The sequence below is a fragment of the Cucumis melo genome, chromosome 3, assembly GCF_025177605.1.
Source record: "Cucumis melo cultivar AY chromosome 3, USDA_Cmelo_AY_1.0, whole genome shotgun sequence".
In the NCBI taxonomy this organism is placed as follows: Eukaryota; Viridiplantae; Streptophyta; class Magnoliopsida; order Cucurbitales; family Cucurbitaceae; genus Cucumis; species Cucumis melo.
In genome coordinates, this window is record NC_066859.1 from 17,158,357 (window position 1) to 17,230,445 (window position 72,089).

The following is a 72,089-nucleotide window of genomic DNA, read 5'->3' on the forward strand; positions in this document are numbered from 1 at the left end:
ATTTTATAAATCTTTTATGTCAAGATAGAAACATAATTAACACATTTAAATTATATAAACTAAAATTTAAAAATAATTTTTTTCTTTAAAACTTAAATCTTTGGCATCTCCTTTCGACTCTCACCCTTTGTTTATTTTTTTAAATTGAAATAGTCTTGAAGCAAATCCATGAGACATACTAGTATTTAACATATTGAAGTAGAACAAAAAAAAAAAAAAACTCACAAATAAAATAAATACAACACTCGTTTAAAATAAACTCATGAAATTGTAAAAAAATATTCCAACGATCAATTATACAATAAAAAAAAGTAAGAAGAAGAAATAATTAGAAGAAAAAGAAAACAAGAACCTCAATGAATCACCAAAATATCCAAAACTTGAGGCGATAGATGAATTGCATCAAGAAAGTTGAGAAAGCAAAATAGACAATTCACCAAAATAGTAACAATCAAAATCTAGAAAACGATGACGTTTTGAATTCTTCAATAGAACATCAATTTATCATTAGACTTTTTGATTATCTTATTTAGAACTATAGTCATCAAAATATAAAACCTACATCACCATCCCAAGAATTAACGAAATATTAACGATCAGACCTTAATATCCTCTTTATAAAATTTCAAGGACTAAAACTAACACTTCTAAAAGTTTAAGATCAAAATAGAATAAGACAAAAAGTTGCAGGCGCCAACGTAGGATTTAAACCTTAATTTATTTATCTTTGTATCTCTCTATCAAAATAGAGCGTGGGAATCACGCAATAGCTAAAAACTATCGACATGATTGGATGATGCCAACAAAAAAAACACACCTAAATAAAATAATAACAATTAATATTCTTCCACAATTTGTTTTTCCTTTTCGTTGTGGGAATATGATAAATATTCACAAAAAGGAAGAATACTGTATAAGACTAGAATAGAATTATCCCAATCAATGATAATTTATGAGAGAAATTATAAAATTATCCATGAACTTGTCTCCGATGCCATTTACTAAAAGAATTTGATCAACCTATACGTGTAACAGTTATTAAAAAAGATAAACCATATATATATATCTAATAAAGATATGTTAAGATAAATATTGTGAAGTTTTCGCCGTTATGATCAGATACACGTTTGCGATGAGAGAGAGAGAGAGTTTTTCTTTAAAGTGATTTTGTTTACCACAAAGAAAAAGAAAAGTTGTAAGTTTTGGAGAGATTGACTAAGGTAGCTAGGAGAAGTGGAATGTGGGGCCTAGATAGGCCCAACCACCACATGAGAGCACATGGGATGAGTTACCCACTTGTCTCATGAAGAGAACCTTTTCCTTTTCTTTTCTTTTCTTTTTTTTTTTTTTCTTTTTTCTTTTTTTGGGTTTTGTTTTCTATTTTCTAATTTTTGATTATTTTGCTAGTCAAATAATAATATTTTCCTATTGGTTTAACTCCTAATTGGTCTTCCTCTTCACTAATCCCTTCCTTTTGCTTTGAGACTCCAACCATTCTCTCTTTTTTTTTCTCTCTCTCTCTCTTTCTCCTTTTCTTTTCTCTCCCTCCAATGATGAAATCATTTGATGTTGTTGATTGATTGAATGTTAAAAACATATAAGATGGAGGCTAATAATGAAGTTAAACATGCAAGGTATTTCTCCCTAAGTTTCAAATTTTTGAAAACATAATGCCAAATTGGTTCGATTATACATTTACATCACATTTTGAAAAATTATTTTGGAAAAGATGGTGGATGTTTCACAAGTTTATAGAATTATTTTTAAAAAATTAGTTTATAAAAGAATTCAGAGAAATCAAATAAAACTAACTTTTTTTAGAAAATAAATTATCATATTAAATGAGAATCATAATTTTTTGTGGACTCCATTCAAATTATACTTTACTATCTAATCAAATTCAATCAAAATTATTTTCAATGACAAAAAGTATCAATACTACAACTTTGGTTTTGGATCGGCAAAAATACTCCGGTTCTCCCCACCTTGTTTTCTTATCATTTTTATTTTATATATATATATATAATACTTTCAAAATATATTTTTTCTAAAAAAAATAAAAAATATATGTATTTTTTTATGAAATTAAGTCATAGTGTTTAGTAGTCATTTATAGTAATTTGACTGAAGAATAAACATTTTTGGTATATGACAAACCAAACAAAATTGTAAACATAAACAATTGTAAAAAGATCTAATCAAACATATGGGTATTTATATTCTAAACTCATTTTTGAAATAAAAAATAAAAAGAAAATATATTCTTGATAAACATTTTTTTCATAGATAATTCCAACACACCCTTAATTTTTTATTTTTTATTGTTTGTTAATTGTATTTTATATTATCAGTCTCAAATCATTTTGCATTAAAATGGTTCTTGTCATTTTCTCCGATATTTTCACAAATAATATTATATTCTTGATATATGGAGGCTATTATTGAAATCCTTTAGACACAAAACTCTAAAAGCACTAATAAGAGTAGAGATACAAGATACACATGCAATAGAATGTGTACGACAATACACAATTTTTAATAAATTAAGACATGTATATGTTAAAAATACGTTATTCTTTTAATATATACTAATTAGTAACACGTGTATTGTACATGAAATTTGTCGTTTTATTTAAGTATATAAAAAAGTTAAATTTGTATAAATAACATAATATGAATTTGTATATTCAAATATAGTAGAATCTCATATTGTATGATCTCATATTGTTAGAACATATATAATTTTTTATGAACATGAAAGTAAACACACACAAGATAATATTAACCACCAAACTTTATCCCATATACATTATAACTATTAGATGACTTTATTGTTTAAGTTAATAATTTAAAAAACATATATAACAACCAAACTATTATAATGTAGTAAATTTGGAAATGTGTAAATTAAAATGATGTACTATATTTCACATCTTAAAGACGAATAATTTCATCATAACAAACTTTCAACAACAACCAAATTGAAATTTTGTGATTCGCTCGTTTCAGAGCTTAATTAACATTAGAATTTCCTTTTTTTATTTCTTATTAACTATTCCAGGTTCACCATTTCTTACAATCTCATAAGACACGCATTTCTTCAAATTTGACACCATTGAACTGTTCATAATTTGTCATAATCGATCACTTCTTTATCTTAAACCCTTCTCCACTTTGCTATAGTCGGAATTGAAAGCATAAATTAACAAAATATCATTTTAATGTTTACCTTCCTTATGATGAAAGAGAGAAAAGTTAGGGAAAAATTATAATACTAATTTTTTAATTAATTGTGGAAACAATGATTGAATTAAAAAAAATTATAATTGAAAAAGAAAACCAGCTTTAAAACAAACCACTTCATCAACCAAAATGAATTTCAAAATTGATAGATTTTTTTCTTGACCGTAAGATTGGACGTTTGTTTTTCGAAGAACTGTCACTTTAATTCTCTCCATGATTTGTTGGAAGGCTTCAAATCTCTAATCACACAATACGATTCATATGTTGACATTTTTCAAATCAATAAACTTTCAAATATAGAAGATTTGAAGAAGATACCCAATAATGTTATTAGAAAAAAATTAAATAAGTCTTTTGTATAATAGTGTAAGTTAAAAAGTATTACAAAAATTTTTGAGATTTCAACTCTTTAAATTTATATTATTAATTAGAATTAATGTAAGATATCTAATTTTATTTATATTCAAAAATGTAAATGAAAAACCTTCGAACTTTTAACATTCTTCATATTTTATTTTTTTAATTCAACTTTTTACATCCTCAAAGAAAACCTTATACATTATTACAAATAAAGTAGTGGAAGAGAGTCCATATGAATTTGTTTTAAAAAAAAAGATAAAATAAAAAATGAATTTACCACTAAACCAAAACGAGATTTGGAAAATAAAACTTAAATTAGCAAGGGTACAAAGGAGATGAAAAAATTTCTCCACTTTCAAGCATTTGTATATAGTATCGATATATATATGTATATATATGTATGTGTATGTATTTATATGCATGTATGTATATGTATATGTATGTATGTATATATGTATATATAGAGATGTATGTATGTATATATTTATGTATATGTATGATTTTATATATGTATGTATGTATTATGATAATGGCCAATTAGTTGTTATAATTAATGATGTAGAAGATAAAGATCGAATAACGAAGTTGAGCATGAAGGAGTGAAGGTGTGAAATGCAATTTAGATAGTGAGAAAGAAGAGAAGAATGAATATTTAATTACCATAATTAATTAGGATTTTGTAGTTTATCGTTTTTTGTTTTTATTATTAATTATATTGTATTTTTATTGTAACATTTTAACTTTTTATTGCCTTTAATTGTTAAATGTTATGTTGAGTACGTGTTTCTTTACTAAAATGTGGAAAGAAAAAACGCAATTTCAAGAAATGACATTAAATCATTATACATTTATTGCTAAGCTTGAATTAGTTATTTAATATCCAATGATCAGTATAAATGCTTCACCTACCAGTTTCTCAATTTAGACGGACAAATATTTGCAAATACATCTTTCTCTTTTACTTTCTCTCGTTAGCTCTTTAGGAACAAATTGGCAAAAAAATAAAAAAGAAAAAAAAGTGTTCTTAGTCATGTAGTTTATTGAGCTCAACCTTTTAGTACATAGTGGTTTAAGCTATAAAATGTTTCAGTTGGGGTTGTTCTAATTTAGAAGGGATAGGTCAGAGAAATATATGTTGCACCAATGGTTGGTATAAAGAGATACAACACACACCGCAAAGAGTCAGAATCTCCTTAAAGAGAGTGAGAGATTCATGGCTGAACCTAATTTTAACGCACATGTTTTCTCAATACTTAATTTATTTTTCTTTTTGATTTGTAATTTCTCCATCAATTTTAAGGAAATTCACATATGGAGTCTACTATTAAGAAACCAAATGAAAACGTCATATATCTCAACAAGCCATTTTGATTTAAGGGAGCACACACCTAAAGACGCTTCAAAAGGGAGCACAAACCCTTCTGCACGTGTTTACACTACACGAAGCGGAGGGACTCCCAATGCAATAAAACGTCGGGAAAAGATATCCCAACGTTGGGACTGTCTTCAGAAGAAATATGTTGGGAGAAGTATTCTCGACGCATCACCAACAAGGCGTTGGGAATAACTTTATCCTGACGTCTGATTTGCCGACGCGTCTCACGCGTCGAGAATAGTAATTCCCGACGTGATCATTTTCAACGTCCATTTGTGCGTCAGGAATGATTTCTCTTTATATATGTATTTTTTTAATATTTAAATTTTTATACCTGTGCAACCTATTTCCGACGTTGTTTGCATTGGGAATTCCTTTTTATATGTATTTTTTTAATATTTAAATTTTTATTTTTTCCTAAAATATTTTCCTCAAACAAGTTCTCTATTTTGTGAAATACTCACGTTCGTTTTGGATTAAATTAAAGGAAATTCAAAATAAATTAGTAAATTACGAAATACAAACACAAATTGAACAAACAAAATTTAATATTGATAATACGAAGATGTTTAAAAAATATAATAGCACTCACAATACAAAAAAAATATAGTATGCAAAATACAAAGAAGCGCAGAAAAAGTCATACGTCTCTTAATGAGCCTCGTACGCGCCATTCTACACCGCATGTTCTACAATGATACAAAAGTAGCTAAGTTTAGTACATATATCTAAATCGTCACTGTATCCTATCATTGCAAAAACTTAAGAGTAATGGAGACATATATACGTATCGCAAAGCGAGGGATCATGTGGTTGTCCTTATGTGCCCAAGTTAAGTCTTGTATCAGCTTTCACATTTGTTCCACTTCTGAAGCTAACGTTTGGTGATTTCTATCTTGCACATCAATTCGTTCCAAAGCTTCATTAAGTTTAGCTTGTAATTGAATCTCTTTTTCTGTGGATTGCGGACATGACGTCGTGGAACTGCTCGCACTCGTCGTCTTGCGGACCTTTGGCTTGGGTCTCCAACCAAGGCCTTTTGAGTAGCCTGGTAGTCTACCCAACACCTGATCGCATATCGCATCCCCAGAGAGTGGCTGACTACCCTTTGGGATAGGTTGGGACTGGAGTTCCAGCATTTGATTCTGCAACAAATTTAAAAACTAAGTTAGGTAACGCAAAAAGAGGACAATTAATAAGGGCATAGATTTATTTCTTGACAGCAAGATTGGATGTTTGTTTTTCGAAGAACTGTCACTTTAATTCTCTCCATGATTTATTGAAAGGCTTCAAATCTCTAATCACACAATAGGATTCATATGTTGACATTTTTCAAATCAATAAACTTTCAAATATAGAAGATTTGAAGAAGATACGCAATAATGTTATTAGAAAAAAATCAAATAAGTCTTTTATATAACAGTGAAAGTTAAAAAGGTATTACAAAAACTTTTGAGATTTCAACTATTTAAATCTATATTGTTAAGTAGAATTAATGTAAGATATTTAATTTTTATTAAGTTCAAAAATTGTAAATAAAAAATCTTCAAACTTTTCACATTCTTCATACTTTATTTTTTTAATTCAATTTTTCATATCCTAAAAGAAAACTGTATACATTATTACAAATAAAGTAGTGGGAGAGAGTCCATATGAATTTGTTTAAAAAAAAATAAAATAAAAAATGAATTTACCACTAAACCAAAAGGAGATTTGGAAAACAAAGCTTAAATTAGCAAGGGTACAAAGGAGAGAAAAAAGTTTCTCTCCTTTCAAGCATTTATATATAGTATAGATATATGTATATGCATGTATGTATACATATATGCATGTATACCTATTGACTGCAACATAGCGCTCCAACTTTAAGAGTCGAGATTGTCCACGTCTCTTATGAGTCGGAGTCGCAGGTGGTTGAGTAGATGACCCTGCACAATAAATTATAATAACATATAATGTTAGAGAAAAAAACATGAAATAATCCTAAGTTAAAATGTAGGAAATTATTACTCATCCGAATTGTCGCCCACCGATGACGACCTTCCTGCAAGGTTATCTAAATCGTCCTCAAACTCGAAGAACGTAGCATCCATCTCGAGAAAATTATTTCGTGGGTATGATGACGAAATAATGCCTGTGGACATAGAAAACAAACATTCAATAAGCAAAAACAAACACAGTTAGAATCAAAATATATAAACTACACAAATATGTGGGTACGTGGTTTGTCACTATAATTCGTATTCGTCGCTTGCATGTGACAAACGTTCATTTACATCATTGATGAAGTCGTCAGTGACATGACGCATAATTGGTCTTTCAACGACTATGGGATCAATGTCAGTCCTGCACAGAGTGTCATCCTCGATGTGGTCATCCACTCAATGGCTTACAACGATTTCTACTACATTAATATGCTCATTCTTAACATCCTCCACTTTTGGCCCGTCCCATATACACTTATTTAGGACGACTTGCACAACTTTCCAATTGCTACCAATTTTTGAGTTATCTAGGTAAAAAACTTTATGTGAGTGAGTCGCAAAAATTATAGGTTCCTCTACGTACAAAAAATAGGACGTGTTAATAGATCTGTATCCTAATTCAACTTGTGTTCTTTAACTTTTGTTTACGTCCGTGTCATACCACCAACACTTAAATAGCAATACATTTCTTTCCAACGGATATTGTACGTGCAACACTTCGTCCAGAACACCGTAGAAATTATTGTCCTCACTTCCACTTGCATTGCTTTCATCAATGACCATCAGTCCACTGTTTTATGCAGTACGCTGGGAATCAAGTTCAAACGTGTGAAATCTCAGCCCACCCACGATGCATCCATTATAACAACGAACGTCAAATGATGGTCCCATCGCAAGTGAGAAGAAATCGTCAGATAGATATGTAGACTCACGTAGTTCTAACACCTGAAATGAGCGTGACAACGATTATAGACATTTCACGTGCTTAAATACGTTAGTGCATGCTTACATGTCACACTAAAACTTGCTATATACTTGTGCTCGAAATCATTCAGGAAATGTCCGTTCATGTCTTTTATACAAATCCATAGCATTTTGAGCATGTCGACATATTAGCCTCAAATGTTTCCTGACGGGGATGAGGATGAGTTTAATTTCTGTAAGAACAATGTATAACAAATATCCAAGAATTATGAAGATGAGGAATGCTTACTTACGATACTCCGATATTTCATCTACATTGTTCGGTATATACCAATGGAAGAGCTATTTCTCTTCCTGGGATATAGTACAAACACTTGACGCACCTAAGGGTTGTACTTTTTGCTTGAAAATTTCAATGTCATCAATTACCTCGTCCTCTACAATGGTATCATCATTTCGCTCATCTCTTGCGAATTGAGTCTCTATATCACTTAGGTAACGCGAACAAAAGGTGCTCAATTCATTCATCACATATGCTTCTGCAATTGACCCCTCAGGACATGCTTTGTTTCAAACATACTTTTTCAAAGTGCGTAGACTTCTTTCAATGGGATACATCCAACTGTAAGAAACTGGACCAGTAACCTTCATGTTATATGGTGAGTGAACGACAAGGTGTACCATAATGCTAAAGAAGGCAAGTGGAAATATTCTTTTCAACTTACAAATTATGATTATGATATCTGCTTGCAATCTGTCTAAATCACTTACTCTTATCGTTCTGACGCACAAGTCACGAGAAGAATTACATAATTTGGTAATAGCAGTGTACACGTTTTCGATAAGAATGCTCGAATACCAATAGGTAGAAGTCGATGTAATAAAACATGACAATCGTGCATTTTGAGTCCTGATATTTTTCCCTCTATCATGCACACATCTTGATATATTGGAAACAAATCCATAAAAAAACTTAACTAATTTCAAGAACTTGCAAAATTCAACTCGTTCACTGCTAGTCAATGTGTAGCTTGCGTGTGGCTTGACCAATCAGTTACCAACTTCTATGAGGTGTAAATCCTTTCTTATCTTCAGATTTTGATTAGAAACATATCTCTCTCCTCTCACATCCATAACTTACTCTCTTGAATTTTCACTATTTTTTACTAATATACAATCTCTCTAAATTTTCACTAAAACTAACTTCAAACTACAAAGGCTACCATAATTGCAGGATAGCTAACACAACCTAATTATTAACAACAAAATACTTCAATCTTCGCATCTTACCTACCCCTTCCAATAACGCTATCTTACAAGCTATCCTACTACCACCCTCTGAAACCATCATAAATAGAAACAAATTCAAAACAAAAAAGGCTACCATAACTGCATGATAGCCATCCCAAATCATTAACCCCCCTCCCACACTTCAAAATTTAAATTCAACCCTCCACTTCAAATTTTCAATTCAACCATAAACTCCCCCTTCAAAATTTAAATTCAACTAAACCCACTTCAAATTTTCAATTCATCCTCTACCACTTCAAAATTTAAATTAAACCAACCACCACTTCAAATTTTCCATTGAAACCCCCCTAAAATTTTTATTCAACACATTTCAAGTTTCAATTCAACAACATTCAAAGTTTCAATTCAACATACATTCAATACAACAATACATTTCACAAACAAAAATCTATTCCACAAAATCCTAAAACAATTTTTTTTTAAAAAAACCATAAACTATCTAAATAAACCAAAAAATTAATGATTTTAAACTTACCTCAATGTACCACGGTGAGGGCAACGGCGACGAGGGCATGACGGCGAATCCTTCTTTGTTTTGCTTCTCTCTCTTTTTTTGTTTGCCTCTTCGTTTCGATTTTGTGAGACACAGAACTGAAATAAAATTTATAAGGGATCTCTCAATGCAGCCCGAAAACGTCAGAAAATCCCACTAACGGCGTCGAAAATGCTCTTTATTCCTGACATCGTTCCCGACGCACAACAATAGCGTTGAGACTACTCCTTATTCCCGACGTCATCCCCGACACATGGTGCATGGCGTCGGGAATACATATCTGCTATAATTAATGTGACCTAATTTCTAATAGTTCTTTCTCGACGCATACACGACGTGTTGGGATAACATGTAATTTCCGACGTCGGCCCCGACGCATGATGCATGACATCGATAATACATCTCTGACATAATTATTGTCATCTGTTTTTTTATGCTTCTTTCTCGATGCGTCAGGAAAAGATATAATTCCTAATGGTATTCTCGACGCTCATTTTAGAGCATCCAAAATAGTGTTTTCTCTCGACATTTACACTGGGCATCGGAAGATCCTTTCATTTTCGATGATTTTTCTGTCGATGTCTTTCCCTGCGTTAAGAGAACCTCGATTTATTGTAGTGTTAGCAAGGTCTTTGCTACTTGCTCTTTCAAGTAGTTGAAACCGACGCTTGATTATTTCTCTCAAAGATAATTAGGCGATAGAGTTAATCTCAAGCTAAACACAATGAGTCTTATAATTAAAGAACCCTTATCAAGCACATAATTACATACTTAGACTACTTAAAACACTTCAACAAGATGATGAATAGTAAAGAAATGGGAGAAAGACAGTGGATGAAAATGCATTGTATTGATAAAAGTAGGTCTTTCAGCCATGAGAATAATACAGTCACGATGGAATATGAAACATGCATAGAGGAATAAGAATCAAATTTTACCCTAATTGCAACTAAACTATATTTAGTGATTAACATGCATTAAGTACCCTAATTGAAGTAAATTAGGGTTGAAGAAAAACATACCTTTGAAGACTCTCGTGCCTCGTAATCTCCTTACGAACTTGAATGGGGATCACCACTAGTGTTGAGTCGCTATTCTTCGAACTTAGAATTGGGTTGTGAGACTCGTTAAGTGAAGGGAATTAAGAAAGAGATGGAAATTGGAAGGTTGGGATTTAGGGTTGAGATATTTGAAGAGAGAAAAAAATTTAGGAATAATTTTATAAGTCAAGATCATCAAAATGGCAAAAAGTCTTTCTGTATTTGAAAAAAGGGCTTTAAATAACTAATTAGTTGGCCAAATCTCAACACCTAACATTCCACAAACCATTAGTTGAACTTAGTCAGCTAAGTGTTTACATCTCATGTTGGCTACCTATCCTACTAAGTGTTAGTGGAATTATCCAACAAAATGTTAGATTTTTCCACTAATTTAGTCGAAGGGCAATATGATCCTTTGACCTTTTAAATCAAAGTCAAACTTTGATTTTTTTTAAGTCAAAAGTCAACATTTTGGCTTTTTACCATTTTGTCCGTCTTAACTAATTTTAACATTCTGAGCATGAATTTGCATTCTTTTTTCTGAAATTTGAATCACAATTAAATATAAAAACGGTCAAAATTTGATTTTTCAAAGTCAATTTCAAAGTCAAAAGTCAATATTTTGACTTTTCACAACTTTGACTATTTCCATCAATTTTGAGCTTCCAAATATGAATTTGTATTCATATGTTTTATATTTAAATCACATTTAAACATAAAGCTCTATCTCAAACATATATTCAATGGTTATATCAAATATATTTGTTTGTTTATCTCTCTTTACCTAATTTGAACAATTCAAATTATTCAACATATTGTTCTAAGTTAATTCCATATGAGCTAGCAAGAGAACCTAATGGACCTATAGATCATGGGCTTCCACGATTCTAGATTAACTGACTCAACCCTTTTATACCAAGCTAATCAACATTCGTCAACTAAGGTTCATTCCACTAAAATCTCGTAGTTGCACTCCCCTCATTATAGAAATATTTTTGTCCATATGATATAAACATGATCAATAAGTTAATTCTTCACAGGTTGTTTGTAATATGGGCTGTGTCAAAATACTATTTTACCGCTAAGACTACATCTTGTTCCTTAAGTCCCACTAATCTACTATTGAATAATTGGTTTAAGGTCCAACATATAAAACGAATCCCTCTTAGACCAATAAAGGGTGGGTCCTTTGTTGAAGACATGGATTCAGTCCTTAAGGGAACAACCTATCTTCTAACCCTAAATTGGGTAAGAGCGAATTTCGTCTTGCACCTTATGTCCCTAATTATCCACCTGGTCTTACCCCAGAAATGGGAGGCTTATTAGGCCAGCGCTGATGAGTTGCTGATGAGCTGCCTTCACTTATGGAGACCTAAAGATAATTCCGTTTGAACAAAACTTCATACTTAACTCAGGTTTAAGATTAAGTTACCTAGGTTGTCAATAATCGAAATAGTCAGTTTTATGTAGTCAACAGTATTATAACTTAAAAGTAACTATTTCATCGTTTCATTCTTATGTAAACTCTTTACATAGGAAGCCCCAACTCCCATGTCTGTACATGAACGATTCAGGATCACATCGTTCGTACTAACTACAAAGTGGACCGTATCCATAGTGTTCCAAAAATAAGGTGTGTAAACTTATTCATACACTATAGACCGTTTGGGATATAAACTTGAACTTGATCCACGTTTATGTTTCTACATAAAGTTCAAGTATACACTATATAGCCTCGGAATCTTAGTTTATTAGATTCAAGATTATAGTATTATATTTTTACTAATAAGTCCTGAATAACTACTTTATTTTAAAGAATGTTATTTAAACTACAAACTACGAGTTTTAGGACATAAATTCCAACAAGTCAAACTATACATTACAAAATGCAAAAATGAAAAGTAAAGAGATGAGTCGTGCTGCTGAACGCATTGGTTTGCATTCCTTGGCTCTTTTACAAGTTAAAGAAATGGTCGTTGAGTTTCTCTTTTTCTAATCTCTCTCTAAGCTCTCACTCAGATGTTAACCAAAGAAGAGGTGGAGGAAGAAGAACTACTACTATAGATGGGGAAGGACTCTAAACCTCATCATTCCATCAGTCTTGCTTGTTTATTTATGTAACGCAACATTCATTTGTAGACATGTCATATTAAGCTCTAAGTGAGCGAGGTAGGCGACTAAAATAGGATCATGCGATAAAAGATGCAATTTCTACATCTTCGTTGCTAATTTCTTCATGATAGGCAGTAATACAAGTTTGCCTCTTTATCGCCCAAATGTAAGCGAAGATAGGTTTCCTGGTAATTCCAGGGTCGAACTTAGGGAATTTGTGTTTGGATTGAATCTATCGCACTAGTATCATATGTGGTATAGTCTATATAGTATGGATATGAATAATATACTTTATTCTAATTACATACACTAAGGTGGAATTGGTGGCGCAAGATGACCATGGTGATGGGTGTATGGTAATGTGAACTCATGTATTAGGCGTGAGAACAAAAGAATCTTGGATTATCTAATAATAAGGTATTGTGTATTAATATTTCATGTCGATACAATGCATCTATTAACTTCAGAATTAAGACGAGCATCCTCTCGACGCCTTCGTCATACTTGCTTACCTCTCGGGATCCAAATTCTTAAAGGTAAGCTATGATTTGTATCTAATCAGTTTGCATGCATCGTAAGTAACTTATCATAATTCAAGGCGGCCATCCTTTCAGTACTTTCACCGCACATGTTAGTATTTTTGCACCTTATGCGAAGGATGAGTTTGACGATGAGGTTGTATTGCTATAGACTCTTCGACGCTCGCTTAATCAAATGCGAGCTCTCACTTGTCAGATGATTATTATCAATGTAATTGTCTTTTCTCTCACATAAACAATGCTTGATGTCCGTATTTAGCTAAACAAAACTTACACATTATGATTCTCTAATATCAATAACACATTGCATTGCTCATAAACTAATTAAGTTCATTGAAAAGGGATAACACAAGAGAAATATGAGAGTGGTAGAAGAAATGCATTAATATTATAAATATAGCCTTAGGCCTCTCAGCCATAGAGTACATTTAACAACTTAATACAAGAAAAATATAAATTGGTATACAAAGAAATGAGTCAAGGTCCAAATTTGGAATACAACAAGGTCCACATTGCTGAATAGTGAATGAAAAGACTAATGTAGAAAAATCTGACTAAAGAGGGTTTGAGGTAAAGCTTGCTCCCTAGTAAATTTGTAAAAACATTTCCTAAGTAGGTTTTCTTAACAAGTTGGACGTCTAAGTGACAAATAAGACTTAATCTCGTATAATTTATATCATTGAAGTTATTTTCCTAGTTCAAAGAAAAGTTAAAGAACTTAAACGCAAAAGTTATTTTGCTCACCACAAGTAATGTATAACGCGAAATAAATGGATCTAAACGTGTACTTGAATTGCAAAGGATGCAATTACAAAGAATGAAAGTTACATAAGTGAAAAATAAAAAATATAAGAAGAAAGTACAAATAGCACCCCCAAATTTATGGTTCAGGCCGTGTTTCGGAAGGTCCTTACGCAGCACATGGTTCGATCTGAGATAAGTTTGCAATGACGCTCGCTTGATTAAACTGCTCAACACCATTGCTTCATTTTAGGTCTTTAGAAGTGCAACATTCTCTTCACAGAGTGCACACAAGATGGAGTATGCAAATTGATTTCGCGCCTTGAATCCGCTTGATTACAATTTTCTTGATTTATCATTTAAGGGTCAATTTATGCAACTTACAACGTAAGAAGACTAAGTTATGCTATAAAAAGTGCTAACTTTGTCCCTAGAAAAATATCATGCTATAAAAGATACACTTCCTCACCAAGCGTTGATATTTCTTTTAGATTTGCGTTGAGTACAAGTTTTCCTCTCACTTGCTCAAGTGTAAGTGAAGTAAGAGGTTTTGTGGATAAGCCAAGGTTGAACACAGTGAATTTCTATCAAATTTAGTCATAATATCTACTTCTAATTCCAGGCGATATAAATTCTATACAATATAAAAGTATATGTAATCTACTCCTAGTATTTACACTAAGAGGATTTTGTAGAAGGAGAATGAAATGTGAATTAACTTGCATTAAGAAGATAGGAAAGTCTCTAAATTGTAAACGATTTAAGCCATGTGAGATGTACTTGATGCGATATAGATTATTTACCATATTATATTTAAGGAGAGCAACCTTTTAGTGCCTAAATACCATATTTGTTCTCCTTTCAGGACACAAATCTAAAGATAGATCAAGTGATATATATCTAGGTTTCTTTACTTATAAGCATCATGTTTCCTCCCTATTTAAGATGAGCTACTTGGCTTCTAAACACCACACTTATAAACACGATGAGTTTTATAATTATAGAACCTTTATTAGGCACATAATCACATACTTAAACTACTTAAAACACTTCAACAAGATGATGAATAGTAAAGAAATGGGAGAAAGAAAGTGGATGAAAATGCATTATATTGATAAATGTAGCCTCCAAAACATGAGATTAATACATTCAAACTGTCACACCCCGCCACGCACGTAACCCAACTCGCCATGCGAGACACAGTATGTCTTTTAGTATCTTGACGCATTAAACACCAAAACACTCAGTTTGAAGTCCTTAAGCTTTGCTTAATCGCCTAGTAGCTTTTCCTTAACTTAACATATAACTTAAAAATAAACCTTAGGATGTAAACAACTTAACACAATAAAAGTAACCAAAACTTAAACTTTTATTACTTAAGTTATGCGATTACAACACTTTACACAATTACATAAATCATTTAAATTTAAACTAAATGCCTTGGCAGCCTTTTGTTGCCTAGCAAGCTTCTTACCCCTTTCCTTACTTTAGCCTTAATGCTTGACACCTGGAACGTAAAACTTAAAAACATAAGTCAAAAGCCTTAGTGGGGTTTTAAGAAATCCTTTTCGTGAAATACCTTCCGTAAGCATCATTTTTCAAATCAATTCGAATATATCTTTTTACATAAACAAATCAAATCACACAAATATACGTTTCACGTTATCATACATTAGTCAACAATCATTTCTTTCACTAAGAACCTAAATCATTCTCTACGCAAAGACTACTCATCTCGCGTTTAGACTATTGACATGACCTTCTCATCACCAACATTCGAGAATATCCTGATTCGTTTCTTTTTGCACAGGCCGAAGCGCAAGACACATCTTTTATGTATTGTCCCGACCACCTCATTTCACAATGCACATCTGTTATACATGCTTGCCTCTAATCTTTATTTGCACATAACTGTTAGCTCATTGATAGGAAGAAGACTAATGGTTTGAACATAATTTCATAATCATTTGCATTCTCATAAAACATGGTTTGAAACATAACATAAGTATTTCATTTGAAATCTCTTTAGGAAACATTTCTATAGAAATCATTATTCCAAATATGTAAGAACTTTTATGAAGGCTTTTAGCATATAAATACTTAGAAAGAAAACACTCACAACACTTGGTTACTTAAACTTCATTTCCTTCTCTTCTTCTTATTCTCGCGTAGTCACTTCAGCGGCACTTCAATACTTAAACTTTCTCTTCAGAATTTCAGAGTAACAATACTCAATAATCTGGCTGAAGACTCCTATTTATACTAATCCTAAACCAACTTAGTCATCTTTAAACTCTTAGTAGTGCATGTGTTAATTTAAGGTTTATCTTAAACATACTTAGCTTAAACTCCTTCATGTGGCCCATCAAGTATATTTAGGAAAGTTTCTAGAAATTTACTTTCTTCTTCTTGGCAAAATCCATCTTTCGAAGAACCTTAATCGCCTAGTTGTACTTAATTGTTGGACATCCTTCAGCATAATCTTTCTCGCGGACTACTAAACTACCAACTTCTTATTGCATAGTTTGCTCAAAACACATTCTTTATAACACTTAGTTAAATTTTGACTTCTTAACTTAGGTACGAGTCTTACAGAAACAATACATTACTATTGGAATTTATATCCTAAAATTCGTAGTTTGTAGTTTAAATTATTTTCTATTCAATAAAGTGGTTATTGAGTACTTACTAGTGAAAATTGAATACTATAATCGTGATTCGAATAAAATTAGGTCCCAAGGCTTTGTAGTGTAGACTTGAACTTTATGTAGAAACATAAATGTGGATCAAGTTTGAGTATATAGCCTAAACCGTCTATAGTGTATGAATAGGGTTGGATGCCTTATTCTGGGGACACTATGGATGCAACACACTTTGTAGTTAATACAAACGATATGAACCTGAATCGTTCATGTAGAGACATGAAAGTGGGGACATCCTATTTAAAAAGTTTACATAAAGTCTGGAAGCATGAAATAGTCACTTTTAAGTTATAACACCATTGACTATATAAAACTAACTATTTCCATATGATGACCTAGGTAACTTAATCTTAATCCTAAGCTAACAATGAACTTCTATTCAAACGGAATTATTCTTAGATCTGCATAGGTGAGGACAGCTCAATAGTGCTGACCCATTAAGCCGCCTATTTCAGGGGTAAGTTCGGGTGGATGGCTAGGGACATGAGGGGTCATTGTTTAAATATGAAAGAATATTGGAATAGAGAGCTAGCTTGAATTTTTCATTCTAATAAAGGGAATCGACCGATGAAGACATAAGGTTTGGTGAGTTATTTAGTGTGAAGTTCTTTATTGTGTTTGGCAAGAACATAGTGTGTCTATGGCGCCTCCTTTCGTCCTTTCTTGAATGATTAGTTTGAATATTCACTTTGAAATCATAAATATATATGTTGTTCAAAGCGGTAGGGGGCCAGGCATCTCCTGTGCGGTGAACCAAGTAGACTTTTTTTCCTTGGTAGCTTTTCCTTTGAATTATTGTGTGTGGTTACACTTTGTGTTGTGTTTTATTCTAACTCGGAGTCCTTTCACTCATTTTAACAATACATTACATTATTGAAAGAGTGATAAACTATTTCCCTTGGACTTGGTAAGATAATTATTGAATTTTGAATTTATATTAAAACTTTTATTTTAGTATTGAATACAAATTAAGAGCATTAATTTATTCAATATATGTTTTCTTTTTCTTTTTAGATTTTAGGAATGTTTACACTTCCTTTGGAGAGTATGAATGTTTCTGGAATCATTGTAAATATAGTAATTTTTTTTTTCTTTTGAAAAGAAAATTTTCAGTACAATTTGGAGTGGGGATTTGAACCCAGGACCTATTGTCCTTAGAAACATCCATATGTCAATTAAGTTAAACTCATGTTGGCTAAATATAGCAATTTAGTCACAAAGTATTTGCTAATATAGTACAATTCAATGAATTTGCAGGTACTTCAAAACTTTAGTTTTGTTTTTTGAGGTCTAACAATGATAAATTACTAATAGAAGTCCATCGATAATATATATTATATTATTGGTTAAGAGTTGATTAGTGTATTAGTAATAAATCATATAATTGGTGATAGACTATATCGATAGTAGAAGTCTTACTCGATCTATCAGTAATAGATTTTGTGTTATAATTGTAATTATTTTAAACGTTGCATGCTGTACGCTTAACTTTTATTCCTCAAAGTGTTACCCTATATATAATTGTCCGTTTTAAATCTTGAAAATAATATTCTGTATCAAAACAATTTTCTTAACTTTGAGAAAATCATGTAGCTATAACTATTTCTTGATGCAAAGAAAAACTATTTTGTAGTCCTAATTTCCTCCCAAAATTATTAACTGTTAGTATCAATATTATCAAGTTTAATCCAATTGGAGAATAACAATCAACATATGTTAGATTTTATGAATGTTGAAAGTTTTTCTTTTCTTCAACCTAAAATACAATATTTAATATCTAAACCATTGCCTTTCCATTTTAATTTTTAAAATTTTAAAATGGATCTAATACAAAATACATACAACTCAAGTAAGATGCTAAAATATAACAACAAGCAATATTTTTAGTGTTTTAACTTCCAATTGATATCTAACAACTTACAAACTATTAAATAATAGTTAAATATCAATCATTTATTTATTGAGACAATGTTGTATATATATGTTGCATAAAATGTCACATTAGGAGCCTCTAGATCTCGACTCGAACATCATTCGCTTTTAACGATACATAAACTTTGACATAGTCCAAGAGATAATCCCGCATGTTGATATTCTCCTGATGATACGATTTGCAAACAAAATACAATATGGTCAAGACAACAAACTTCAACAACAAGAAATAGCTAAGCAACACTAAACAAAAAATCTCCAAAACAATCTTACTTATCATCCCCAATAACAAAACCCTATTAACAACCACCTTATTGAATAAAAATTGAACAACTCCCACAAATAAGATCATAGAAACCGTTAGAATTGTAGCAACCATCATCTTCCCTCTCAATAGCCTCTGGCTTTTCATTAACGCTTTAAACCCATATGGCTCTTCTAACACACAAACAACCTTCGATAGCATCCATATTGTGCTTAAATACAAAGATCCCACCACATACATCACCATAAACACAATTAATATCGATGCTTTGATGTGCCAATAAAACTTGTATCTAAAGATGGTTGCTTGAACTATCAGAAGAACACAAGCTGCCACCAAATCGTAAGTGAAAGAGATTCCTAAAGAATAAAAAGAAGTGATTATAACTCGCTTCCAAACCTTGATCACTATTTTCAAGCTCTCTTTGAAAGAAGCTTTCTCGTTGTCGTTTTTCGTGTATTCACAGGCGACAATATAGGTTATGATTGAGATACAGGGGATAGAAATGATGGAAAGAAAGATGTTGTAGACAATGACGAAGAGCAAAAAATAAGCTACTTCATGTTGCATGACAACGCGGGAATGTTCCAAAAATCTTGGATGACCCTTTTGGGATTTTGCTTGGATTATTTGGAAGAGGAAATTTTGAATCATATGGTTGGAAATTTGATTGTACGCCAAGAAGAAAAGAGATAGAGGCAAGACTAAAAATAGAGTGATTTGAGAAATAATTTTTCTCCTTTTGTAGATGATCTTGTAGGTTTCTTGGAGAATGCCAAAAATCCCAAGAAATTGCATCTTTTCAAGCAGTACTTCAATTTCTTGTTTCAGTTTTTTTCTTCTTCTTCTTCTTTTGGCAGTCGAGATTGAAGATTGAAGATACGGGGAGCTTGTACTTAAGGGAAGAGCACGCTTTTTTTTTTTTTTTTTATATATATATTGTGGACATTGAAAAACAATGTTTTATTTTATTATTGAAATTGCATTATTTGATTGTATTTTTTTATGTAAAATCTACAACTACTATATATATATATATATATATATATATATATATATTAAATTTTCTTCATTACACCAATCATTTCATTCAATAGGTAGCTAGTCTGCATTAGTAAACAAAATCATGATTAGTCAACCACGCAAAATGACATATTCAACCTGTCAACCACGCAAATTTTTATTCAATTAATAATATTACGTTTCGATTACAATACAGTTGCATGTCTAAAGACTTAGTCTTGTTATTTTAATGTTTATGTATACTACCTGGTTAACATTTTTATTTAAAAATGTTTTGAAAATGTCAAATATAAAAAATATAAAAATAAAAAGTATAAAAATACTTTTTATTTTCATCTTTTCATTAAATAAATTTAATAAAATAAGCTTATTAAAATAAATTTATTAAAAATTATTTTAGTAAAAAAATTTATTAAAATAAATTATTTTATTAAAACTTTTCCTTCAACCCTTTCATCTCTCCATTTCTCTTTTAAAAACCTTCACCATTTTCTCGTCTCCATCATCTCTTCACGCCTCTCCATAGTACTCACTGCAAGAATTTTGGTTTCTGCCAATAGTTTTTCTGGCAACGCAAAAAAAAAAAAAAATGTGGGCAAAAATATGGCAACGACGTAATTTACGTGGCAAAAGAGCTCACATTTTTTACATATATTTATGCCGACGTAATTTACGTGGCGTTTTTTATACGTATTTATGGCGACGCAAAATCTATGCACATGACACCGAAAATAACGTAGGCCGCATAAGTTTTTTTTTTAAAAAAAAACATAATTTCTTTAAAACTTTACAAAACAACTAAAATTTTCCCCCTTTATTTCTAATTTCCCTCCAACCACTTTCATTAAATAATTAATTAAAAATAATAATTCTTTCCTACTTTTTCCCCATCTAAATATTTTTCTTTTCTCCCTTTTCTAAACAAATCTTTTCCCTCTTTTTTTCCCCCTAAATTTCCTTTCATCTCTCACCATACCCACGAAAATACCTTCTTCCTCTTCCCAATTTTTTCCAATCACATGCTTTCCCCATTCTCCACCACTGCGTGAGTCCTCGCTCCACCAAGCTCCAAACGATACCTGTTTGCGCACCGTAGATGTTCCCCCACAGACGACAAATGTTCCACCACAGATATTCGTACATTGGTGGTTTCCAAACACCTAGGCCGCCCCAACTTCGCTCCATCACGCACGGCTGAGGACGACTACAGAGACCTGCTTGCTCCGCCAAACGCATAGCCATTCCGGACGCCGACCACACAAACACTAAAAAACCCAAACGCACGACCATTTTGCTGGTATGTCTCTTCTCCTCTGTGAACTTCGAGTTTGTTACATCGATGGACTGGTTTAGTTTTTATATTAATACCTAATAGCTAGACTTAGGCCTTAGGTCATTTACTATTTGTTTTAGTTTACGGTTTGTTTGGCTCATGGGTGACGCTTGTTTCGAACTTCACCCAAACATTTCCCATCTAATGGGTCTTGAATTATTGTTGGCTTTTGTTTGATAATCTCCATCGATTTATACCCTGCTGCTTTCCCTTTACTAAATGCTCCCAAATTGGAAAATGACTGCCCCAAACTCCTATAGCATTACACAAAAACCACGTTCAACAAAAACTATAATCCTGATGTAATTAGTTAAACCAAAGATTCTAATTTCTTGAGTCTTACATGCCACCGACGATGGCAGAGAATATAGCAGTGAAGGCTTTACCACTGTCTGTTTGTCCGTTTCGGATGAAAACACCAGCATACCAGAAAACAAGTGCCCAAGACATACAAGCAATGCCATAAGTACAACCAAGACCCAACCCTTTAGCCATTCCTGCTTTGTATCCAATTTTCAAAGTGTTATGAATTGAATCTGAATAAGAATTCAAAGCTTTGCTTTCCCCAACAGAAGAGTAAACAGTTCGAACTTGAGCAATCGCCTAGTATGAAAACGTTTATGAAAGAAACATATCATGTTATGTTCAACATACCATGTGATTGTGATTCTACTTTACTGTGGGTTTGACTAAAAAAGAATCAAACTTTAAATAACATTAGGGAATGAAGATTAGAATGAAATTAATAACAAAAAATGATGATTACAACATAATCATGGCATGTTGCTAAGAACAAAAGGAAAACAGAATAGTGAAACAGAGTTGAAACTTAAATATTACAACAAAGATAGACAAAAAAGGAAAGGAAAAGCTATTCCAAGAATTACTGCTATACTCAAAAGAGCTAACTCCATGCCGACACAAAACCCACAACCAATCCAGCCAAGAAAGTCGAAAGATAGTGAATGAAGTTCCCCACCTAAACAAAAAAAAATAAAAAAAAAATGAAACCCCATTTCTATAAATTTAAGGTTTTTTAGATTGATCTCTAGAGCTTGGAAGCCTTTGTTTGTAGATTTGGCATAGATTTGTTACTGTTCGAACACTTTGTTGGAATAAAACAAGTTTATCTTGATCAAACACTTTGTTGGAATAAAAAAAGTTTATGTTGATGATTTTTAGGCTTCAAAATTATGTTTAGACCCTTTCAGATTAATTTTAGGTGTTATAAATTAGTTCGTTAATTTAACCTATCATGTCTGACAAAGACGTACACGTTCTATGCTTTTGAATGATAGCAAATGAATGAAGATTATGTAGATTATTTTGTTTTGATATCCAATTTTACATAGTGTTTGTATTTAATTGTTATGTTGTTTCTTGGGAAAACAACAAAGGTAGTGCTGAAAATGGGTATTCAAGGTCTAACACAAGCTACGTGATTGTATCCTTATGATGTCTTGATTAATTTTCTGTTCTTAATGTCATTATTCTCTAGGTATCTATGTGAATAAAAATTTGAGCTTAGACAACATTTAGGTATATGGTTTTGACTACGATTACACTCTTGCGCACTACTCGACCAATTTACAGAACTTGATTTATGATCTTGCCAAAGATTTTATCCATGTGAGCTATGTTGAAAATTCATTTATTACTTATGAGGAGTTTCCTACGGTTCTACAAGAGTATAGTATTATCTATCATAGATTGTGGCTCATGATTTAGCTTTTAGATAAAACAACATTTTTTTATCATTCAAGAACTCCCTCACTAACCTTTATAATGTTTTGTATGTAATATCAACTTTGAATATGAACTCACAGTACATGGACAATAGTAAATTCATTTTGCTTAATAATTAACTAAATGAATTTGTAATCTATATGTTTGTTGAGAAATGTACTCACGGCCTCTTCATTTACAAAATATCCAATTTTTATAGTAGTGATTTTAAATTGAAGCTTAGTAGTTGAGGATAAAGTTTTTGTTGAGGATAACAAATGTTTGCAGTTCGTATCTTTTATTTTTTTCTTAGACAATCGATGATTAATATAGACTACAATTTTTTTTTGACTTGTTAAATACTTCATTTATGATTGTCCTTGTCTTTCTTAGATACTTCCTAATATGGTCGTTGTTAAATACTTGACGGATGGTTGTTCTAATGGTTGACTGGAGGATTCCTCATAATATGAAGGTTAGTACAACATGTACATTCTCAATGAGCAACCCGTTCATAGTGTCGTTTTATATGTGTATGTGTTTAGATGATCGGACTACAAACTTTTAAAGAAGAATTGTTTTCTTTTTTGCTAAAACTTGCTAAATTTTATTGTAGGTTGTTGCTTCAAGAATTATTTGGTAAAACTTACTACGAGGCTTCATGAAGTATTAATACTAAAAAAGACATAATTATTGAGGGTCAGAGCAAAATTTAATGTTTTAAAGTCTTATAGTTAATAATTTTATTTACCGGTGTAAATTGAGACTAGTTTGTGAAAAAATATGAATAGTCATACTGCTTGTATAATATTATTGTAAATTATGTATATTATTGTAAATTATGTATACAAATGGCTTATTGTTGAAGAATGGAATTATTGTTGATTTGGGTTTATTTTGTTGATGAATTTGTCTTTATTTGAATGAATGTGAAGCAAGAAAAGAGAAATGAGAAATGTAAAAAGTGTCAAGTATACTGCCTTACTTGACATATAAAAGAATCAAGTATACTATCTTACTTGACGTGTAAATAGTGTCAAGTATACTATCTTACTTGACGTGTAAAAATTGTCAAGTAAAATATCTTACTTGACATGTAAACAACATCAAGTATACTATCTTACTTGACATGCAAAAAGCGTCAAGTATGATATCTTACTTGACACAAAAATAACGTCAAGAAATATATTACTTGACGGTTTTTTAGTGTCAAGTAATGTGATTATACTTGACAGTCGATTACTTGACATTTTAAAAAACGTCAAGTATAGGTTTACTTGACACTATATTAATGCCAAGTAATCCAAATTTTGTAGTAGTGACCCATGAGTTTATATAAATGTAGTTTTTAACGATGTGTTGTTCAATGGAACAATAGATAAAGGAGACTTCGAACATCTACGAGCCAATTTGACGATAATGTTTTTATTTTCAGTTTAAAAATATTAGATAATGATTCACATTTTTTGTTTCTAAATTTTAACAAATATTTTTTTAAAAAAAGTGGTCAATTTTAGAAAATTTACAAATTAGGAAACTTTATTTGTTGCAATTTATGTTTGAAAACTACTCATTTGTAGTTTAAATTATATTCTATTCAATTAAGTGTTTATTGATAACTTATTAGTAAAAATTGAATATACTATAATCTTTAATATAATAAACTAAGGTCTCACGGCTATCTAATATAGACTTGAACTTTATGTAGGGACATAAACGTGGATTAAGTTCGAGCATATAGCCTAAACGGTTTGTAGTGTATGAATAAGGTTCGGCGCCTTATTTTGGGAACACTATGGATACGACCCGCTTTGTAGTTACAATGGTGTGATCCTGAATCGTGCATGTAGAGACATGGAAGTGAGTGCAGCCTATATAAAGAGTTTGCATAAGGCTGAATCCATTAGATGATCACTTCTAAGTTATAATACCGTTGACTGTATAAAACTATCTATTTCGATTATGATGGCCTAAGTAACTTAATCTTAATCTAAAGCTAACTATGAACTTTTATTCAAATGAAATTATTCTTAGATCTGCATAGGTGAAGGCAGCTCAACAGTGTTGGCCCAATAAGCCTCCTAGTTCAGGGGTAAGATCAGATGGATGACTAGGGACATAGAGTGCAAGACGGAATTCACTCCTACCGATTTTGGTGTTAGTAAATAGGTTGTTCCCTTAAGGACTAAATCCAAATCCTGAACAAGGGGCCCCACCCTTTCATTGATCCAAGAGGGAATCGGTTTATAAGTTAGACCTTAAACCAGTTGTTCAATAATGGATTAGTAGGACTTAAGGAGAAAAATGTAGTCTCGAGGATAAAATGATATTTTGACCCAACTGAGGTTACAAACAACATGCGAAGTATTAACTTACTAATTATCGTTATATGAGATACTGAGAATTTACATTTTCGTTTGTTTTTTTCTTTCTTTTTTTTACTTATGTAGATATAATATATATCGAAAGTAAATATAGTAATTTTGAATAGAAATCTTCTTTCAGAAGACTCTATATTGAACCTATTTTTCTTTTGAAACAAGTTTTTGGATTCCGAGCACACATAGGCTGTGAGTTGACACTACTACAGAAACTGACTCTCTTGACGGTTTTAAACTGTCAAGGATGAGTATTCTTGACGATTTCAAAACCGTCGTTGAATCAGTGTCAAAAAAGGCCATTTTCTTGATGGTTTTAAAAAGTGTCAAGAATTGGTATCGTTGACATTTTTTAACTGTCAAGTATTCAATTTTTCATGACAGTTGAGAACCGTCAAGAGAATATGTTTTTATGACCGTTTAGAACCGTAGAGAATGAGATGATGAAACCCAAAAATCGTCAAGAATACGAATATTCGTGACATTTTAAAACCATCAAGAGTGTATTTTTCATGACATTTTAAAACGGTCAAGAGTGCATTTTTCATGACATTTAAAAACCGTCAAGAGTGCATTTTTATGACATTTACAAACCGTCAAGAGTTCTTTTTTATGACATTTAATAATCGTCAAGAGTACTCTTTTTCATGACATTTGGGAACCGTCAAGAGTGATTTTTAATGACATTTTAGAACCGTCAAGAATATTGTTATTTATGACATTTGCAAACCATCAAGAAATGTATTGTTAATGACATTTCAAAATCGTCAAGCAATTTTTCATTTTTTTAATTGTAATTTATTTTATATTATTCTTCCTGTATTATGCTCTCATTGGTCCAAAAATTCAACTATATATAAATGACAAATATACATCAAATGGCAACTAAACATCATCCATTCAATATCATTTCCAAAACTTTGCATCATATTCATTTATCATTTACAAAACCAATATATATATAAACAATTTCAACAGATTTCCATGAATTTAACTAAACATCATCTAATTAACTAACCTAGCCCAAAAGTATATCATCCCCACACATAAACTTTCATAATGGGCAACCCTCTACATATGAACAGTTCATCTATCAACAATTCACCTAAACTGTAATCCTCTACAAAGTCTCAAAAGTATATCAATCAACCCCTCCCCTCCATATGAACATTTCAAAAAATCAGCCACAAAAAATAAAGTTAATTTCCTTTTTCAGAGATGACAAATAAGTCCTAAATCATATGTACGAACATAAAAACTCTACCAACTCAACCCGCACCTCATCTAACTCGGCTTGTGAGTATGATTTTTGTGTATCAATCTGTAGACATGCAAAATAAATGAATTAGTATTCATGAAAATTATTATACGTACAAAAGAAATAGTTTGATATATAATATACCGAATTCGAGATGACAATGCTTCCCCTATTTACAATTTCTCTCATATACTTCATGACATAGTATCCACACTTAGTGCTCCCGACTTGTAGTGGACACTATAAAAACAATAAATTAGAATAACGGACCAGTCTTAATTGCTAGTAATCTACAAAATACAATTGAATTTAAATATTTATACTTGCCTTTACTATTCGCCATAAAGTTTTTGTTTCCTGCTTTTATTAATGTTCTTTTGCGAGTGAAATATCGCTATTGCTCTGTTTTGCCAAGATAAGATTGCACATATCTTAGAATATTGTACATGCATTAGAATTAACAGCACTACATGATATAAAAGATTAAACTTACGTGTCAATTACATATCTTGTAGTTGCTTTTGATGTCGTCCTTAGCGAGTCAAGGTAAAACACTGTATCCTCATACGCATTTATAGCAAGCAGTGCCCAATGACCCCTAATTATACAAAAATGTAAGTACTATTTTATTGTCAATGCAACCAATACCCTAACTAAACTTACCCGGGATTAAAAGGAGCAAGAACTACTTGGTCGAGTTTGGACACCATCAATCTACTACACAAGTTCAGAATTTGAGATTCTTATGTGTTTCCAGAAGACATTAGGGACGGATCTACAAAGACATATTGCATATTTTCTTTCGAACCACTAACAGATGAATACAAGTACCTACAAAATATATAAACCCGTAAAGGAGATACATAAATTTAGATGCAAAGGAATGAAATTGACTTACATCATATAGGCCACCAATGTAAACGTTTTCACTTCGTTCATGTTACAAAGATCAACGATATCCTCTCGAAGCACAGAAGTCTTTCGACTAATGCCAAAAAGGTCAGCGGGTAGTGAAAAAGTGATGCTGGAATCTTTCTCCATTACCTTCTCAGCATATCTGAGAATCGACTTCAACGCTAATGGCAAAGTTGATGTCGATTCACATACAACTTCTTTTTCTGTAGGCATTTTTATTAAGTCCCTCTCCTAATTCAAGAACATCCAAATTCAGTAAGACGTACAATATTAGACATTCGAGTTTAATAGTGGATTACATACCTTCAAGACGTCCAACTCTGGTTCATTCATCTTCATCACCTCCTTCCCTTTCTTTTCCTTCTGTTTTGGTTTGTCCAACGATTCCACTTCTATTCTCTTACCCTTCTCTTCAATCCCCTCTAACACTATTGGCCTTGAACAACTCCCGTGTGCAGACAATGGTGTAGATAAGTTTGAGCGAATTGTGCCTCTAATTCACTAACTCGCATACGGAGTTCTTCATTCTCAACTAGAATGTTCGCCTCATCTTTTGATGTTTTCTTAACTGAATGAAAGTACGTTGTTGGAGTAACGTATCCACCAACCCCACGCACACGACCATTGTGCTCTTTTGTACCCAATGCTTGGGTTAATACATCATTCGAACAGTGTCTATTCACAGACGATGAATCTGTATTCATTGATATCTCATCCTAAATAAATAGCAAAATTAATGTAAGTTATAGAAATGATTGCTTATGTAATGGATAATTGAAATGTGTGATTTACATGTAATGACTTACTATTTTATGGACGACTTGCTGAATGTCGTCGTTGTCGTACTGTCTTTGTTTGTTAACTCGAGCTTTCTTCCACATTTTAGCTCGATCAACATAAACTTCATTTGAACCCTCCTTCTTCATTCAAGAACATGGAGTTCAAGTGGTAAACATATTAGCTTGTGTTCCATTTTTAATATAAAGCAAACTTACAAGAAACAAACAACAAACTTACAACTTGTTATGCAACCCCTTACAAGAAACAAACAACCCCCCTCCCCCCTCAATGACAAAGTCATACAATAATCTAGTTACAACTTTTTATGCAACCCTTTACAAGAAACAAACAACAAACTTACAATTTTTTATGCAACCCTTTACAAGAAACAAACAACCCCCCTCCCCCTCCAAATGACAAAGTTTTAGAAGAATCCTACTTACAACTTTTTATGCAACCCCCCCCCCCCCACCAAAAAAAAAAAGACAAAGTCATACAATATTCCTACTTACAACTTTTTATGCAACCCTTTACAAGAAACAAACAATCCCCCCCCCCCCTCCCCTCCAAATGACAAAGCTTTAGAAGAATCCTACTTACAACTTTTTATGCAACCCACCCCCCCCCCCAAAATGACAAAGTTGTAAATAGGTTCCTACTTACAACTTTTTATGCAACCCCTTACAAGAAACAAACAACTCACCCCCTCCCCCCAATGACAAAGTCATACAATAATCCTACTTACAACTTTTTATGCAACCCTTTACAAGAAATAAACAACAAACTTACAACTTTTTATGCAACCCTTTACAAGAAACAAACAACCCCCCTCCCCTCCCCCCCCCCCCCCCCCCTCCAATGACAAAGTCTTACAAGAATCCTAGTTACAACTTTTTATGCAACCCCTTACAAGAAACAAACAACCCCCCCCCCCTCCAAATGACAAAGCTTTAGAAGAATCCTACTTACAAATTTTTATGCAACTCCCCCCTTGAGATTCTATGATTGTATTTGTTCTTCGATCGTCTATCTTGTTGTAATTTTCTTTTTTCCTATATCCAAATGTATTTGTTAATGAGAAAGTAGCAAATATTATTCCGAATGATTTTCATGTATAAAAGTTATTCATACCTGAAAGGTCTGTGATAACCTTGACCTTACAAACTCTTCCCAGTGATTTTGCTCAATGAAGGAATACTTTTCAGGTGGAACTTGAAGCAATTGTGGTTCATCTTTATGCGGGATGATGTATTTCGTTGTTAGCTAGTTCTTAAACTGACGAAACGAAATATTTTCAGTTTGGAGAACGTATTTCCTAGATCTTGGATCAATGACGAATGCAGTCTAAATAATTAAAAGTACTTAATCAAGTGTCCATACAACAACATTATCAAATATAATAAGGACATTAAAGTTATATATACCTCAACTGTAGTGAATATCTTATCTTTCAGTTCTGCAGGCACACTTTTCCAAGACATATATGTGGTAGGGACTTGATAATGGGTTGCAGACCCTATGAAAGACTTTAACTTCGCTCCATTCTCACTAATAGGTGCTCCGTCTTCATTGTACCTCACCACCCTCTTGTCCCAAACTTCTAATGCGAGTTACATCAAACATAATAGTAGGTCCTCGTCGTTGCTTCAACTCTTTTGGGGTTTCTTCAACTGTTGCATTCAACTCACCGACACCAACTTCTTCATTAAGATCGTCCATATTATATTATTCGAAGCTGTCAATCAAAATGAAGAAAAAATTAGCATGATATACAAATTTTAACAATAATAAATAATGAAATAAGATAAATGAACATAATAAACTTATGGTCTACTTGTTTGAAATTGTGAACACACCATTATAATATTATGTAGGTATTCATGTGCCTTAACAATCTGACCTTACGTACGTTGAGACATTTTCATCCAAATCATTGTTTAAATAGACATCTGGCATATCATTGGGTATTCCTTCACACCGGAGTATTGTATCACCAAGTTCATCGTCATTATATCTATCTTCAAAGTCTCTTTGTGGTGGAGTGAGTACAACTGACCATCTAACATCACTTGGATCCTCAACATAAAACACTTGCTTTGCTTGGCTCTTGGCTTGCTAGTATAAATGAGTCTGACTTGTGTCCTACTCTATTTAAATCAACTAAAGTATAACCAAGTTCATCGATCCGAACACCACCACTATTCTAAACCTAATCGCATTTAAACACCGGAACATTAAACGTATTATAATTGAGTTTTCATATCTCTTATATCACTCCATAGAATGACATATCTCCAATGACGGGATTTTTATCTTTAGAACTAGACAGTTGCATTGTTTTTGCAACTAAACTAACTCCACTGTTTTGTACACTTCGATCCTTCTTAGAAGATTTTGTGTGATAGCGACATTCGTTTATTGCATAACAACTATATGTAATAACAAAAGGATGAGGGCCATGAGCAATCCACTTTAAGTTATCTGAAACTCCACTATTTCCAACTTCAAGCTCAGTTGATACCTACCACAAGAATTATTATTTCAAGTTCAACACATAACATGTATAACTAAATTACAAAGTTCAACACTATACCTCTTTTCGTAACCAATGTATAAAAGTTCGATTATGTTCCTCTTGAAGCCATTTCTGATTTTTAGACTTGTTCGGATATTGTAGTTGCAAAGCCTTCAATGTTTTCTTTGTAGTCATCATTCAAATATTGTAATATAGTTAGATTTAATTATATAAAAGTGAATGAAAGAATGAAGAAATCAATGAATAAACTTACTGCATATATGGTTGAACATCAATTGTATTTTTCAACACATATCGATGAGCTTGACGTAGAAGTTCTTGTTCAGGTTTGAATGGAACTCCCATGGACAACGGCCTACCAATGTTTGAAGTGTCTAAATGGTCTTGTGACTTGCGAGTCCCAAACCCAACGGGATCCACTCCAAATAAGAAATCAGAACAAAATTCAATAGCTTCTTCTATTAAATAACTTTCAGCAATACAACCTTCTGGACAATATCTATTCCTCACAGAGTTTTTGATGACTTTCATGAATCTTTCAAAAGGGATACATCCATCGAAGATATATAGGGCCACAAAGTTTGACTTCCCTAACTATGTGTACTGTGAGATGAATCATGATTGTGAAGAATGAAGGGGGAAACTACTTTTCAAATAAACACAATGTTACCACAATATCTTATTCCAACTTGTCTAATTGTTGCGCATCTAACACCTTGTTGCATACAGAATTGAAAAAGATGCACAACCTAGTTATAGCATAACGAACATGTTTTGGTAGCACCGATCTTATCGCAATGGGAAACAACTGTTGTATGAGCACATGACAATCATGAGATTTTAAACTATTAAGTTTTAAATCTGTCATTGACACAAGGTTTCTAATATTGGAAGAGTAACCTTTGGGAACCTTTATTCTTAACAAAGTCTTCAAAACACATCGTTTTTCTTCCTTTATAAGAGTATAACACGCAGGAGGAATGCATATTTTCTTCTCACTACTAATAGGGGCAAGCTCTGGTCGAAGTTTTAGATCAACTAAATCACGTCTAGCATTCAACCCATCCTTACTTTTACCAGGAATATCAAGAAGCGTACCTAAGATATTCATGCAAACATTTTTTTTTGATGTGCATCACATCTAAACAATGTCTAACATGAAGATTTTTCCAATATGGCAACTCAAAAAAGGAAGATAACCTATTCCAACAAATCTTTTCACTTCTATTCATAGATAGGTTCTTATGGATCTTCTTTCCTCTAGGAAATTCAAGATCTTTCAATTTCAAGTACACATCCTCCCCAGAAAGTGGTTGTGGAATTGTACCAAGTTCTTTTTTACCGTTGAATGACTTTTTTGTCGTCGGTATGGATGATCGCGTGCTAGAAATCTTCGATGTCCTAGGTATGCTATTTTCTTCCCATGTCGTAACCTTATAGAATTTGTATTATCTCCACAAATTGTGCATGCCTTATACCCTTTAACACAACATCCCCTGAGGTTACCATATGCAGGAAAATCATTGATTGTCCACAAAAAAACCGACCTTAAGTTGAATACTTCTTCTCGATAAGCATCATAACATTCAACACCATTTTCCCATAAAAGTTTTAAGTCTTCAATTAGTGGTGCTAAGTATGTGCCTATATCATCCCCTGGTTATTTTGACCCTGAAATTAGCATTGATAGCATCATGTACTTTCTTTTCATACACAACAATGGTGGAAGATTATAAATAACCATCACTATTGGCCAACAACTGTATTTAGAACTCCTGTCACCATGAGGATTTACTCCATCGGCTGACAATGCTAAACGAAGATTTCTAGGTTCAGAACCAAAGTCTGGCTATTTAAAGTCTACTAACTTCCATGCTGGAGAGTCCGCTGGATGTCGTAACTTACCATCCTCAATTCTTTCACTAGCATGCCAAGTCAAGTTTTCAGCACATTCAATACTTCTAAATAGCCTTTTGAATCGTGGAATGGGTGGGAAGTACCATATCACTTTTGAGGGAATTTACTTTCTCTCTTCATTTCTATCCTTAACGTTTTTCCACCTCGATTGACCACATTCAGGACATTCTGTTGCATTAGCAAATTCTTTCCTATAGAGACAACAATTATTAGGACATGCATGAATCTTTTCATATTCCTTTCCTAATGCACCTAATGTTTTCTTTGCTTCGTACAATGAATTTGGGAGTTCATTGGTAGTTGGCAGAATTTCCTTCAAAGTTTCAAGTAATTCTGAAAAACTGATATCACTCCATCCATATCTAACTTTTAAATTATACAATTTAACTAGAGTAGACAACTTGATGTACTTTTTACATCCTTAATACAATGGTTTTTCAGCATCAATAAGCAACTTCTCAAATCTATATGGGTCTTTTGAATACTCCTTGTGAGCAACTTCAATCATTTCTTTTACACTTCCAACATCATTCTCTTCACATGTATGTGTGTCAAACTTTGAAGATTCTCTATAGAAAGATGAGTTAGCAAGTGCTTCACCATGCCAAAATCAAATTTTATAACTTTCATCAATACCATTAACATATAAATGATCTCTAACATCCTTTCTACTATGTTTTTCACAATTCCCACATTTCAAACAAGGACAACGAATGTAAGAGGTACTTGTATTTGAAAATCCAAATTTGATGAAATTTTCCACACCCAACTCATATTCTTTGGATAATCTACTTTTATGCATCCATGATTTATCCATAATTGTAAATCTATTGACAAATAAAGTAAATTAGATTAGTTCAAAAAGTCTTGTTGAGATAATAAAAAGAGAAAAGAAATATGGAGATTCAACAAACATTCGCTTAATAAGACTAACTAATTTCCACCAACTAACCAAATAAAGAAAATAAATTCCTTTCCATGATCTATCCATAAGTGTAAGTCCTAAGAGAATTTATTGAGTAATGGTTATCAATTTGAATTGTAATATATGAAAGAATACAAGAAATTCATAATATGAAAGAAATTCATATGAAAGAATACAAGAAATACAAGATTTTAGCAACTCCTACTAACAAAAAAAATACAAGTTACTATAGGCCATAACCAAATCTATAACATTAAAATCCAACAATCAAAATACAAAGGAATAAGAACTTGCATGCAAACAAATGCATTATTAAAACAAAGTCTAAATGGGTACTCTACCTTCTTCACAAAGGAATATCAAAATACATACTATATGTGCTTATTTTGTTTGGTTTTTTTAGGTTTTTTAAGTTGATGAAATCAACTATAAAGTACATCCAAAACAATTCCTAAATGTTTCTAGTGAGTACTTCAATATAAGATAACTTCAATATCCTCCGAAATAGAAAGGCTTGGTGATCCATGATTTTCCCTATAAGATAACTTCAATGATATCCCAAATAGAAAAGCTTGGTGGTCCATGATTTCTCCTATAAACTTAATTGAAAATAATACAATAACAAAGTCGTATTGGCCAATACACACAGTGGGTTAAAGTGAACACTAAATCTCGAACATCAAGAAACTTCATATCCCCTCAATCTCCAACACCAAACAAAATTGAAAACAAATAATAGATAGATGCAAAAATTAGCATGAAACTAAATAAAAAAATGAATAAAATAAATGACATCAAAACAAATCTAATTAAAATGACTTACGGATAAAATTATGAGAAAAATAGGGCAGAATTCACGGCGGTAGTCGACTGCGGCGTCGGATTGCGGCGGCGATTGTGGAAGAAGAAACGTGAAAACACAGGGTGGGGTGAGCGGTAGCCGAGCGGTTGTTCGTGGCGGGGTGGGTGGCAGTCGAACGGCTGTTCGTGGCGGTGTGTGCGGCAAACGCGAGCGGCCGTTTGTGGCGGTATGGGCGACAGACGCAAGCGATCGTTGACGGTGTGGGCGGCAGACGTGACGATCCTTCATGGGGGTGTGGTCGCGGGCGTTCGTTGCGGTTTGGGCGGCAGGCAACAGACGCGACGGTCCTTCGTGGGCGGCGTGGGCTGAATCTTCACCCGGCGGTGGCAAACGACCAGCAGATGGTGGGCGGCGGCAGCTTTGGAGGACCTTGGGTGAGAGGGAGATTGAAAAATTGGGAGGAGGTAGGTTAATTCCAAAAATTGGGAGAGAAAGGGAAAAAGTAAAAAGAGAAGGGGAAACGTAGGTTTATTTTTTAAGAAAAATAGATTTTTTTTATAAAAAATTCTTGACGTTTTTAAAACGTCAAGAAACGTCAATAAATTTGAAAATAAAAATTCTTGACGTTTTAAAACGTCAAGAATTTATCGACATTTCTTGACAGTTTTAAAACGTCAAGGATAAATATATATTTGACGTTTTAAAAAACGTCAAGAATATCAAACTCATAAAAATTCTTGACGTTTTAAAAATGTCAAGAATGTAAAATAAACAACTTGACGGTTTCAAAACGTCAAGAAAGAATTGCATATTACTTGACGTTTCAAAACCGTCAAGAATTCTGTAAATTGCCTCCCCTCCGCCTTTTAATCAAAATTCTTGATGGTTTTTTCATTAAACTGCCCCTTTCTTGACTGTTTTTTAAGAAACCGTCAAGAAAAGAAAAAATCAACCGTCAAGAAAGGGTCTTTTTCTAGTAGTGTGGGAAATGGATCGTCTAGATCATATTCTGGATCTACTTGTTCTTCATCTTCTTGTATGGAAGAAGATGGTGACTCAGAAGAAGAAGAAGCATTTACTACTGTTAATAATAATCTATGGAAATCTGCATCAGTTGTGGCCTGTGCGAGTGCTGCAAGGAGTTTTGATTTGTCATTTAAGAACTCGGTATTTTTTTAAAACATCAAGGATAACTAAATATTATTTGACGTTTTGAAAAATGTCAAGAATGTAAAATTTATAAAAATTCTTGACGTTTTAAAAACGTCAAGAATTTAGAAGATAATCCTTGATAGTTTATAACCGTCAAGAAAAAACCTTTTCTTGACGGTTTAAAACCGTCAAGAAAGCTAAAAATTGACTAGCCTCCGCCTTTTCATAAAAGTTCTTGACGATTTTTCTATTAAACCACCCCTTTCTTGACGTTTTTTTCTAAAATTCGTCAAGAAAATAAAAATGCAACTGTCAAGAAAGACTATTTTTCTAGTAGTGTTTCTTTGATCAATGTCTTGTAGATATCCATTCTCTGTGAACCATTCCTTTATGTGTTTGATGGTGGCATGCTGAAAATGGTATTTTTTTCCACCGTTTGATTTTTAGATTCTTAACCAACATCTTGTATTGAGGATATGATGATATGTTGTAGCTCTAACAAAATATCCATGGAATTTGAAAATAGAGGCAAAATCTCATTGAATTATGAAAAGAATTCTTTTGAATTGTTCTTGAGAAATAAAAATATGATTCTTGAATTAGAGTTGGTAGAATATCGTCTGTAAGACCAAAATTAGTCCACCATTGAATAAACCATAAGGGAAAATTAATTTTGTAGGCGTTTTGACAAAAAAAAAATTACAGTGGTTTCTATTTAAAAACCAAAATACTCTATACCAAGCTTTGATATAATCTTGGTATGAGAAGGATTGAGAAACAATAGGTTTTGAAAGGGATTTTTCTATAAAAATTCATTGATTCCAATGAGTTGGATTGATTGCTTTAAAAATTTTGAATTTAGAATAAGCAATTTTTGAAGGATCATTTTTGTCTGGAACATGAGTTATTTCTATAGACTTTGTGTCTTCTAAAATAAACTCATAAAATTTTCTTGTTTTTCTAAGGTCTTCAGGAAGATAATTAATGTCCTCTGGAAAGATTTTTGAAACTGTCTCTTCTAAGGTGAGACTTTGATATTCGGGTTCTATGATAGGATCATAAACAACGATAGGCTTTTGAAAATAAGATTTGATTTTGGGTCTTGGCAAAAACCGTTTATTGGGGGTGACAACCTGAGAATAAGTTGTAGGAGGAGTAGAAGACTCCCTATTGGATGAAGGAGAGGCAGGAGGCCTCCTCGCCTGTCTTCTTTCTTCATTTATTGACTTTGAGATTAAGATATCTCTTTCCCATCTTCGACTGATTTTGACCCTTTCTTTTACGGATTCCACCTTCAAGGGATCAACCAGAGAAGAGGGTATGCTCTCAGGTGATTTGAACGACTTCACCAAAAAGATGGATAAGATTGGCCGAAGGCCTATGTGGAGTTAATGACTCCATGGGGGACCCAATCCGTATGTCGAACGATCTTGATCTGGATCGGGTTACTGTGGTGAACCCTAAATCTATTGCATATTGATCTGCACTTATAGGTGAGGGTGCAGAATTAGAAGAAGAAGATGGGTGATTGCCCTTTAAACGGGTAGAGTTTGTTCTTCCTCTAGCACTTCCCTTTTCCGAACTCATTTTTCTTTCGAGAGAGAGTTTTTAGAAAGGAGAGAAATTTTTGGAGTTAGAAGCTCCCTTGATAGATAATCAGCTAAAGGGGTTCTCCTTTTATAGAGAAAACCTCAAAATCAAAGCAAGACTATATGCTTGACATCTGGCAAAAATTTGTTTTGAGACAAGATTTTTTACATCTTTTTCTAATACAAATTTTGAGGCCCTAGAATCAGTTTTGATAATGAATTTTTTATTAATTAATTCACCTTGAAATTTTTTAACACAAAGAACCATTGCAAGTAATTCCTTTTTTATTGTTGAGTAATTTTTTTTGTGTCATTCCAAATTCCCGAATGAAATCGGAGTAATGATTCGGTCTTATCTAGACACAGTTTTAGGATTCCTCCACATCCAATATCAGAGGCATCAGTTTCAACGATAAGATTTTCTTTTGAATTTATTAAACTGAGGCAAGGGATTGATTTGACTAAAGACTTAATTTTTTGAACATTTTGGGTATGATTGTCACACCACGGTTTTAGATTTTTCTTTAGCCTTTGGTACAATGGTTTGCAAATGGTCCTGATGTTTTGAATAAAATTAGATACATAATTTAGACAGCCCAAAAACCTTTGAAGTTAGGTTTTATCTAAGATTTGATCAGGAAAATTTGAAGCAAACTCAATTGATCTCTGAATGGGTTTAATTTTACCTAGATGGATTTTAAAGCTCAAAAATCTTATTTTTGTTTGAAATAATTTGACTTTTGGTAGAGAGACTACCAAACCATTTCTTTTTATAATATCTATAAAAATATTGATATGCTTAAAATGTTTTTCTATGCTTGGAGAAAAAACTATAACATCATCAATATAAACAATTGTAAAATCTTGAAAATTATTAAAAATGTCATTCATAATTTTTTGAAATTCAGTTGGTGCATTTTTTAACCCAAAAGGCATTACATTCCGTTCGTATTGTCCGAACGGAACATTAAAAGCCGTTTTATATTTATCCTTTTCAGAAATTTGAATTTGCAAAAATCCAGATTTCATATCAAATTTTCAAAATATTTTTGCAGTTGCAATTCTTTTGAGTAAATCTTGTTTATTAGGAATTGGATATCTAATCCATTCCAAAACTTTGTTTGAAGGTTTGTAGTTGATTACTAACGTTGGAACTCTACGCTCTTTTTTGGCGGCGTTGTTCACCTAAAAGGCGGCACATAACCATGGACTTTTTGAAGGTCTTATTAGTTTTTTATCTTATAAGTCGTCTTGAATTTATTTTCTGCAGTGTGTTAGTAAGTCTGAATTCATTTGAATCGGTCTAGCCTTTGTTGGGATATCCGATTCTTTAAACTCTTTTTAATATGGAAGATTAACTATATGTTTTTTTCTTTCCCAAAATGCATTTTGTAAATTGGAACAAATTTCTTTTTCAATTTTTAATTGAATTACTTTTATTTTATTTTGTATTGAATATTCTTTCAAATTTTCTTCAATTCTTTTGTAATCAATTTCTTCTTTTAGAAAACTAATTTGTTTTTGTTTTCTTTTTATTTGCTCAATTTTCAAAACATTAATTTCTAAAAGTTTATGAGGTAAAATTGGAGTGATAAATTCAAAAATTAATTCTTCTACAAATTTCATTGTTACTAAACATTTTTCTGTTATTGTTAAAGAATATAATTGTGTAATAAAAGGTGTTCCAAGAATTAATTCTTGCCGAAGATCTTTAACTAAAAGAAAAGATGTTTTGAAACAATGTTCTTTATTAAAAACATGTACTTTTGAAAGTTTAAATTTGATTTTAATCTTTTCTCATTTGCTTCGATAAGAACCTCTATGGTTTTTCAGCACCTGAGTCTATTAATGCCTTTAAAGTAATTTTGAAATCTTCAATTTTTAATGTAATTAGACAATACCATTCTTGAAAACTTATTCTTGAAATTAAATTGATTTCAGAATTTAAATTACTTAAGAAATCTTTTCCTACATCTAAATCTCTTAAATTATCATTTTGTTTCCTTTGAGAAATTTCATTTTTTATTTCTAAAATTTCATACTTATGTTGAGAAATTTCTCTTTTTAAGCAATTGATTTCAAATTTTAAATCATCAATAGAAACTGGTGTTTCTTCTTTTAGAGCTTTTAAAATTTCAGAAAGACTTTTTTCAGGAATTGTTTTCCTTTTTGGAAATGGTTTTGAAGATGACTCATTTGTTAGAGAGTCTCTAAGTGTTTCTAAAATATTTATTTTTAATTCTTCATTTGAAACATGGTTAATAGTTTGAAATAACAAACCCTGTTTGAAAGTTAAAACATTTATTTCATTTAAAACACATTTACATGGGTCTTTGATACAACCACATGCTCTTGGCCCTTCATCTTAGGAGGATTGGCTTGAAACTTCTGAATCAGTTTCATCTACAATTTCCTGTAAATTAAAGTCAAAATATCGGTTGAATTTGAAGAATATTCTTCCTCATTTTTCTCATGGATTCCTCTTTGGGGACATTTGTTTGCATAATGTCTTTTTCTGCATTTGTAGCAAAAAAAATTTTATTTGATTTGCCTCCTTTTTTAGTTTCCTTTTGCTGTTTTTTAGTAGTTTTTTTGTAATTTGAATATTTGTGATATCTTTTAAGGATATAAGGTTTGTTGTACCTTCAAGATTTTCTATAATATATGAGTTTCATATTATAGTTTGGACGAATTTTTCTTGAAGATGAACCTGATTCTTTGACTTTCTCAAATCCATATTGAGAACAAAAAAGTCTTCATTTCTTTCTTATGAAGATTTGAATGCTTTTGAACTTTGGTTTGAATTTTTATCTCGTTGCAGATATCTAAGCCACACTCTATAATTTTAAAAATTAATTGAGCATAAGTAAGGTTCTCCCAAGGTATCTGCTCGGGGTATGCTTTGTTAAGAGAGTTGTAGACACGTTCTGCCATAAAGCTAGGAAGTCCATCGATGAACATTTCTCTCCAGAGTCTAGCGTTGCAGTCTTTGAAGATATAAATTCTTCGTAAGAACATATCTTTAGCAATTAACATACTAATCATGGATGTCCCTTGGGATCACCACCTTTTTTATGATTGTGTGGTCCGACGGGATCACCAGTCTCATGAGATGTTTTGTATATGAGTGGTCCGACGAGGTCACTTACTACCCGATTATCCTAAGTGTTCATTTAGATTCACTGAAGACCAGTTTGTCCTATTTGTTCTTTCGAGTTCACCGAAGACTAGTTTTGTCTTAAGTATTCCTTTAGGTTCACCAAAGATCAGATGTGTTCCTATGGGATCACTAAATTGCATGTGTTCGGGAACACACCAGTTTAAGGATACTTCCTTACAGAACTCTAATGAGTAGTTAACAGGCACCTAGCGGGACTAGTAGTAGCTCCCTTACTGAATATATGTTTATACTTACTTTTTCTATGTTTATTATTTCAGGTAAAGGTAAAGGTAGAGGAAAGCTAGCGAGCGACAAAGAAAGATTTGTGACATGTCATATCGGAACTCAATTTTGCTTCCGTGTTTATGTATCAGTATTTCAGTATTCTGTTTTTAATGAAAATTTAGTCTTCCTCTTTTCAAGAAAATGTCTCTTGTTATTGGTTCTTTTTAGTAATGACCTCAACTTAGTATAAAGAGTTGGGTCGTTACATTAGCTCAGGCGGGATGACAAGCTGAGGCACCCATTGGACAAACACCACGTGGGTATATCCATAGGAAACTCTTAACTTCTTATCACGCCGCTCTCTCATCTGCTGCATCAATTCAGACTGTTCACTGACTAGTGAAGTGAGGTTGGAAACTGCGGATGACAACTGATCTTGATTTGCCGTGCTCTTCGCCAACTGTTCTTGCTATTGGGTTACTAACTACTTGAGTTCGACATTCTCAACTTGCACTTTGTCGATAATGGTTCTCATCGTACAATGTTCCATGTTATGGACCATTTACTCGTCGAGTACTTGTTCAAAATAATCAAATGAAGGCTCGACAATGGTTGATCCAATAAAGTCATAGATGTCCTCGCCTTCACTCTCCGCAAAGGACTCTTTTGGATCTTGTTCTTGCAGATATAGCTTCTAATTCAACCTGTACACTCCGAAATGTTTGAAAAAACAAAGACAACTCAACTGTGCATAAAAATTACATGCTCTGTATTTCTCTTAAAAAATCTTTAACTTAACATCAAAATTGCTCAAGCTTTTTTCATGAAAATTATTAGAAAATGAGTAAACTTTCAAAAAAATCAAATCTCACATTTTATGAAGCTGAAACGTTCTTAAAAACTAGAGGTGTGCATATTACACTAAGTTTTTACCATTGCTAACTCTTTTTTCAAGATTTTCTTCATCTCCTCCGACCTCAACCTAAACCCTAAACACTTTTTTTCTTCTTCTTTCTCGGGTTCTCCCTTGAGCTCCTCTGAAATTTGGGTGAAAATGGATGGAGATTGGTTTGAGCGATGGAAAACAAAAGCTTCATATATGTTGCACCGAATGGTTTTTAATTCTCTTGTCTTTTTCTTCCTCTTTCTTAATTTCTCTTTTTATAAATTTCCCTTTTCCCTTTTTAACTTACTTAAAGATAATATATATATATTTACAGCCGTGTAACAAAATAAAAAAGACTATGATATTTTCATAAATTTCAGGTTTGCTCTTGAATAATACGGATGATTTTTCACTTCTTTTTCTTCTTCTTTGTGATTTCTTAATCTCCTCTTTATTGTAAATATAATGATATATTATAAATGTAGATATCGATGACTTACACAGGTTACAATTTTCATATAACTCTCACATTCAATTCCATATTGTAACATCCATCCCATTGAATTCCATAATGTAACTTATACCTTAATATGTCCTATAAATAGAGGAGTGTGGTGCCTTTGTAAGACACACCACAATTGAGTTCAATTGTCTTCTCTTCTTCCTCTCTTCTCTATTCTTCTCTTTGTTTTTTCATTATCCTTTATTTCATAACACGTTATCAGCACGACACTCTACAATTTTATTATTTGCAAAAGGTAGGTTATAATATTAGTTTGTTTTTTTGGTATTTGTGAATATTGCATGAAATAATCCATGTATACATCATGCATAGTTTAAATGTTTGAGAATGTAATATTTTATACCTATTGCATGTTGTAATTTTACATATTACGTTTACATGGTTATTGTTTGTTAAAAAATATTTTTAGTTCATGATAAGATTATGATGTAGTTCATCTTTAATTTTTTTATGATTTATGTGATTGTTTATGTTTGGTTCTTATATCAATTATTTTAAGATCTATGTATAGTTTATGGGTTCTTTATAATTTGTGTTTATAATTTTGTTGTTTACTTTCTATTAGTATAAGTTTTGTAATTGTTTTTATGATCTAAATGCTTTTATCAATTTACTTAAGTATGTTGTAAAATTAAAATTTTTGGTGTGTATTGTTGTTAATTTTCCATAATATGTATATGTAATTTTTAATTTTAATTATTGTACATTAACATGCATGTTTTGAATTATTATATATGGGTTCCATTGATTTTTGTACCATGTGCATAGTATGATATTTATCTAAGTTGTCTTAGAATGCATGTTTGACATGTTTATTAAATTTCTAATATAAGTTAGTTTCTTAGTTCTTTGTTATAATTTTACTATGTCAAGTCTTACCAAATTAGAATTTCTAGTTCTTGATATCAATAGTGATAATTATTTATCATGGGTGCTTGATGGTGAAATTCATTTGGATGCCATGAATCTTGGAGAAACGATTAAAGAAGAAAACACGACTTCATGCCAAGAAAATGAGAAAGTCGTGATTTTCCTTTGACATCATCTTCATGAGGGACTAAAAATTGAATATCGTACGATAAAAGATCCCTATGAACTATGAAAAAGTTTAAAAGAAATGTATGAGCATAAAAAAAGTGTGATTATTCGTAAAGCTCGATATGATTGGATGTACTTAAGGTTGCAAGATTTTAAATCAGTAAGTGATTATAATTCCACATTATTTAAAATTTGTTCAAAATTATTGTTATGCGGAGAAAAAGTTACTGATGAAGATATGTTAGAGAAAACCTTTTCAACATTTCATGTTTCGAATATGCTCCTGAAGCAGCAATACCGAGAAAGAGGTTTTAAAAAGTATTCCAAACTCATATCATGTCTTCATGTGGCTGAACAAAATAATGAGTTATTAATGAAAAACAATGAATCTCGACCAACTGGAGCAACACCATTCCCTGAAGCGAATGTTGTATTTTTAAATAATATTAATGGTCAAGGTCGAGTCGTGGTCGTAATCGTGACCGAGGTCGTGACCGTGGTAGAGGAAAAAATAATTATACTTTACGTGGTAATAATCATTTAGATTTCAAGAAAACTACAAATGACGATCATAGAAGGAAAACTCCAAAATAAGAAAATTAAAAGTGGTGAAAATCAATGCTTCCGTTGTGGTATGAATGGTCATCGGACTCGTACTTGTTGTACATCCAAGAACTTAGTCGACCTCTATCAAGCCTCATTGAAGGAAAAAGGGAAGAATATGGAAGTAAACTTTGTCTATTAAGATGACATATTTGACCCTTCCAACATGACCCATTTGGATGTGGCAGACTTCTTTGAGTCTCCTAAAGAGAAAAATGATATTAATGAAAGAATAGCAAATAGTTCCTTCCTTTAATTATGATAATGTCCAAAACTAATATTTACATTATATTTTCTCTATTTAACATTTACCAATTTATTTACATTATTTACATTTCAAGGTTAGTTTTTTCCTTTTACCAAGAAACTTATTGAGTTTCAAAGATATATGTCAAAATGGTTATCATGTTGAAACTAACAATAAAAATGATATTGAATATCTTTATATTACATTTATCGTTTCACATGAAAAGTGTATATTGGAAACATTGTCTGCCTTTTCTTCTGGATTATATTATATTCATATACGAGTAATTGAAACATATGCCACCATGAACCCAAAGTTCATGAATTTAAATATGTTTACTGTTTGAGATGATCGATTGGGTCATCCCGGGTCAATAATGATGAGAAGATTTATTGAAAATTCTCACGGACATCCATTAAAAAACCAGAAGATTCTTCAATCCAATGAATTATCATGTATTGCTTGCTCTCAAGGAAAATTAATTATTAGGTCATCCCCAACCAAAGTGGGAGTTGAGTCACCTACATTTTTAGAACAAATTCATGGTGACATATGTGGACCAATCAATCCACCAAGTGGACCATTTAGATATTTCATGATTTTAATTGACGCATCAAGTAGATGGTTACATGTGTGTTTATTATCAATTCGAAATCTTGCATTTGCACGATTACTTGCTCAAATAATCAAATTAAGAGCACAATTTCCGGATTATACAATAAAAAACATTCGACTTCATAATGCTAGTGAATTTACATCCCAAACATTTAATAATTATTGCATGTCAACTGGGATAAATATTGAACATCATGTAGCTCATGTTCATTCACAAAATGGTTTGGCAGAATCATTTATCAAGCATTTACAATTGATTGCCAGACAATTACTAATGAGAGCAAAACTTCCATTATTTATATGGGGTCATGCTAGTTTGCATGCAGCGTCACTTATACGCATAAGACCGACATCTTATCGTAAGTATTCCCCAACACAATTAGCTTATGGCTAGGAACCAAATATTTCTCATTTGCGAATTTTTGGTTGTGCAGTATATGTTCCAATTTCCTCACCACAACGGACTAAAATGGGACCTCAAATAAGGTTAGGAATATATGTCGGATTTGAATCCCCATCAATTATTAGATATCTTGAACCCTTGACGGGAGATGTATTTACTGTACGATTCGCTGATTGTCATTTTAATGAGACAAATTTTCCAACATTAGGGGGACGAATTAAGAAGTGGGAAAATGAAATTGCCTGAAATATATCGTTATTGTCTCATTTAAATCCTCGTACAAAGCAATGTGAACTAGAAGTTCAAAAGATAATTCATTTACAAAGTGTATTAAACCAAATGCCAGATGCACTTACAGATACTAAGAAAGTGACCAAGTCATATTTTCCAGTTGCAAATGCTCCATCTAGAATTGAAATCCCAACTTAGCAAGTTGATACAATTAATGATTCAGCGCTGCACCAAAAGCGTGGTAGACCGATGGTTTCAAAGGATAAAAATCCTCGAAAAAGAAAAGTGACCAATAGTCGAAATGACTTAATTGACAATAGAAACATTCAAGAAAAAGTCATGGACACGACTAGTGGTAAAACTGTAGAAGAGACTCAAGTATATAAAGATAACAATGAGATCTCGATAAATTATACCATGATAGGAAAAAGGTGAAATAGAATTAATGTAGTTGTGGACAACATTTTTGCGTATAATGTTGTACATAATATCATTCATGAAAATGAGGATTATGAACCTAAATCTGTTGACGAATGTCGTAATAGAAAGGATTGACCCATGTGGAAAGAAGTCATCCAAGCAGAACTAAACTCACTCACGAAGCGTGAAGTTTTTTAACCGGTAGTTTATACACCTAAAGGTGTAAAACCTATGGGATTTAAATGGGTATTTGTGCGTAAACGAAATGAAAATAATGAGGTCACTAGATATAAAGCACGACTTGTTGCACAAGGATTTTCTCAAAGACCAGGCATTGATTATGAGGAAATATATTCTCCTATGGTGGATGCTATTACATTAGTCTGACTGTATGTGAAAATCTTGATATGCATCTTATGGATGTAGTTACAGCATACTTGTAGTCGACCTTGGGAAAATGAAATCTATATAAAAATCCCTGAAGGATTTAAGATACCTGAATCATATAATCCAAACTCTAGAGAATTATGTTCAATCAAATTACAAAGATCATTATATGGATTGAAATAATCAGGACGAATGTAGTACAATCGCTTAAGTGAATATTTATTTAAAAAAAGTTATCAAAATAATCCAATTTGTCCATTTGTTTTTATTAAGAAATCACAGTCAGAATTTGCGATTATAGCTGTATATGTTGATGATTTAAATATAATTGGAACTCCTGAAGAGCTTTCAAAGGCAATAGAATATCTCAAAAAGGAATTTGAAATGAAAGATCATAGTAAGAAAAGTGTTTGCCTTGGCTTACAAATCAAGCATTTAGCCGATGAAATTTTTATTCATCAATCGACATATACAGAAAAGATTTTAAAAAGATTCTACACTGACAAAGCACACCCATTGAACATTCCAATGATGGTTCGATCACTAGATGTAAAAAAGGATATCTTTCGACCTCAAGAAGATAATGAAGAATTACTTGGTCCTGAAGTACCGTACCTTAGTGCAATAGGTGCACTAATGTATCTTGCTAATAACACAAGACCAGATATAGCATTTTCAGTAAATTTGTTAGCAAGATATAGTTCTTCTCAAATAGAAAGACTTTGGAATGGAGTTAAGCATGTACTTCGTTATCTTCGAGGGACAATTGATATGAGTTTGTTTTATTCAAATAAATCAAACTTTGATCTAGTTGGTTATGCGGATGCTGGATATTTATCTGATCCACACAAAGCAAGATCTCAAACAGGTTATCTGTTTACATGTGGAGGAACTGCTATATCTTGGCAGTCTGTAAAGCAAACCATGACGGCCACTTCATCGAATCATGCAGAAATTCTTGCAATTCATGAATCTAGTAGAGAATGTGTATTGTTGAGGTCAATGACTCATCATATTCGAGAAACATGTGGTTTGTCTTTCAGTAAAAATTTACCAACAATATTATTTGAAGATAATACCGCATGTATAGCACAAATCAAAGGATGATATATAAAAGGATATAGAATAAAGCATATCTTACCAAAACTCTTCTATACACATGACCTTGAAGAAGATGGTAAAATCAGTGTTCAACAAATTTCTTCAAAAGACAACTTGGCGGATTTATTCACAAAAGCATTACCCACATCAACATTTGAAAAGCTAGTGCACAACATTGGAATGCGACGACTCAGAGAACTCAAGTGATGTGTCCATAAGGGGGAGTAGAAATATTGCCCTCAAGGAATAGGAATTGTAACGACCCAACTCCTTATACTAAGTCGAAGCCATTACTAATTAACAAGGGTAAATAAGTTTGTAAAGTTTTAACAAAATAGAATAAGACAAAAACCTCAAATTTTCAAATAAAAAAATAAACAAGGAAAATGTGAAATAAGTATAAAATAAAGTCCTAACTCGGGCCCTATCTAGTTTTAAAGAAATAAATTAACAAATAAAGAACAAACTAAAAATGCAATACTAAAATCTAAATTTTGACATAAGCGGAAGCAAGCGTATCCCTATGGCCCGCCACGATCACTTCTGGTCACTCGCCAGCTTACCCTTGTTCTTACCTCTGCTCTGCCTGAAAAAATGGAAATGGAAAGAGTGAGCATAAAAATACTCAGTAAGGACCCACTACTAGTCCCATTAGATGCCTGTTAACTTCTTATTAGAGTCCTGAAAAGTGGTACCCCTGAACTGGCACGTCCCCGAACACCTGTAATTTGTGCCCCCATAGGAACAAGCTGGTCTTTGGTAATTCCCAAGGGAATACCTAAGACGATCGGGCTGTGAGTGGTCCCGTCAAATCAATCACGTCATGTCTATGTCAATGTCAATGTCAGACTGGTAATCCCGTCAGACTACGTAGTCATAAGTGTGAGCGACCCCGTCTGGTCTCTCCATCATGTCTGTGTCATAATAGTGGTGATCCCGACGGACACCCATGTGGGTACAACTCTAATAAGAAGCTAACATACACCCTACCCATAGCATGTAGACAACATCTCATCAATCACATCATAAGTTATCATACATGTCATAATTACGTCAAATCATGCTATAACATATCAAACCATAACGTACCAACCCTAACATATCATATCACATCATCCTCAACTACAAACTATGTCGTTAGAACGAAGGCGGTAGCGTCGACATACTATTCACGCTAACCATTGAGCCAATCAGTAGACACAATTTCAATATCAGTCCCTCTCTCTCAACAACCTTGAGTTAGGTACTTAGCTACCATTCATACGTAACCATAAATTCAAACATGCGGTCTCTTTAATGTAATTCGAAGGTCTAGTAGGAGAATCTTTTACCTGGAGATTAGCCCAACGAGTTCTAACCGAAACGTCATGCTTTCCAAGCAGTGAGGTCTTAAATGTTTAGAAAACGCCAACTTTCATAACTAAATCACCAAACGACCAAAGACCCAAAAGTTCAGTTGAACTTACCCTAGTCGAAGTCGCAACGCTTGAGCCTTAACTGAAGAAATCCCACACTACAAAATCACTTGGTCCTAGATGTTTCTTAAGGGAAATAATTTAATTTAATCCAAATTAAATTATTTAGGTTCAAAAATTGAGTCTTTGCTGGGTATGCCAAAAAACCAATCAACTTACCAAAAAAAATAGGTGGGAAAATAGCCAAAAATAGGCTTGGCGGCTCAAAAATGGTTGGTGGCTCGGTTGGGAGTAGAGAATTCAGCTCGAGCAGACGCACACGGCTCGGGGGATCGTGCACAGCTCGCGCATGTGTTCGGATGAGGGGTGGCTCAACTTCCTCGTGTGCAGCTGGCAACTAGCAGCTCGACTTCACGCAGGCGCACAGATGGCTGGAGGCGCGGAACAGCTGGGGCAACGACACTCGGGTTTGGATAGAGGCGACAACCTGACGCGGATGGCTTCGACGGCGACCGACGCTACCAATCGCTTGACCTGCAACGACAAGCGACAGACTGTGACGGGGAGCAGACGGCCGACGACGGCTCACAGGCAGAGGAGGTCGGACAGAGGAAGAGAAAAACGGGAGGCGGTGACGAAAAGGCCTACGGCTGACGGAAACCTCGACGGCGCGGGGAAGACTTTTCGGATAGAGTGGCTGACGCGGCTTGTTGCGGGTTTGCGGCGACCGACGTCGACGGTGGAGTGGCGGCGGCGGCTAGGGTTCTTTTACTAGGGTTAAGGTTTTCTTTTTCCCCTCTTTTTTTTCCAAGAAGAAGATGATGGGTTTTATGGTGCATGGGTCCCAATGGGCTTTTAAACACCAATAATTGGCCAAAATTATTTTTCCCTTTCCTTTTCTTTATTTTAACTTAACCAAAACCAATCTTCTCTCTCTTCACTAAATCCCACCAAATCTCCTTTTAAATATCAAAATCAACCAATCACAAAAATCCCTTTATTATTATTTTCCTTTCCAAATAAAACATCACTATTATCTTTAACCAAATAAATATCATCATTAGATATTTTCTTGATGTCTAATAAAATCAAATGTTCATAAATCATTTAATTCAAGACATCCAAAATTAAAATGACTACACTTAAGATAATAAATTAAATTCCAAATCTTGGGGCGTTACAATCTTCCCTCCTTGAAAAACTTTCGTCCTCAAAAGTTCTAGTCCTCGAACAGCTCGGGGTACTGGGCTCTCATGTCCTCTTCTCTCTCCCTTGTGGCCTCTTCAACTTTGTGGTTTCGCCAAAGAACTTTGACTAGTGAGATTCCTTGATTACGGAGCATCTTGACCTCTCTTGCCAAAATCTCAACCGGTTGCTCCTTGTAGCTCATGTTCTCATTAATTTGCAATGGCTCGAAGTCAACTACATGCGTCAGGTCTGCGACATACCTCCTCAGCATGGAGACATGAAATACGTCATGCACTGCAGAAAATGATGGGGGCAACGCCAAGCGATAAGCTACAGAGCCAATCCGCTCCAGTATCTCAAATGGCCCTACAAACTGCGAACTTAGCTTTCCCTTCTTCTGGAACCTCAGAACACCCTTCATAGGTGCTACCTTCAGAAAGACCATGTCTCCCACCTCAAACTCGAGATCCTTACGTCGTTCATCAGCATAACTCTTCTGTTTGCTCTGTGCTGTGAACATACGAGCTCTAATCTTCTGTATGGCTGCGTTGGTGGTCTGAACTAACTCGGGGCCTAGCATCCTCTGCTCACCAACCTCACCCCAACAAACAGGAGATCTACAACATTTACCATATAGCCTCAAATGGTGCCACGTCGATGATAGCCTGGTAGCTGTTATTATAGGCGAATTCTATCAAGTGCAAGTGAGAGTCCCAACTCCCTGAAAACTCCAGAACACAAGCTCGCAGCATATCTTCCAAAACCTGGTTCAACCTCTCTGTTTGACCGTCAGTTTGAGGATGAAAAGCTGTACTGAAGTCTAACCTCGTGCCCAAGGCTAGCTGAAGTCCTTTCTAGAACTTTGATGTGAAACGAGCATCTCTATCTGAAATGATGGATACAGGCACTCCATGCAGTCTCACTATCTCCGTCATATATAACGGTCCCCACTTACTGGCAGTGGAAGTGGACTTCCCTAGAGTGAAATGGGCTGATTTTGTGAGTCTGTCGACAACAACCCAGATCACTGTATAGCCCTTTAGAGTTATGGGCAATCCTGTAATGAAGTCCATCGATACACTCTCCTATTTCCACTCTGGTACACCCAAGGGTTGCAACAACCTTGCTGGCTTCTGTCTAGGTGCCTTCACCTGCTGGCACACCAAACATCTACTGATGAAGTCTGCCACTTCGCTCTTCATGTTACTCCACCAATAACCACGCCTCAAGTCTTGGTAAATCTTCGTACTTCCGAGGTGCATAGTAAATGGGGAGCCGTGAGTCTCAGTCAAAAGCTCTATCTTGACTGCACTGTCTTTTGAAACCCACAAACGTCCATCGAAAGTAAGTCCGTCATCAGAGGATACGGAGAAACCCTCACTTTGCCCTGCCTCTACTAATAGACGCTTCTCGACCAAATAAGGATCATTTAGCTGAGCAACAATAATCCTCTGTCTCAAGATTGACTGCACGGTCAACTGGGCCAACTGTGAAGTCACTTCCCCTACTGAGACTGCAATCTCAGCTCTCTCGAAATCTCTTAGTAAGGGAGCTTGCTTGGTGATAAGCGTTGCTGAATGCACAACCTTCCTACTCAACGCGTCAGCTACTATGTTTGCCTTACCTAGGTGATACAAAATCTCGCAATCATAGTCTTTCACTAACTCAAGCCACCTCCTCTACCTCATGTTCAACTCCTTTCGGGTGAAGAAGTACTTTAGGCTCTTGTGGTCAGTGAAAATTTGTATCTTCTCACCGTACAGGTAGTGTCTCCATATCTTCAGTGCAAAAACCACTGCTACCAACTCTAGGTCATGGGTAGGGTAGTTCTGCTCATGACTCTTCAATTGACAGGAGGCATAAGCAACTACCTTACCTTGCTGCATCAGAACACAGCCCAATCCTTTCTTTGAGGCATTACAGTAGATCACGAAACTTCCAGATCCATGTGGTACTGTCAGGACTGGTGCAGACACAAGCTTTTGCTTGAGCTCCTGGAAACTAGACTCACAAGCTGGGTTCCAAACAAATGTAGTCCCCTTCCTGGTCAATTGAGTCAAGAGGCTAGCTATACGAGAAAAGTCTTCCACGAACCTCTTATAATAACATGTTATACCTGAAGGCTACGGATCTCACTGACTGTAGACGGTCGAGGCCAACTAGTAACAACTTCAATCTTTACTGGGTTTACAGAAACTCCCTCACTGGACACCACATGTCCAAGAAAAGATACCTTCTTCAGCCAGAACTCACACTTGGAAAACTTGGCATACAACTTATTAGCTCGAAGAGTCCCCAAAACTTGATGCAAGTGATCCTCATGCTCGACCTCTGTCTTGGAGTAAACCAAGATATCATCAATGAAGACTATAACAAACATGTCTAAGAAGTCCTTAAACACTCTGTTCATCAAGTCCATAAATACTGCGGGAGCATTAGTCAAACCAAAGGACATCACAATGAACTCGTAATGCCCGTATCTGGAACGGAACGCAGTCTTAGGAATATAACTGTCTCTGATCCTCAGCTGGTGGTATCCCAAACGTAAATCGATCTTAGAGAAGACACGCTCCTTGCAGCTGGTCAAACAAGTCGTCAATCCTGGGCAAAGGATAACGGTTTTTTACTGTCACCTTATTTAACTCTCTGTAATCAATGCAAAGACGCATCAATCCATCTTTCTTCTTTACAAACAATACTGGCGCTCCCCAAGGTGACACGCTAGGTCGTATGAAGCCCATGTCCAGTAACTTCTGTAACTGGACCTTTAGTTCCTTCAGCTCAGCTGGGGCCATTCTATACGGAGCTTTAGATATAGGAAAAATGTCTGGCTCTAGCTCAATGGCAAAGTCAACCTCCCTGATGGGTGGGAGTCTTGGAAGCTCATCAGGAAAAACGTTGGGGTACTCCCTCACCACCGACTCAGACGAAAGGGAAACCTCCGGCTCTCTAGTGTCCACCACGCTGGCCAAGATATCCCAAGTGCCCTGGTTCAGCAGCTTACTGGCCTTCAAAGCTGAAATGACCTTGGGTACACATACGATTCCTGCCCTCTTAAATTTGAAACTAGTCCTAGATGGAGGGTTAAAATCGACTTCCTTACGGAAACAGTCTATGCTTGCATGGTTAGTAAACATCCATTCCATGCCTAGTATTACATCGAAATCCTGCATGTCTAACACTAGTAGGGTCACATCTAACATATGGTTCGCTACCCCTACCTGACATGCCTTTATTTTATCTTTAGACAACATAACCGCCCCCGATGGGGTAGAAACCGACAATATACTACCCAACGGTTCAACTTCTAAACCCATTTGTCGAACAAAAACTGAAGATATAAAAGAATGGGATGACCCAGAGTCAAACAGTACAAGTGCATAATGCCCCAAGATTAGGAGTGTACCTGTCACTACAGTACCAGCTCGCTTGGCCTCCTGACGAGTCGTGGCAAAAAATCTTCCCTGCTGTGAAGCGGGAGGCTAGTGTAGGGTAGTCCCAATGAGTTTTTGAGGACAAACGTCAGTGGTATGCCCTGGTTGCTTGCACCTGAAGCAAACTCCACTCCCCATCAAGCAACGACCTCCATGAACTCTTCTACACCTCCCACAAGCAGGTAGCTCTCTCAATGTTCTTCCTGCAGCAGCAAGCTCCTGACGATGCCGCTGGAAGACACCTCCTGACCTCAATGTTCTACCTGCAGCCTTGGACGGATCAGCTCTCTCGTGCAGACTCAAGTCCAGTGCTATGCGTAGTGCATCATCATGAGTGGCTGGCCGGAGGGCTCGAACGATGCCCTGGAGGTCTAGTTTGAGACCTCTAACGAACTTCTCAGTCCTGGCAGCCTCATCCCTTACCACATCGGGAGCAAAACGGGATAACATGTCAAACTCGGCGTCATACTACTCCACGGTCATGTCGCCTTGCTCCAAGCTTAGGAACTTTTGCTGCTTAGCGTGCTTCACGTTGGTAGAGAAGAACTTATCATAGAAGCTCTCCTTGAACTACTCCCACGTTATTTTACTGACATCGCCCCCAACATCCTCTCAGCAGTCTCCCACCAAGCGGTGCCTCTATCCTCTAGGGAGAAAATTGAACACTGCACCTTCTGGTCCTCTGGGCACTTCATGTACCGAAAGATAGTCTCTATGGACGTCAACCACATTTGGGCCTTGGTAGGGTTGTCCATGGACCCATAAAAAGTTTTAGAGTTATATTTTCTAAAGTCTCTCAGGTGTTTGGCCTCGGTCGACAGTTGAACTGGCGGGGCTGAGCTCTCATAGGGGCTGGAGAAGGGACGGTCTTGGCCTAAACAGGGGTGGCCTGGGTCTGATGGGCAGCGAGAAAAGGTGCTGAAGCAGCCTGTAGCATGTCCTGATATCGCTGCTCCATCGCGGCGAGATCCGCCTAGGTGACAGGTGCTTCAGTGTTGGTTGTCTGCACAGCAGGTTGCTCCTCCAGCTGGATACGTCCAGCTCCTCTGCCTCCTCTACCACCCTCTCGACGTGTACCTCTACGTGGCGGCATCTTTTCCTGAAGTTTCACTAGAAGAACTTTTCACAAAACAACCACAACACTTATACTAACTACACTCATTTTATTCAGACAAAATTGTAACCATAACATTCAGAAAAGTCTTAAAACATACCTGGCGAGTGACGAAGGACCGTATAGCCATAAGGGTAAAACAAACCAAAACAAAGACTCACATCGTAAGTCAGTCTGCAGAACCTAGGACATAAGCTCTAATACCAACTGTAACGACCCAACTCCTTATACTAAGTCGAAGCCATTACTAATTAAAAAGGGTAAATAAGTTTGTAAAGTTTTAAAAAAATAGAAAAGTACAAAAACCTCAAATTTTCAAATAAAAAAATAAACAAGGAAAATCTGAAATAAGTATAAAATAAAGTCCTAACTCGGGCCCTATATAGTTTTAAAGAAATAAATTAACCAATAAAGAATGAACTGAAAATGCAATACTAAAATCCGAATTTTGACATAAGCGGAAGCAAGCGTATCCATGTGGCTCGCCACGATCACTTCTGGTCACTCGCCAGCTTGCGCTTGTTCTTACCTCTGCCTCCGCGTGAAAAATGGAAATGGAAAGAGTGAGCATAAAAATACTCAGTAAGGGACCCACTACTAGTCTCACTAGATGCCTGTTAACTTCCTATTAGAGTCCTGAAAAGTGGTATCCCTAAACTGGCACGTCCTCGAACAAGTGCAATTTGTGCCCCCATAGGAACCAGCTGGTCTTTGGTGATTCCCAAGGGAATACCTAAGACGATCGGGCTGTGAGTGGTCCCGTTGGATCACTCACGTCATGTCTATGTCAATGTGAATGTCAGACTGGTAATCCCGTCAGACTACGCAGTCATAAGTGTGAGCGACCCCGTTGGGTCTCTCCATCATGTCTGTGTCATAATAGTGGTGATCCCGAAGGACACCCATGTGGGTACAACTCTAATAAGAAGCTAACATACACCCTACCCATAGCATGTACACAACATCTCATCAATCACATCATAACTTATCATACATGTCATAATTACGTCAAATCATGCTATAACATATCAAACCATAACGTAACAACCCTAACATATCATATCACGTCATCCTCAACTTCAAACTATGTCGTTAGAAGAAAGGCGGTAGTGTCGACATACTATTCACGCTAACCATAGAACCAATCAGCAGGCACAATCTCAATATCAGTCTCTCTCTCTCAACAACCTTGAGTTAGGTACTTAGCTACCGTTCATACGTAACCAAAAATAAAAACATGCGGTCTCTTTATTGTAATTCGAAGGTCTAGTAGGAGAATCTCTTACCTGGATATTAGCTCAACGAGTTTTAACCAAAACGCCAACTTTCATAACTAAATCACCAAACGACCAAAGACCCAAAAATTCAGTTGAAATAACTTACCCTAGGTTGAGGTCGCAACGCTTGAGCCCTAAACTAAAGAAATCTCACGCTGCAAAATCACTTGGTCCAGGATGTTCCTTAAGGGAAATAATTTAATTTAATCAAAATTAAATTATTTAGGTTCAAAAATTGAGTCTTTGCTGGGTATGCCAAAAAACCAATCAACTTACCAAAAAAATAGGTGAGAAAAGAGCCAAAAATAGGCTTGGCGGCTCAAAAATGGTTGGCAGCTCGACTGGGAGTAGAGAATTCGGCTCGGGCAGACGCGCACGACTCGAGGGATCGCACACGGCTCGCGCGCTCTTTCGGCTTGGAGGACGGCTCGGCTTCCTCGTGTGCGGCTTACGGGGACGTGCGTGCGGTTGGCAGCTGGCGGCTCGACTTCACGCAGGTGCACGGATGGCTGGAGGCGCGGAACAATTGGGGCAACGTGGCTTGGGTCTTCGGGTTTGGATAGGGGCGACAACCTGATGCGGTTGGCTTCGACGGCAACCGACGCTACCAATCAGTTGATCTGCAACGACGAGCGGCAAACTGTGCCGAAGAGCAGACGGCCGATGACGGCTCCCAGGCAGAGCAGATCAGACAGAGGAAGAGAAAAAAGGGCGACGGTGACGGAAAGGCCTGCAGCTGACGGAAACCTCGACGACGCGGGGAAGACTTTTTCGGAGAGAGTGGCTGACGCGGCTTGTTGCGGGTTTGCGGCGACCGACGACGGCGGTGGAGTGGTGGCGGCGGCGGCGGCTAGGGTTCTTCTACTAGGGTTAGGGTTTGCTTTCCCCCCCCCCCTTTTTTTTTGAAGAAGAAGATGATGGGTTTTATTGTGCACGGTTCCCAATGGGCTTTTAAACACCAATAATTGGCCAAAATTATTTTTCCCTTTCCTTTTCTTTATTTTAACCTAACCAAAACCAATCTTCTCTCTCTTCACTAAATCCCACCAAATCTCCTTTTAAATTTCAAAATCAACCAATCACAACAATCCCTTTATTATTATTTTCATTTCCAAATAAAACATCACTATTATCTTTAACCAAATAAATATCACCATTAGATATTTTCTTGATGTCTAATAAAATCAAATGTTCATAAATCACTTAATTCAAGACATCCAAAATTAAAATGACTACACTTAAGATAATAAATTAAATTTCAAATCTTGGGGCGTTACAGGAATACTGCACTCTTTTTCCCTTGACTATGATTTTTCTCATTGGGTTTTCCTAGCAAGGTTTTTAATGAGGCAGTTATTAATGTATAAAAATAATGTACTCTTTTTCCTTCACTAGAATTTTTTTCCCATCGGGGGTTTTTTTAGTAAGGTTCTAACGAGGTATTTATTTTTATATAATATGGATATCTAAGGGGGAGTATTGTAAATATAATGATATATTATAAATGTAGATATCGATAACCTACATAGGTTACAATTTTCATATAACTCTCACATTCAATTCCATATTGTAACATCCATCCCATTGAATTCCATAATGTAACTTATACCATAATATGTCCTATAAATAGAGGAGTGTGGTGCCTTTGTAAGACACACCCCAATTGAGTTCAATTGTCTTCTCTTCTTCCTCTCTTCTCTATTCTTCTCTTTGTTTGTTTCATTATCCTTTATTTCATAACACTCTTCATATTATTAATTTCTTCATATTTTACTTCTTCTTCAATTTACAATATTATGATTATTTATGTAAATATTTACCAATTTCTTCTTTTCCTCTTCCAAAATTTTTTCCTTCTTTTTTTTCTTCTTGGTACAAGATCTAAACGATTGTGTGTGAATATCTAAACGATTAGTTGTCTATCCCAGCTAGACAGAGATAAACCACTATCATTAATAGATTGTTTAGATTTGGTACAAAATCGTTTAGACTATGAACAAGATCGTTTAGAAGAGCATTTAAATTTGGTACAAGAACACTAAGACTAGGTACAAGGGTTCGTTCAGGCTAGTTACAAAATTGTTTAAACTTGATACAAGGGTACAAGATCGTTAAGATTTGCTACGAGATCATTTAGACTTGTTACCAGATCGTTTTGACTGGGTACAAAATCATTTAGACTAGGTACAAGGTACAAGATTGTTTAAACTTGGTACAGGGGTACAAGATCATTTAGACTAGGTATAAAACCATTTTGCACGCATGTGTAACCGATTAATTGTCGGTGTATTTTTGTTATTTCACGTTGTGGCCCTGTGACCTTTTAAACCATTTTAAATAGTTAATTAATTTTAGGGGATTTTTAAAAAAATTAGAACAAAACGCAAAAATATTTACACCGTATAGAACAATTTTGAAAAAAAAAAGAAAAACCACAAGCCCACAACGTGAAATAACAAAAATACCTTGCTATTAATCAGCCACACACGCACAAAAAAATGATATTGTGCGGTTTAACGATGAAGAAGTCAAATTCAATGTTGTGAATGTGATGAAATTTCCCTCCGATGTTAAAAACTGCAATGCGATAGAATCCCTTGGATGAGATTATTGCGAGGAAGAAGTGTTCGTCGAATTGATCAGTCTTGAAGAATTCTTGAAAGAAAAGCACCCTGAGTACATACTAGAAGAAGTAAACGTCGTGTGTGGCGCAGGGAAGTTCGAACATTTCAATTTGCAAACCAAAGGCGATAAGAAGATTAAGCCATCAATTAAGGAGCCACCTAAATTGGAGCTCAAGCCGCTACCGAACTACTCGAAGTATACATACTTATGGGAGAATGACACTCTGCCTGTCATCATCTCCGCCTAATTGAATGTCGTAGTAGAAAAGGTGTTATTGAAAATAATGAAACGCCATAAGAAGGCGATAAGATGGACCAAAATATACCGAATTTGATATGAAACCCAAAATATTGAAGTTATGAGGTCTTCATGCAGTAACTTCTCATGTTCTTTATTGATATATTAGCAGATAAGTTTGACCTACCTCCGGTAAAGAACTGCAAAGCTCCCAAAACCTTTGGAAGCTGAACAATTTGATGTCCATAATCTTATCGATAACAAATGCACATTGAGCATCCTCATTATTGCATTCTTTAATTATAATATGGGAAATTAGGGGCATACCATTTCATGTTATCATGGAGGAGATAAAGAAAACATGGATTTTAAAAAATTAAAACATAAATTTTACTCTATGAATATGTCTACAACTTTACCTTAGGTCAAGTTAAATTATCATTGTGTACATTTTTAAGTGGGCATCTTTTTTTATTATTTCATATCAAAGAAGATGCGACATCAATAATATACAATCCTTTTATCAAATAACTTATTGGCAGAAACGACAACAACAATAACAAGATACATGAAAAAGCAGATGATTTATAGGTGTACTACAACGAAATTGATCAGAGCAATTAAAGAAGGTAGAAACGTGAGATGCTATACTTAGTCTCCGTCTCACTTTTTTTTTTCTTTTTTTCTACTATCTTTTTGGGTTTTGAGCATGTTCCTACTAACTGTTTGGTTTGGTTTAAAACTGGATCGAATCAAGCCACGACCCCTTACTTTTGGAAGGACGTTAAATTGTTCGAGCATATAAACTCCAAATATGTTAGAAAGCAAAATGGTGTGGACGCATATGTTACACCCAATATTCAGAACAAAGATCTCATCCATCGTAAAGAAAAGCTTTAGGCAGTAACATTTTGCAAATGTTGACATTATTATGGTCTCTTCCTGTGATGATTTTTCATAAAAATGACCTGTCTATTGGAATCTGGGTTAAAAGGAAATGTCTATTGTTCACGTTTAAAAAAAATCAAGAAATCAAAATGAAATCCTATTCTATACTTATCTTGTTCTTTTTTCAGCCCTATCTTCATATATTTCAAATGCCAAGTGTCTGATTTACCACTTATGTTTGGACAGCCTCTAGGCAACAAAATCGTACTTAGAAAATGGATGGAATCACTCTACACTTGTTAAAAAGACATCACATTGGTAACTAGACAAAGCAAATTAGAAGACATCCAACATATGATTCACCACTTATAGTAGGTGTAAACTCGAGAAAGAACCAACAAAATTGCCGTGGGAAAAGTGTAAACAAGTTTTAATAGAAGATAGTTATCTGCAGGAACTAAAAGTCTAAAATTTGAACAATTAACTAACCTCTATGGTAGAGAACGATTCGCTTACGAGAAGTGGTGCGAGAATGTCCGTCCCGTCATTTACCTGCTTGTGTGTGATGCACGATCGAGAAGAACATTCTTAGGACTTGGAAAATAAAAAACTATAAATAGGCCCCTCCCGAACTAAATGACTAGATTTGAAAGGCTTCTTGGAATGTATGACATTTCTTGTACTAAATAATGCAGTTCATCATCTGAACCTTACACCATAATTTTAATGGCATTTATCTAACGACTGAAATGGTTCAAACAGACCGAACATAGAGGAGAGTTAGAAGTAATTTTCTCGTAGAAACAAAAGAGTTCCAATTTACGCACATTTAAGATATTTCTTCACATCATTTGAAGGAAAATTACATTATATGTAAGACAAGAAGTTGCTACAAGAAAGATAGGCAATAATTATTAAACCTGGACAACAAACTGCCCAATCCCTCCAGCAGCAGCAGTGACAAGAACAAACATTCCAGATTCTATTTGTGTTACTAGTGATGAAAGACTATATAAACTAAAAACAAAGAAGGCAACATACTTCAACAACAAGGACATGGCATTGGCACATAATCTGATATTATTATACATCTACATCTACATGCCTAATGCTGCAATCCAGTTAATTAAATATCAAATTTCAAACGACTATAATGAAATTCATCCTTCATAGAATTGAATCATTGAGTAAACAGTGGAATTTCCAAATAAAATTACAAATCAGATAATCACAAACCCAAAAATTAGCGTCAACAATCTAGAACTGAAGCTCAAGTCAACAAGATATTAAGAAGTGCACAACAATAATTTTCCAGCATAGAAAAGAATGAGTATCTTGGAGCACAGATCTACATATTGGCAGGTGTCAAAGAGGAGAATCAAAATTTGGGGGTCAGACAGTAGGCTCCTATTAAATATGAAAATCACGAAGAACAAAAAGATCATGAACTATCAAAGTAAATACGAAAAATTTTAAGGTAAACATAGCATTAGCCATAGAAAAAATACCAAGAAAATTAGAAATAGAGTTCCTTAATAGGGAACAAATTATGCTGCAATGACAGAAAACCATAAAAGAATAGATGCATATAATTGTTCAGATTCTCTGAGAGATGAAAAACAAAAGGTAGGCTCCAATTTTAAATTGCTTATGTTATGTAGACCCAAATAGATAAAATTTCTCCCCGTATAGTTTTTCCCCTTCTTCAAATGCCTCTTGAACATTAATTGTCAAAACTTTACTTAGCAGAATAATACATCCACCATCATAGTCAAGTAAATATTGCAAAGACAATAGAATAATATATCCACCATCATAGGCAAATAAAACAACCACCACTCCAATGCTTCATCAAGATAGTAAAGAACTTGCAAACCACCAATAACCCAGAAATCCCTAAACACCACATTACAACGGAATGTTACACAGAAAAAATTACTTGTTCCCAAATCTTCAAATTCCTACAGAAAGCACACATTCAAGAGAAAGATAGAGATACCGAATGTGAACCAGAGGATAGAGAGATTGAGTTGCTGATTAGATGAGTTCTTAGAATCGTCAAGATGAGCAAAAATTGTGGGATACTTTGTCTTACTTTTAGAGTAAAATGGGAGAGCAGATGTCAACTTGGACCGAGTCACGTCGGCAGAGGTGGGTCACTGTAACGACCCAACTCCTTATACTGAATCGAAGTCATTACTAAATATAGAACAAGTGGTTTAAGTCATGAAATTTATTAAAGACGCATAAGGTTTAAGAAATTTTATTTATGAAAATTTAAACAAGGTAATTATGCAAAAAAGTGTAATGCATTCTAAAGTCCTACTCGGGCCCTGTCTACATAAAAAGATGCTAAGTAATGAAAAGTACTCAAACTCAAATACGAAAGTCTAAAATAAGGATAAGCGGAAGCAGTAGTCCCTATGGCCCTCCACGGTCACTTCGGGTCGCTCGCCAGCTTGCCCTTGCCCTTGCCTCGTCCTCTACCTGAAAACATAAAATGAAGAGAGTGAGTATAAAATACTCAGTAAGGGACCCACTACTAGTCCCACTAGATGCCTGTTAACTTCCTGTCAGAGTCCTGTAACTGGTACCCAATCTCTGGCACGTTCCCGAACACGTGCAACATGCGCTCCCGTAGGAACGTATCTCTGGTCTTCGGAGCCCCGGGGGACACCTAGGACAGTCGGGATGCGAGGACCCCGTCGAGTCACTCGAGTCATATCTATATCCATGCTAGACTGCCGTCCCGTCGGACCACACAGTCCTCAATAGGTGGTGATCCCGAAGGACACCCATGCAGGTACGACTCTAACAGATTAAGCTAACAGGTACCCTAATTGCAGTATACATACACATGGCATCAGCATATAACATATCACATAAATCATCTCTGCCCTCTCCGTCTCGACATTCGTCGTATAGCTATAACAGCTCTCGCCACACATAACAGGCTATAGTATAACCATACCGTCATTTACATCATACTAACATTGATTTCAGACATCGTACCGTCTAATCCTCAACATGCAAAATTGGAGTATACATCGTCTCATATTTCTAAGCATGGAGCTAGTAGTAGAATCTCTTACCTGGAGATTTACTTGACGAGTCCTAACCGCGAGGCAGTACGCTTTCCAAGCGACGAGGTCCTAACTGTGTAATATGCCAAGATTCGTAATTAGGTCACCAACGACTAACGGTTCAAGACTCATTTGAAATGACTTACCCTAGAGGGAGGTTGCAGTGCTCGAGCCCCTAATGACTTACCCTACTAGACCACCCTTGACCCTTTCCAAGGCAAATAATTAATTTGCTAATCATCATTAATTAAATTATTTCCCCCTAACTTCAATAATAAAAAAAATAACCAAGGAAAACTTTACCCTTACATTAAGCATAAGGTCCACAATAATCAAATCCATAACAATTTGAAGAAAAGAAAAGAAAGAAAAAACTCTAGAGGTGAAACTCTAATTTGCTGGGGCGTTACAACCTTCCCCCCTTAGGAAACTTTCGTCCTCGATAGTTCTAATCCTCGAACAGCTCGGGGTACTGAGCTCTCATGTCCTCTTCTTTCTCCCACGTGGCCTCTTCCACTCCATGGTTCTGCCAAAGGATTTTGACCAGTGGAATTTCTCGACTGCGAAGCTTCTTGATCTCCCTCGCCAGGACCTCGACAGGCTGCTCCTCGTAGCTCAAGTTCTCGCTAATCTGTAGTGGCTCGAAGTCCACCACGTGTGTTGGGTCTGCGACATATTTTCTCAGCATGGAGATATGGAATACGTCATGCACTGCCGCAAAAGATGGGGGTAGCGCCAAGCGATAAGCCACGGGGCCAATCCGCTCCAGTATCTCGAATGGCCCTACGAAGCGTGGACTCAGCTTCCCCTTCTTCGCGAACCTCAGAACACCCTTCATGGGTGCTACCTTCAGGAAGACCATATCTCCCACTTCAAACTCGAGGTCCTTACGTCGTACATCAGCATAACTCTTCTGTCTGCTCTGTGCTATCAGCATACGAGCTCGGATCTTCTGTATGGCTGCGTTGGTAGTCTGCACTAACTCGGGGCCTAGCATCCTCTGCTCTCCGACCTCGCCCCAGCAGACAGGGGATCTACAGCACTTGCCATACAGAGCCTCGAACGGTGCCATACCGATAGTAGCCTGGTAGCTGTTGTTATAGGCAAACTCCATCAGATGCAGATGGGAGTCCCAACTTCCTGAAAACTCTAGTACGCAGGCTCGCAGCATGTCTTCCAAAATCTGGTTCAATCTCTCTGTCTGACCATCGGTCTGAGGGTGGAATGCTGTGCTGAAGTCCAACCTCGTACCTAAAGCAAGTTGAAGTCCTTTCTAGAACTTCGATGTGAAGCGAGCGTCTCTGTCTGAAATGATGGATACGGGTACTCCATGTAGTCTCACAATCTCTGTCATATATAACTGCCCCCACTTACTGGCAGTGTAAGTGGATTTCCCTGGCACGAAATGGGCCGACTTCGTGAGTCTGTCGACCACAACCCAGATCACCGTGTAGCCCTTTAGGATCTTGGGCAGTCCCGTAATAAAATCCATCGACACACTCTCCCACTTCCACCCTGGCACACTCAAGGGTTCCAACAACCCTGCTGGACGCTGCCTAGGTGCCTTCACCTGCTGGCACACCAAACACCTACTGACAAAGTCTGCCACTTCCCTCTTCATGCCCCTCCACCAATAGACACTCCTTAAGCCCTGGTACATCTTCGTACTCCCAGGGTGCATGGTAAACGGAGAACTGTGAGCCTCAGTCAAAAGCTCCGTCTTAACTGCGGTGTCTTCCGGCACACACAGGCGTCCCTCAAACATAAGGCCATCGTCAGCGGATATGGAGAAGTCTTCGCCTTGCCCTGTCTCCACCATACGACGCTTCTCGGCCAAGTAAGGATCATTCCACTGAGCAGCGATGATCTTTTGCCTCAAGGTCGGCTGAACTGACAACTGAGCCAACTGTGCGGTAATAAAATCCATCGACACACTCTCCCACTTCCACCCTGGCACACTCAAGGGTTCCAACAACCCTGCTGGACGCTGCCTAGGTGCCTTCACCTGCTGGCACACCAAACACCTACTGACAAAGTCTGCCACTTCCCTCTTCATGCCCCTCCACCAATAGACACTCCTTAAGCCCTGGTACATCTTCGTACTCCCAGGGTGCATGGTAAACGGAGAACTGTGAGCCTCAGTCAAAAGCTCCGTCTTAACTGCGGTGTCTTCCGGCACACACAGGCGTCCCTCAAACATAAGGCCATCGTCAGCGGATATGGAGAAGTCTTCGCCTTGCCCTGTCTCCACCATACGACGCTTCTCGGCCAAGTAAGGATCATTCCACTGAGCAGCGATGATCTTTTGCCTCAAGGTCGGCTGAACTGACAACTGAGCCAACTGTGCGGTAACCTCACCCACTGAGACTGCAATATCGGCTCTCTCAAAATCCCTGAGTAAGGGGGTCTGCTTGGTGATTAGCGCTGCTGAATGTGCAACCTTCCTACTCAGCGCGTCAGCCACTACATTTGCTTTACCTGGGTGGTATAGGATCTCGCAGTCGTAGTCTTTCACCAACTCGAGCCACCTCCTCTGCCTCATGTTCAACTCCTTCTGAGTAAAGAAGTACTTCAGGCTCTTGTGGTCGGTGTAAATCTGAATCTTCTCACCGTACAGATAGTGCCTCCATATCTTCAGTGCAAAGACTACAGCTGCCAACTCCAAGTCGTGGGTAGGGTAGTTCTGCTCATGAATCTTCAACTGGCGGGAGGCATAAGAAACTACCTTACCTTGCTGCATCAGGACACAGCCCAGTCCCTTCTTGGAGGCATCACTATAGATCACAAAGTTTCCCAAACCATCGGGCACTGTCAGGACCGGTGCAGTTACTAGCTTCTGTTTAAGCTCCTGAAAGCTACGCTCGCATGCTGGGCTCCATACAAAAGGGGTTCCCTTCCTGGTCAACTGGGTCGACGGGCTGGCTATACGTGAGAAGTCTTCCACGAACCTCCTGTAGTAACCTGCCAAGCCCAAAAAACTTCGAATTTCACTAACCGTGGACGGTCGAGGCCAATTGGTCACCGCTTCAATCTTTGCGGGATCCACTGAAACTCCCTCACTGAAAACCACGTGGCCAAGAAACGTCACCTTCCTTAACCAGAATTCACACTTGGAGAACTTGGCATACAGCTTGTTGGCTCGAAGAATCTCCAAAACCTGGTGCAAGTGCTCCTCGTGCTCAGCCTCAGTTTTTGAGTAGATCAGGATGTCGTCAATGAAGACTATGACGAACGAGTCTAGAAAGTCCTTAAACACCCTGTTCATCAAATCCATGAACACTGCAGGAGCGTTAGTCAAGCCGAAAGACATCACCACGAACTCGTAATGTCCGTACCTCGAACGAAAGGCCGTCTTGGGAATGTCACCGTCCCTAATCCTCAACTGGTGATAGCCTGATCGCAGGTCGATCTTGGAAAAGACAGTGGCTCCCTGCAACTGATCGAACAGGTCATCAATCCTGGGCAAGGGGTAGCGGTTTTTGACCGTCACCTTGTTCAGCTCTCGGTAGTCAATACAAAGGCGCATCGACCCATCCTTCTTCTTCACGAACAATACTGGGGCTCCCCAAGGCGACACGCTGGGCCGGATGAAGCCTTTGTCCAGCAACTCCTGTAACTGGACCTTCAACTCCTTTAGCTCGGCTGGAGCCATTCTGTAAGGGGCCCTCGAGATAGGGGCAGTGCCCGGCTCTAACTCGATGGCGAAGTCTACCTCTCTGGGAGGCGGAAGTCCTGGGAGTTCGTCTGGAAAAACGTCGGGGTACTCCCTTACTACTGGTTCGGAAGATAGGGAAACTTCTGGCTCTCTAATATCCACTACGCTTGCCAAGATGCCCCAAGTACCCTGGCTGAGTAGTTTACTAGCCTTCATGGCTGAGATGACCTTGAGTATACATACCATGCCTGCCCCCCTGAATTTGAAACTAGCCCCGGAGGGAGGGTTAAAGACAACTTCCTTGCCAAAACAATCTATATTTGCATGGTTTGCTGACAGCCAATCCATGCCTAATATCACATCAAAATCCTGCATGTCTAACACTAGCAAGGTCACGTCTAACATACGATTCGCTATCTCTACCCGACATGCCTTTATTTGTTCTTTAGACAACAGAACCTCCCCAGATGGAGTAGAAACCGACAAAACACTACCCAAGGGTTCTACTTCCAAACCCACATGCTGAACGAAAACGGAGGATATAAACGAGTGGGATGACCCAGAGTCAAATAGCACAAAGGCATAATGCCCCAAAATTGGGAGCGTACCTGTCACCACTGTGCCAGCTCGCTCGGCCTCCTGCCGGGTAGTGGCGTAAACTCTCCCCTGCTGGGACGCCGAAGGCTGGGGCGGTGTCGTCTCAAAGGGTTTCCGAGGACACACATCAGCAGTGTGCCCCGGCTGTCTGCATCTGAAGCAGACTCCACTTCCAGCCAAGCAACGACCTCCGTGGACTCTCCCACAGGTAGTAAAAGTGGGTAGCTCTCTCAGAGTCCTCCCGGCTGCTGCAAGCTCCCGTCGGTGTCTCTGAAAGACACCTCCTGACCTCAGTGTTCGCTGCGGTACTACGTCAGGCTGCGTCTCCACCTTTCTCTTCTGCCCCAAGGCTGACCCTCTGCCGGCAGCCTTAGACGAATCGGCTCTCTCAGGTAGGCTCAAATCCAGTGCTATACGTAGTGCATCAGCATGCGTGGCTGGCCGGAGAGCTCTGACAATGCCCTGAAGGTCTAGCCTGAATCCTCTAACGAATTTCTCCGTCCTGGCAGCCTCATCCCTTACCATATCGGGAGCAAAGCGGGACAGCATATCGAACTCGGCGTCGTACTGCTCCACCGTCATGTCGCCTTGCTTCAAGTTTAGGAACTCTTGCAGCTTGGCGTGCTTCACATTGGCAGAGAAGAACTTAGCATAGAAGTTCTCCTTGAACTGCTCCCAAGTTATCTTGCTGACATCGCCCCCCAGCATTCTCTCAGCGGTCTCCCACCAGGCGGTGCCCCTGTCCTCCAAGAAGAAGACTGCACACTGCACCTTCTGGTCTTCTGGGCACTTCATGTACCGAAAAATAGTCTCTATGGACGTTAACCACATTTGGGCCTTTGTGGGGTTGTCCATGGATCCGTCAAAGGTCTTAGGATTATACTTCCTAAAGTCCCGTAAGTGTTTCGCCTCGACCGACAGTTGAACTGGTACTGGTGGAGCTTCCTCAGGGGCTGGAGGAGCGACGGCCTGGGCCTGAACAGGGGCGGCCTGGTTCTGCTGGGCGGCAAGGAAAGGCGCCAAAGCAGCTTGCAGCATGTCCTGATAACGCTGCTCCATCGCGGCGAGATCCGCCTGGGTGACCGGTGCGTTTGGGTCGACTGCCGGTGCAGCAGGGGGCGCCTCCGGCTGGCCACGACCGGCTCCTCTGCCTCCCCTACCACCTCCTCGGCGTGCACCTCTACGTGGCGGCATTCTCCCTAAAATTCACCAACAAACTTTTCACCACAAGAACTTAACACCCTATCTCTAGGTCTAGACTATTCAGGCAAAATCGTAATCTTAACATTAGCAAGGCTTTAGACATACCTGGCGAGTGCCGAAGGACCGTATAGCCATAGGGTGATAAACCAAAACAAAAATGACTTACATCGTAGGTCAGTCTACAGAACCTAAAACACTGTGCTCTGATACCAACTGTAACGACCCAACTCCTTATACTGAATCGAAGTCATTACTAAATATAGAACAAGTGGTTTAAGTCATGAAATTTATTAAAGACGCATAAGGTTTAAGAAATTTTATTTATGAAAATTTAAACAAGGTAATTATGCAAAAAAGTGTAATGCATTCTAAAGTCCTACTCGGGCCCTGTCTACATAAAAAGATGCTAAGTAATGAAAAGTACTCAAACTCAAATACGAAAGTCTAAAATAAGGATAAGCGGAAGCAGTAGTCCCTATGGCCCTCCACGGTCACTTCGGGTCGCTCGCCAGCTTGCCCTTGCCCTTGCCTCGTCCTCTACCTGAAAACATAAAATGAAGAGAGTGAGTATAAAATACTCAGTAAGAGACCCACTACTAGTCCCACTAGGTGCCTGTTAACTTCCTGTCAGAGTCCTGTAACTGGTACCCAATCTCTGGCACGTTCCCGAACACGTGCAACATGCGCTCCCGTAGGAACGTATCTCTGGTCTTCGGAGCCCCGGGGGACACCTAGGACAGTCGGGATGCGAGGACCCCGTCGAGTCACTCGAGTCATATCTATATCCATGCTAGACTGCCGTCCCGTCGGACCACACAGTCCTCAATAGGTGGTGATCCCGAAGGACACCCATGCAGGTACGACTCTAACAGATTAAGCTAACAGGTACCCTAATTGCAGTATACATACACATGGCATCAGCATATAACATATCACATAAATCATCTCTGCCCTCTCCGTCTCGACATTCGTCGTATAGCTATAACAGCTCTCGCCACACATAACAGGCTATAGTATAACCATACCGTCATTTACATCATACTAACATTGATTTCAGACATCGTACCGTCTAATCCTCAACATGCAAAATTGGAGTATACATCGTCTCATATTTCTAAGCATGGAGCTAGTAGTAGAATCTCTTACCTGGAGATTTACTTGACGAGTCCTAACCGCGAGGCAGTGCGCTTTCCAAGCGACGAGGTCCTAACTGTGTAATATGCCAAGATTCGTAATTAGGTCACCAACGACTAACGGTTCAAGACTCATTTGAAATGACTTACCCTAGAGGGAGGTTGTAGTGCTCGAGCCCCTACTGAAGAAATCCCGCGCTGCCGCGATTACTTGGTCCAAGACGTCCCTTAAGGAAAATAAATTAATTTAGTCCCAAATTAATTTAATTAACATCCGAAACATGGAGTCTTACTGGGAAATGCCACAATAATTAATTAAATTACCAAAATTTTGGTGGATGGAGCCAAATTGGTCTTGGCGGCTCGGCTGGAAGAGGACAGGGACCGGCTCGGCTTGGCGCAGGCGCGGCTCGGCTCGGTACAGGGATTTACGCGTGCGGCTCGGCTTGCAACAGGAGGGAGACGCGGCTCGGCTACGCAGAAGCGCGCGGCGCGGCTTCACGCGAGGACGCGGCTCACACGCGGATTCGGCTCCGGGTTCGGGCGCGCGGATGTGGAGCGGCTCCGGGTTCGAGTTCGACGGCTGGAGGCACGCTCGGCGTTGCCTGCTGGGCTTCAGTCGGCGCGACGGCGCGACGGCTGGCTGATGGACGTTCCGGCTGCGTCAGATCTAAGCGGATCTTTTCGGCTTGGTCGTAGCGGCGCGACGCGGCTCGGCTTTCCTCCTTAGATCGAAGCGGCGCGGCGTCGGCTGTCCTCCTTAGATCGAAGCGGCGCGGCGAGTTCCGACTTCGGCTGGCGGCTACGGGTTCGGCTTGCAGACGCGCGGTGGATCGGCTTCGGGTGGCGGCTGCGGGTTCGGCTTTGCGATGGATGCCCGGCGTGCGCGGATCGGCTTGGACGGATTTCCGGCGCGGCTGGGAGGGTGGTTCGGCTTCTACTGCGGCCGGCTCCGACGCTTGTGCTTGAAGCCGGCGGCGGCGGCGGCGGCGGCGTGGAGAGTGGCGGCGGCGGCGTGGAGAGTGGCGGCGGCTAGGGTTTTTTTTTCTTCTTTGGGGAGATGAGGAGTCTCACGTCTCCCAATGCCTCCTTTTTAAAAGAATTTAAAATAATAAAAGAATTTAATAAACCCTCTTTTCTCTCTCTTCAATTACCCTCTTTTCTCTCTCTTCAATTAGACCACCCTTGACCCTTTCCAAGGCAAATAATTAATTTGCTAATCATCATTAATTAAATTATTTCCCCCTAACTTCAATAATAAAAAAAATAACCAAGGAAAACTTTACCCTTACATTAAGCATAAGGTCCACAATAATCAAATCCATAACAATTTGAAGAAAAGAAAAGAAAGAAAAAACTCTAGAGGTGAAACTCTAATTTGCTGGGGCGTTACAGTCACGAACTTACGGTGGTGGAGGGAGCTACAGTCACCGATGTGCGGCAGTGGTCACTAGGGCACGCAGTTGAGGGAATAGGATTTGGAAATTTTGTGGAGAAGGGAAGAAGAAAGGAAAGAAATCGTGGGTATGGAGAAAGGTTGGAAAGAAATTTGGGAAAAAAATAAAGAAAATATTATTTTAGAGAAAAGAGGGAAAAGAAATAGGTAATTCTTGACATTTAAAAAATGTCAAACAAATAAAACTGTATTTAACACTTTTAACACGTCGAGTATTGGGAAAAAATTGAAAAATTATGTATTTTTTAGCTTTTTCGTTATTCTTGACGCTTTTTAATTTTACTTAACAGTTTTTATTAAAAACGTCAAGTATTTCTAAACTGCAAACGTCAAGTAATGCTGTTTTTGTAGTAGTGCTTTAGTGGAGTGTACACACCGTTAACGAATATTGATTAATGTGGTTAATGAGTTTAGTAAATTAATCTCATATCGTTGTAGCTTTTGATCTGTAGGTCCATTAGGTCCCCTTCCTAGCTTGTAAAGGGTAATGAGATTTATTTATATTGGTTGTAATTTGAAATGTTTAAATTTACTTTGGGAATTCATATAATGTATGGTGATACATTATATAAAGTTTATATTTTAATTAGACTTTAATATATAAATTTAATTTTGGATATGATTCAAAATTAATTTATGAGAGAATAAAATATTTGAATAAGTTCAAATATTATTTTGATGTGAATTAGATTCATACTAAAACTATAGGTTAAAATTTAATGTGTATATGATACATATTAAAACTATAGGTTATGAGAGAAATTCATATTTCAATATGATTCAAATTTTGATTCAATTAAATTAAAACTATATGTTATGCCAGAGAAATTCATTTAAATATGATTTAAATAAAATATTAATTAAATATGATTTACTTAATTATTAGGGGTCTTTTAAAAAATATAAAAAAGCGCCAAAATATTTACACTCTATAGAAAAATTTAAAAAACGGAAAAAGCTTAGAGGCCCACCATGTAAAATACCAAAAATGCCCTATCAACCACGCCGTCAATAACGTGCGCGTAATATATATGCAATCATTTAGATTTGGTTATTGTTTAATACACGATCGTTTAGATATGGCTACAATTTATACGCGATCATTTAGATACGGTTCAATATATACGCGATCGTTTAGATATGGTTTAATATATATGCGATCGTTTAGATATGGCTACAATGCGATCGTTTAGATATGACTACAATACAATCGTTTAGATATGGCTATAATTTATACGCGATCGTTTAGATATGATTACAATTTATACGCGAACGTTTAGATATGGCTACAATTTATCTTTTCAATTCCATCGTTTAATTTTGTTACACGATCAAAAAAATTTTGTACACGATTTTTTTAATTCTTTTGGTACACGATCGTTTAGATTTATTTACACGATCGTTTACTTTTTTTACACGATTGTTTACATTTGGCTACTCCAATCTAAATGATTTTTTTTTCAAGATTCTTTATACACGATCTTTTAGATTTTGCTATTTTGTTGTACATAGTCTTATACACATTCGTTTAGATTTGGTTACCCAAATGTAAACGCGTAAAAAAAAAAAGAAAAGAAGAAAGACGATGGA

At 36.1% G+C, this 72,089-nt stretch overlaps 1 protein-coding gene across 1 annotated transcript; it reads right to left on the reverse strand.

Annotated features, from left to right (window-relative positions):
• Nucleotides 1-27,482: 27,482 nt before the first annotated feature.
• Nucleotides 27,483-28,358, reverse strand: LOC127148677 (uncharacterized). Its single transcript, XM_051082872.1, has 4 exons — nt 28,237-28,358; nt 27,958-28,090; nt 27,638-27,885; nt 27,483-27,570 (listed from the first exon to the last, which is right to left on the reverse strand). The coding sequence occupies exons 1-4, from the start codon at nt 28,356-28,358 to the stop codon at nt 27,483-27,485; spliced, it is 591 nt and encodes a 196-aa protein (XP_050938829.1).
• Nucleotides 28,359-72,089: the final 43,731 nt, after the last annotated feature.

Coding starts and splice junctions, on each gene's coding strand:
- LOC127148677 (XM_051082872.1), bottom strand. CDS start 28,358: ATGAATACAGATTCATCGTCTGTGAATAGACACTGTTCGAATGATGTA. Junction 28,091..28,236: donor GGATACGTTACTCCAACAAC/GTACTTTCATTC, acceptor GAGTTGTTCAAG/GCCAATAGTGTTAGAGGGGA. Junction 27,886..27,957: donor CAGAGTTGGACGTCTTGAAG/GTATGTAATCCA, acceptor TTCTTGAATTAG/GAGAGGGACTTAATAAAAAT.